General features: G+C 53.6%; 3 protein-coding genes across 5 annotated transcripts; 2 read left to right on the top strand and 1 right to left on the bottom strand.

Annotated features, from left to right (window-relative positions):
- The first annotated feature begins 3,362 nt into the window (after positions 1 to 3,362).
- LRRC75B (leucine rich repeat containing 75B) lies at positions 3,363 to 9,977 on the top strand. Its single transcript, XM_022551451.2, has 4 exons — positions 3,363 to 3,554; positions 6,068 to 6,196; positions 7,758 to 7,873; positions 9,224 to 9,977. Exons 1-4 carry the CDS (start codon positions 3,378 to 3,380, stop codon positions 9,747 to 9,749), a joined length of 948 nt encoding a protein of 315 aa, XP_022407159.1. The 5' UTR covers positions 3,363 to 3,377; the 3' UTR covers positions 9,750 to 9,977.
- A 16,309-nt stretch (positions 9,978 to 26,286) lies between these two features.
- Positions 26,287 to 37,654, bottom strand: SNRPD3 (small nuclear ribonucleoprotein D3 polypeptide). The gene is made up of 4 exons (XM_022551212.3): positions 37,058 to 37,654; positions 35,528 to 35,671; positions 28,283 to 28,475; positions 26,287 to 26,532 (listed from the first exon to the last, which is right to left on the bottom strand). Exons 2-4 carry the CDS (start codon positions 35,651 to 35,653, stop codon positions 26,471 to 26,473), a joined length of 381 nt encoding a protein of 126 aa, XP_022406920.1. The 5' UTR covers positions 35,654 to 35,671; positions 37,058 to 37,654; the 3' UTR covers positions 26,287 to 26,470.
- Positions 37,228 to 50,003, top strand: GUCD1 (guanylyl cyclase domain containing 1). Of its 3 annotated transcripts, none has more exons than XM_022551209.3 (6): positions 37,228 to 37,406; positions 42,434 to 42,518; positions 43,369 to 43,534; positions 44,713 to 44,804; positions 46,684 to 46,925; positions 47,603 to 50,003. In XM_022551209.3, exons 1-6 carry the CDS (start codon positions 37,301 to 37,303, stop codon positions 47,692 to 47,694), a joined length of 783 nt encoding a protein of 260 aa, XP_022406917.1. In that variant the 5' UTR covers positions 37,228 to 37,300; the 3' UTR covers positions 47,695 to 50,003. The 3 variants fall into 3 exon arrangements, with proteins under 3 accessions (XP_022406917.1, XP_022406919.1, XP_022406918.1); XM_022551211.3 differs by lacking the exon at positions 37,228 to 37,406 and adding an exon at positions 37,888 to 38,106 and having other exon boundaries at positions 46,813 to 46,925; XM_022551210.3 differs by lacking the exon at positions 37,228 to 37,406 and adding an exon at positions 37,897 to 38,106.
- The last annotated feature ends 1,146 nt before the right edge of the window (positions 50,004 to 51,149 follow it).

Below are 51,149 nucleotides of genomic sequence, written 5' to 3'. Positions count from 1 at the left end.
GTGTCTGGAACCCCCATCACAGCTCCCCACCTCTGCTGTTCCTTTAACCTCCTGCGTCTTTGTCTCTGAAGTATCCACAGGGCCCAGTGATCATCACTAAATGTAAATATAATGGCTGTCAGGTGGGCTGGGTGGATTCGGCATGAAGCCACAGAAGATTGATTAGAGCCTACACATGCCACGTGCATGTGTGCTGGACGCTTTCCTTGCTGCGTCTAATCCTACACCTTTGCCAGATGGGCATTCTATTTTCCCCATTTTACAGAGGAGGAAACAGTTTTGCAGAAGCTACTGTAGTGGGCTGAATAGTTTCCCCCCAAATCCACACCCGCCTGGGAGCTCCGAATGGGACCCTATTTGGAAATAGAGTCTTTGTAGAAGTCATTAGTTAAGATGAGATCATCCTGGGTTAAGGTAGGCTCTAAATTCAATAAGGTAGGCTTCCTGTAAGAAGGGACACACAGACACAGTGAAGGAGGCCTTGTGGCCATGGAGGCAGAGATTGCAGTGAAGCAGCTACAAGCCAAGGAAGGCCGAGAACTGCTGGCCATCGCCAGAAGCTGGCAACGGGCAAAGAGAGATGATTCCCGAGCACCTTCAGAGAGCACAGCCCTGCCAACACCTTGATTTCAGACTTCTGGCCTCCAGAACTGGGAGCGAATACATTTCTGTCGTTTTAAGCCATTACCAAGTTTGTGGTAATTTGTTATGACAGCCACAGAAAACTAGTACCACTAACTACCTTGCCCGTGTTTATATACCCCAAAAGGGGGCAGGTCCAGGGGATTAGGAGCTGGGGCCTGAGCCTACACCTGTGACCCCCGTGGTGACTCCTAGCCCTGCAGGAAGCTCACAACCTATTCCTTAGAGCCAGGTCCAGGGGAAACTGTCTCCATAGACTGTCTGTCTGCTTCCTTCCTCCTAGTGAGTTCCGAATCCATCCTGCTTCCTTCTTTGCAGTGGCTGCCAGGGGGCTCAGTGGCACCTGGCTCCTTGCTGAGGTACCATCAGCCCTGGGCTTCCCTGCCTCCTCCTGGGCTTGAAATATCCCACTGGGTGGGTAGAGAAGACGCCCGAAGGTGGGACAGGTCCAGCTGCAGCGCCAGCAACAGCCCTCCACCCAACCTGCTGGGTCATCAGGACCCTGCTTCCCTGTCATTCCACCTGGGCCACCAGCTGTCGGTGCTACTTGTCTCCTGGAAGTTCCCACTTGGGGCCCAAGTTGCCCCCAGCAGGGCCTGGGTTCCGTCCACTTGACTCTCTGGCTCCCAGGGGTGGTAAGGCTGCCCCGAGAACCCCTGAACCTCCACATGAGCCCTGGGGGCTGAGAGGGCAACACCACAGCCCTCCACCCACGGGGTCTCCCCAAACACAGCTCAGCGGCCCAGGGCAACTCCAGGCAGAGGGGCCAGCAGGCTTTAGTTAAGCATACATGGAGGCCGGCCAGTGGAGGGACAATGCTACCATTCCTGAGGGCACAGCTCTGTCTCTGGGGTCCCCTGTCCCAATCAGGTTAGGCCAGAAAGAGTCAACCTCGCCACCCCTCACAGGAGGCTGAGGGAGGCCCATGCAGGGATTTCGGCCCAGATGCCACCCCTCCCTCCTTTCCTGGAAAATGTTCTCCAGGAATCTCTCAGCCAAGGACACAGAGGGTGGGGCAGGGGTTGAGGGGTGGGGCTGGGGAGCAGTTCTCCACTTTCCATGGGACTCCAAGCTCTGGGCATACTCCCTCTGCCGCTGCCTGACGGCCCCCCTTCATGACATCCAGGCTCAGCCCTCCCTTGCCTTCCCCCCGCCCCCACCCCGCCCCCTCCCCCAACCTCAGCCTTCTCGCTTTTGAGGGGACAATGTCCAGACCTGGCTCAGCCTCTGGAAGGATATGGTCACGATCTGGGAATCATCCCAGCTCTGGCTCCAGCCCTGAGATTGGGGTGGGGGAGGTCTTACCAGCCTGCCAGCTCTGGGTAGGGGTCTGCGAGGCCCCTGGGGCAATGGGGCTGCTGCTGAAGTCTCTGGCCCAGTTTAGTGACAGCAGCACCTTGGCCCCGGAGGAAGGCAGGCCAGGAAGTCATGCAGGTTTGCCAGGGAGGAAACCTGTGGTGCCAAGGTGGCCCCAGGACAAAGCTGGCTACATAGCAGCGAAGGGAGGTGTCTGGGTCCAGTCGCAGATGGCAGGAAAGAAGGGGCTCCAGGATAGGAAGGCCCCAGGAACAGGCCCAATGGGGGCACCCAAGCAGGCAACGACAAGGGCTGGGGTTCAGTGAGTGGTCAGGCCCTCTGCCTTGTCTCAGGGGCTCAGCCCCAGGGCACCACAGAGCCCAGCACTCTGTCTTGGACAGTCTTGTGGGGGGGGGGGCAATTCTTAACTCAGAAGAAGGAGCCTAACTCTGCCCTCACTTACTACAGGCCCTCGGACAGCCTCTCCTCCCCCTATCGCTGTCCATGCTCAACCCCCCGGGCACCCGTGCCTAGCTACACTGTCCTCCCAGGCTGGACACACCCTCCTTGCTGTGGAGGTCAGGGTCTGGAGCCTAGTGCCCCAAATGCCCCCTACCCTGGGAATGTGAGGGGCCCAGAGCTGGGTGGGGGGTGCTATAAGGGGCAGCAAGCCTCCAACAAAGACCCCTCCAGCTAGTGGGTTCCTGGCTCAAACCTGGTCCCTGGAGTAGCCAGCCCCCACCCCACACACCTTCCCCACTTCCGTCACGGGGAAGACTGAAGCAGGGGCAGGTGCGGCTGGCCTGCTGCCAGCCTGCCCAGAGCCAGGCTGAGATGGTTAACCAGCAACCCCCATCCCATTTATCTCCCAGGTGGCTGGCAGAGGAGGCCGGCCTGCCCAAGTCTGCCCCCAGCCAAGCAGGGAGGGGTGATAAACATTTGTCAACTCAGAAGTGTCCACGCAGGGCGGACAGGTCAGATGCTACAATTGCTCGCTGCGGCTGGGGCGGGGGAGATTCTGAAAGCAGGCGCTGACACTGTCTAAAGCCGGCAAACGGCAGCGGAACACCCACCCATCCCACCCTGACTGCAAGTCCAGGGCTCTTTGCCCCGCCAAAGCGACTGTTCCACAATCAGCACGGAGGCTCGGAGCCTTTAAAGGCGCCGAGCGCCACCTCGTCCCGGCGGCTCCAGTTCCTGGCGACAGGGCTCGAGCCAGGTCTAGCGCGGGCGAGGGCCTCCTCCAGCGACACCCCCAAACCGGGTGTGGGAGCTCCGGGGCCCCCAGCAGGAACCCTCCTCCCTTCCTCCGCCTCGGCCCTGCCGGGGCGCGCAGCCTCGGATCCCGCGCTCCCCGCCCGGAGCATCCCGGGCGGGGCCAGGGGCGGGGCGCAAGCGGCCCTGCCTCCCGCCGGCTCGGCGCCCGCCGCGCGGCGGCCATGGGGGCGCGGCTGGGCCGGCGGCCCGAGCCCGAAGCGGGCTCGGAGGCTGGGGCGGCGGCGGGGTGCGGGCCGGCGCCCTATGAGCGCCGGGTGCGCTGGCTCCGCGAGATCCAGTCGACGATCCGCGAGCGGCGGCCGGAGCGCGCCCGGCAGCTGCTGCGCCTCCTGCGCCAGGTGAGAGAAGCAGCCAAGCAGCCGGCCGGCCGGCCGGGGCTGGAGGCCGAGGAGGGGCCGGGAGGAGATGCGGAGCTGGCCTCGGGCGCGCGGGCCGGGCGGGTTCCGAGGGGAGGGGACGACTGGCCTCAGGGGTGGGTGTCTTGTCTGGGCCGGAGGGCGAGGGAGGGAAGGCAGTCAGCTAGAGTTGTGGGGTCGGGGGGACTGTGAGTGTGGAGGGGGTCCCATGACTGTACGCGTCTCTGGGGTTTGAGGTCAGTTGTGGGTGTTGAGGGTGCTCCCAAGCCTGGAGCTAAGAGTCCACATTCAGGCCCTTACAAGAAAGGAGGGCGGCTGGGAAGAGGGCAGGTGGGGGTGAATCATCTTGTATTGAGGGGCAATGGGAAGAGGATGGTTCCCGCCTCCAGGGTGAAGGGAGGCGCTGCACTGGACCCCGAAGCAAGGACCTGGGGAAGCGACAGCCCAGCTGGTCAGTGGGTGCAACCTCTCCACGTCAGCTCAGACAAAGCCACAGCACACAATGCCCATCCTCCTAACGGGCAGCTCTCGCCCATTGAGTACACACACCTGGCATCTGTTCATCACAACATCACATCACAACGGGTGGGGGCTCTGGTTCCACAAACACCAGGTACCTGAGTCCCATATCCCTAGCCCTGGGTTGCCTTAAAAGACATGGGTTCTGATCCCAGCATCACCACTGAGCAAGCCACTCCTCTCTCTGCCCACATCCCTGTACCCTGCAGCGGCTGCCACCACAATCGGCCCCATCCTGTAAGCCGAAATCAGCTGTGCCGGTGGTCTTTGACCTGCAGGTGGATGATTGGGAAACTGAGGCTTGGAGAAAAGCAGTGAGCCTAGGGCCACAGAGCAAATTGGGGGCCAGCCAAGGCCAGAGCTCACCCTCCAGTCTCCCAGCTCTGCTCCTTCTGCTGCACTGGGTTTCCTTTCTCTGGGCTCAGCAGGCTGGAAAGGTGGGGCTGGCCCTTTAAGAGGAGCCGTCCACATCAGCAGGAGGCAGGCTTTGGTCTGGGACCCTGACTGGGTCAGCCCAGGCTCACCAGCCATCCTTCCCTTCTACTGGATCCTCCCTAGCTGTCATCTCCAACTTGAGCCGTGTTTAAAATGCAAACAACAGAGCAGCACAAATCAGCGAGAGACTATTCAGAGGCACGATCTCTGTTCAGCCTGGCATCTGCAGCCCAAGGCACCAGCTGGAAATTTTAGCTGGGGAACAAGCTAGGTTGCCCACTGGTGTCCCAAAGGTTGGAATTTGAGGCCCGCCTGTCCTGCCCCATAACCTTCAGGGACTCTGCAGTTATGAACCTTGGTCATTCTGGCCTGGCCTGGCCTCCTGTGCCCTGCCTGGGCTTATACACAGAACATGTTACTCTCTGGCTTGGGGAGGGTCCACATGGGGTCTCGAGGCCCCTCCTGGCTGTGCCTGTCTCGTCAGCTTGTCGGCATATCCTCTAAACGGACCCCCGAAAAGGCACCACACCAGGCCTATGGGAATAACAGGAGGAAGAGGCCAAGGGGTGAAGGCAGGAAGGCCAGGGCAGGCCAGGGACCTGATGATGGGATCTGTGTGAGGGGTGGGAGGATTGGAGGCTGGACAGGAAGGCTGGTGGGCGAGAGAGGGTGTGAAGGCCAGGCCACAGGGAGTTCTGAGACTGCAGGCTGTGTGCGAGTCTCTGCCATCACACAACCTTGAGAGCATTTGGTTTCCACTGAAGGGGTTAGGGGTCAAGTGTGTGTTTCACAGAGCTGGCTCTGGCAGCATTAGGGTGGACTGGAAGGGTATCAGGAGGCCGGGAGCCCCGGGAGGAGGCTGTGAGGGGATGAGGCCTGAAGCTCCTTGAGCAGTGGGCTTGGGGTGGGGAGAGCTGGGCAGAGGAGGGATGAGGGAAGAGTGCGGGGTGATTCCTGGGCTCTGGCCCAAGTGCCTGGGAAGATGGGATGGTGGCACCCTTTACTGAGCTGGGGCACAGGAGGCGAGACACACCCAGTCTGAGTTGCCTTTGGGTCGTATGAGCTGAGAGAGAGAGAGTTCCACCCTGACAGGAAGGGTCTGGACCCGTCAGCAAAGAGGTGGCGGCCATAGCTTAGGAGAGCTCGGGGATAGGTGGGTAGAGGCAGGGGCCCCAAAGGGAATGAGGAGGGCAGGGGCATTTGGGGATCATCAAGGAGCCCCCAGAGAATACCCCAGACAAGCCCAATCCCAGAGGAGCCAAGGGGTCTCAGCAGAACGTTTCACCTCCAGGGAACCAGTCTAAGGGTTCCTGGACCCACTTACCGCCTCCCCGAGGCCCCTGATGCACCGACCCTCTGCTCATCCAAAGGGTCCACCTGCCCCGGACAGTTTGCTCATCGCTGTTGTGGGGAGGGCTCCAGCAAGCCTCAGAGGGGAAATGGAGAGAGGGGAACGGATGTGAGAGCCTCTGGCTGGCTGGGATGGGGGCTAGGGGAGGGAGGCCTCGACCCCTGGCTCACTCCACTCTCACTGCCTGCAGGACCTAGGCCTCGAGGGGACCCTCCTCACAGACGTCCTCTACAGGAATGTGGCCTTCCTCAATCTGGTGGACCCCATCTCCCACGACCTGCTTGTGAACCTGGCCCGGGACCTGCAGTGCCCCAAGTCGGTGAGGCACGGGCCCCAGGCTGGGTAGTGTGGTTGACAGGCCAGAAGAGCCCAGAGCTGGGAGCTAGGATCTGGGCCCTCACCTGGTCTGCTGCGTGGCCTTAGGCGGGTCACTGTCCCTCTCTGGGACCTGATGCCAGTTTCAGTGTATGAGGCTGGCCAGCAGCTGGAGCACACGGGAACTCTGCTTTCCCAGCCCTGGAAAGTCATCTGTTGGGTAGACCCGTTTCCTCTTTTCTTTTTTTGGCCCTGCAGCACGGCATCCAGTATTTTAGTTCCCCAACCAGGAATTAAACCTGTGCCCCCTGCAGTGGAAGCACAGAGCCCTAACCACTGGACCGCCAGGGAATTCCCTAGACCCGTTTCCTGAATTTCAGCACTGTACACCAGGCCCTGGGACCCAGGCAGGTAGTCGTATGGGGACCCTTCGGGGTATTGGACATTCTGACAAATCCATTGATGGAACCAGGCTCCCAGCCCCTGAGTCCCAGAGCCAGAAGAGAGCTCCCTTGGCTAGAACCCCTGTCCACATGTTCCCACTGCGTCCCACAGCAACTCAGCCACAAGCATATCCCTCCTCGTGTTGAGCTGGCACCTGCCACCTGCAGCCTCAACTCCCCTCCTGCCACCGCGTCTGCCCAGAACACCTGTCCCCACCTGCTATGTCGGCACCTGCGGACGTCCTGCCATAAGCATGGAAGGTGCCGCACTCCTGACACAGCCTGTGGCCAGCCCCCGGCCCCCGGCCCTTTGTCACAGTGAGCCCCCGTGTGAAACAGGAATGCCCACTCTGGGCTCTGCCAGCTCTGAACTGCCACGCCCAGGTGCACTTGTCACTGAGGGGTCTGTGAGGCTAGCCTAGAGCCATTGCAGTGACCCCTGGGGCTTGCTGCCACTGTGTGTGCCCGCTGTTAACAGAGGGACTGGATAAAAGAATGTGCTGGGTGGTGGAGCGTGCTTGGTGCCAGCTTGTGGAAAGCAGTCCACCCCACATCCTGCCTGAGCTGGGCCTCTGCAAGGGTCCACTTGGGAGCCAGAGAGAGCCAGGTGGTAGTGCTGGAAAATGGTAACCCTCCCTGCTGGCCGCCCAGACCCAGGCCCCACGGGTGCGGTCTCGCTTGGAGAGTGAGAGGAAGAAGAGCGTGCTGACCTGGCTTGTTCCTATTCCCTGGGGGTGGCGTCAGTGGAGCAGGGCTCCCTGGAGAGGCCTGGTCCTGCCTCCCCCTGTGGTGAGTCCCAGGGGGGCACCGAGGGTAGACAGGGAGCCAGTGGCTGATAGCCCGAGACTCTGGCCCAGGGCCTGAGGACAGGGAACAAGGGCCCATTGTCTGGGCTTCCTCCCACCGGGCACCACGGGCCTCGGACCAGCCTGTCCAGCTCCCAGTGGGCAGCCTCCCCTGGCTCTGTGCCAGGCCACGGGGCAGGGGGGCGGGGGTGGAGGGGGAAAACCAGTGGGCGGCTCAGTGATCCGTGATGAATGCCTGTGCGCATGCACACACTTGGGTCCCCAAGGCCCGGGGGCTCACAGGGCTCCGCCTCCACTGACAGCGCTGCCCCCGCAGGACTATGAGCTCTGGGAGTCCTCGGACAAGACCTGCCGGCAGCTCATCTACCACCTCACCCCTCACTCCAAGCGGCAGCAGGGGTCCAGCCTGCCCCGAAGGAAGACCCAGAGCTGGTAAGGGAGCCCAGACACAGCCCAGCTGCCTGGCCCCTGGGGGGGGTCCCTTCCCAGGCCTCTGTCAACAAAAGCTGGGCCCTGAAATCCCACCCTGCAGGCCCTCACCCTTGGCTGCATCACTGCCCGTCACTGGCCGGTGGCAGTGCAGGCGGATGCTCCCCAAGGCCAGCTCCTCTCCGTGTGACTGCCTCCTGCCATCTGCCTGTCCCTCAACGCCCCACCTATCACAGGGCCTGGCCCCCCTGGGGGCCTCAGCTGGAGTCAGCAGAGTCCCCAGGACAGGCTGGGAGGGAGGTGGAGTCTGGGTCATGATTCCCATTTTCCAGGGAAGGAAACTGAGGCCAGGGGAGGCAGAGTGTCTTGCCCAAGGCCACACTGCCCTGCTTCCTGAAGCCCTTTGGGGACTCTTTGCCAGGCTGCCTGAAGCTGAGGCCTCCAAGGCCAGCCCAGCAGCTCACTCTGCAACGTGGTCCCCGTTAGTCACTCCATCACAACCTCGTGGCCACAGACTCAGCCTGGGAACAGGCCACTGGCACCTGGGCCCCGGTGCTCTCCCCTGCTTGCCCCCCAGCCTCCTGCCCCCTCCCTCAGGCCTCGTGGCCCATGCTGAGCCTGGAGCCCATGGGCTTGTTCCCTGCCTTGGCAGGTGAGGGCCCTGGAGGTGTTCCCACTGCTGTCAGTCCCCAGGCAGGCCTATGTTCAAATGACAGGAGAGAACTAGAGGAGGTTCTGGGGGCAGTGGGGGACCCTCCTCAGTCTCTAAACCTCCCTTCCAGCTTAGGACACAGGGAGCCCTCCCCTAGGGCAGATCCCACCCACATCCCCCAACATGGCCCTCTTGCTTACCCTGGGCCTGTTCCCACATCTATCCTTATTCCAAAAGGGTCAACCTTAGAGGAGGCACGTGAAAAAAAAGCATGGGCTCAGGGGTCAGAACACCCCGATTTGGAGACCTGGCTCCCCCTTAGTGGTGTGTGACTGTGGAAGGGTCGCGTCACCCCTCCAAGCACCCGCTTGCTCCTCTGCAGAAGGATAATCATTCCCACCCCACTGAGTTGGCATAAAAATAAGAGACAACAGATGTAGCAGGTGTGGTGATGCAAGCACACAGAGGGTTTTTATAACAGCTCATGGAGCCTTAACGCAAGTGCATCTAATCCTCACAGCCAGGTCGCCTCTTAACCAAAGGGGACTAAGGCTCAGAGCGATTCAGAGCATTGCCCGTGGCCACTCATCTAGGAAGTGGCCATCTGCAGGGCCTGGGCCTTGCTGCCCTGACGGAGGGGTCACTGTCTGAGGCAGGTGGGGCCCTTGCTCAGTCCCTCCCCACCCTCGACCCTCCCGCAGCCTCAAGAGCAACCTCCAGAAGACTCTGCCGGCGGGGGAGACCGTGAACCTGTCGGGGATACCACTGTCGGTGCGGGACGTGCAGCATGTCATGCGCTACCTGGGCAGCCAGGGCGCCAGGCTGGCAGTGCTGGACCTGAGCTTCACGGGGCTGAGTGATGAGCTGCTGCACCGGCTGCTGCCCAGCCTCTGGACGCTGCCCCGCCTCACCCAGCTTCTGCTCAACGGCAACCGGCTGACGCGGGCTGCCGCCCGTGAGCTCACTGAGGCCATCAAGGACACCACCAAGTTCCCGGTGCTGGCCTGGGTGGACCTGGGCAACAACGTGGATGTGGCCTCCCTGCCCCAGCCCCTGCTGGTTGGCCTGCGCCGGCGGCTAAGCCAGCGCACCTCGCTGCCCACCATCTACGAGAGCCTGGACCCAGAGCCTGAGGGTGGCATGGCCGGGGCCACGGACCTTGCCTCCACCTGGGGCTCTGCAGCTGCCGGGCCAGGGCCCGAGCCCCAGGCCTGCTGCACCAGGTGACCCGCCACCCGCCCTGGCTCCTGCTTCCTGACTGGCAACGCACCCGAGCACGTGGGAGGGGGTGATGGAGGCGGAGTTACCCCACAGGACCCGGATCCAGTGCACAGAGGAGGATGGGCTCATTGGAGACTGGATGGTCGGTCCAGGCTGGAGTCTCAGCCTTCCCTCAGCAGGAGGAGCCCAGCACCTACTGTGCAGACCCCACAATAAAGGCTGATGCCACCTCCACCTCAGCCTTTCTGCATTGTGGGCCTCAGGGGCACTGAGCACCAGCCCTGTGGCTGGGTTTGGGAGAAGGGGTGGCTGGGACTCAGGGGCCCTGCCTGCCCAAAAGGGAGGGACCAAGCTCACACTGATCTCCCCTGGGTGCTCCCTGGGCAGGGTTCCCACGGAAACCAAAGAAGGGGGGAGGGTCCGTCTGTGGTCGGGGAGTTAGAGGAAGCCTCCAGAGACCTGGCACTCACGTCTGGGCGGTGCTTGGGCACTTTGAGGAAGGAGCTGGGGAGGAGCAGGTTGGGAGCCCAGAGAGGAGCGCAGGCTGCTGACCTCCCCACCAGGGCCCCCTGGGCTGGGCACGAGACTGTGCTGACAGGGGGCAAGGCTCATTTCCCACAGGGCACAGCACTGCCCACCAGCCCTGGTACCCACCCCCCAGGCCTCCTGTACTTGGCGAGTGGGCAACTCCATGGGGTTGGGGAGGAGAGACATCAGGCCAGAGACAAAGAGCTCTGTGTTCCCTCCAGGCCCTGGGGGCCCACATGCAGAGTCCTCCCCCCATGCGGGACCCCAAGGGAGCATGCAGGGGTGAGGTGGGCACGGCCCACAGCAGTGGGGGGCCCCGGGGGAGAGCAGTACTGGAGCTGCCCCAGCAGGGGGCCGTCTCCTGTCTTCCGCAAGCAGCATAAGGGCAGGCTCCAGACCAGACGCCAGTCACCTCCCAGCCCAGTGTGGGGAGCTGTCGGGTGGACTGAGGCTGCAGCAGGGAAGCCATGGCCCAAGGCTCCCCTGCAGCACTGAGGTCAGGACTAGGGTAGCTGGATCCTGCAGGATGAGGAGAGACCCAGCAGCGGAGGGAGCCCCACAGGCCAAGGAGAAGGTGGGGGTCCTCCGGGCCCACATCCCGGGGCCCACCAGCTGCCCTTCCCCCATAGCTCTGGCCCACAGGGGACTGTGAGTCAGCACTGACTACACACATCCCCAGGCAGCCGGATGCACAACAGCCTCTTGCGACAGAAGGGAGATGGCCAAGAAGGGTGACGTCGGTCCCAGGACCGACAAGAGGCAGTGAGGAAAAGGAGCTCCTCTCCTGCGCTGCCTGCCAGCCCCGAGGTCAGGCCCCGCCGCTCTCACTGCTTTTGGCGGAACCCCTATCGGGAGAAAGCCAGAAAGGCATGAAGAGCACCTGGTTCAGCCCAGCTCTGCTCCCTCTCCGGCCCCCGGTCTCTCCTCTCCTCTGTCCACCATCCCTTCCAGCTCTCAGTGCTCCATCCTGGGGTCCTGGCCCCTCCCTGGCCTCCTTGCTTTAAAGACATGAGCCTGCCCAGTGGCTTGGGAGCCACAGAAGTATCTCCCTGTGTCCCCCGCTCTGGGACAGGGGGCTCAGGCTCCCCAGGAGAAGGCAAAGCGGGTGGGGGTAGAAGGGGCCACAGAGAGGAGAAGGATGAGGAAGCCGGCCCAGGGCCAGGCAAGCTGATATGCCCGTGTCCTGCAGCTCCCGGCTGGAGAAACGCCAAGCTGTCTGTGTCCCTCCTGCCCCTCGCTCCCTGCCCATCCCTGGCCCTCATCTGCCCACAAACCTTGAATGTGACGAACATGACCACTCAAAGAGATTCTTACCAGGATGGTGTGAGGACCTTGGCCGGGTGTTGCCAGGCGAGTTCTGGGAGAATCCAGGCGGAGGCAGCTGTTCTCAATCTCCCCGCCTCTCAGATGCATGCACGCGATGCACTGGCTGGGCTGGAGCATGAAACAGCTGGAGAGAGGTGGGCTGCCCTTGTTCCCACGCAGGTGTCCAGGGCCCCTTCGAGGGGCCCTTACGACCACCAGTGAGGCTACTATGCAGGCAGGGACACCCCAGAAGTCACGCAGCCTGGTGGGCAGAGCGTGCCCTCCAGGCCGGCCCCAGCCCGAGTTCCAGACCAAGGAGGCGCTAGGTGGGCGTCGCTTGGGCCGGTCCTCTCCTAGGCCCAGTCTCAGAGGCAGACAGACCTGGCCTGGTCCCACCCTGTCACCTGCTGGTGGTGTGGTCCCCTCGGGGTCTGTTCCCTCATCTTGGGAACGAGGCTCACGAAGCCTCCCCTTATCCTGCTGGAGTGAGGCTGACAGAAGGATTGGAAAGTGCCTGCTGCGTGGGGGGCACAGGGCAGATGCTCTGTAGCATCAGTGGGGCCTCCACCCAGGGCTCTCTGGGTGGGAATGGCAGGAGCCCAAACCTCGGGACTAGACAGGGCTGAAGCCATTTATTTATTTAAGAGTGCTTCTGTAGCCTCTCTCGGGGCCAAGCACTGTTCCGATGGCTTTACACCCTTTTAATTCTCTTTGCACTTGCAGGAGGTGAGTGCTATTACCACCTCCATTTTGCAGGTGAGTGAGCTGAATCAGGGAGAGGTTGAGTAACCTGTCCAAGGTCAAAGGGCTAGAACTGGAGATGCCGAGAAGTGAGCCAGGTGGCCTGGCTTCAGTCTGGGATGCTAACCCCTGCCTGCCTCACCCAAATTCCTGCCAGGGGAATTCCACCAAGCCCTGCCAGAGGCCATTCGAGGCAGGAGACATCACGGTGGCCCCGCTGGCAGGTCCCCTGCAGCGGAGAGCGACCTCCAGCTGCACTGTCCTGGAACAAGACCAGGCAGGACCTCCCTGGCCTCCATTTCCCCATGTGCAAAATGGGTGGGGAGGGGAGCCCTCTTCTGGGATGGAAAGGGACTGGTGAGGAGTGGGGTTGGAAGTACTTGTCAGACTGAGCCCCACTCTGGGGTGTGGGATCCACGCCCACTTCCGGTGGCCTGGGACAGCTGCAGGTGAGGTGCCTTCACCTCCTCAGGTCTTGCCAGGATGTTGAGAGCATCAAAAGGAAAGATGTAGAAAAGAGGACTGTTCTCTGCAGGACCTCGGTGACCAACACTTGGGAACTTCTGTTCTGTTCCTGAAGGGAGGACATTTGAGTCCAGATAAAGTTCTTTAAGATATGAGTCTACAGCAAAGGTCAGCCTCTGCAGACAGTCTTTTTGAGAATCCAGAATCTCAGATGACTGATCTTCCCAGTGGCTGATATTAACCCAGCACAGAGGTTTTTCTCTAGGTCCTGGAGAGAAAGGAAAACATACTTCTTCCTCTTAGAGATAGTTGCCAACCAACAATGGAAAGCAGTATTTCCTTTCCCAGCTGTATACTTTAATTTTATTTTTTAAAAATAATACCAGGAGTTCCCTGGTGGTCTATGGTTAGGATTCAGCACTTACACTGCCGGGGCCCAGGTTCAATCCCTCGTCCAGGAACTGAGATCCTGCAAGCCATGTGCCGCGGCCAAATAATAACAACAACAATAATGATAACTACCTTATTTAAAAAACAATTCTTCGTTGTCGTACAACTAAAATACAATTAAGTACACTTCCCTGGTGGTCCAGTGGTTAAGACTCGGTGCTTCCACTGCAGGGACTCGGGTTTGATCCCTGGTCGGGGAAGTTCCACATGCCACGCAGTACAGCAAAAAAAATAAATAAATAACATTAAAAAAAACCCAATTAAGTGGACATCCCAAGTGTTACAAGTTGAAATTGTGCTACATGGCGCATTCTGACTTGTGTATAAATCCATGAAGTAAACGTATCTGTCACACCCAAAAGTCTCCTTGTGCCCCTTGGCAATGTCTCCCTCCCACTGTCCCTTTCCTCTCCTTCCCCAAGCAACAATTGACCTGCTTTCTGTCTCTATAGATTAGCGTGCATTTTCTAGTTTTAGATATATGGAATCATACAGGGTGTACTCTTTTGTATATGACTTCTCTCACTTAGCATAACTGAGACTCCCACAGTGATGCATGTATCGATAGTCCCTTTTAATTGCCGAGTAGCATTCTACTGGATGGATGTACCACAATTCACTCACCTGTTGGTGGACATTTGTGTTGTTTCCAGTGTTTCGCTATTACAAATAAAACTGCTATGAATATCATGTACAAGTTTTTGCATGAACAGATATTTCCTTTTCTCTTGGGTAGTGATATCTCAGTATGTTTTTCTCTTCTTGTAATATCTTTGCCCGGTTTTGGTGTCAGGGTAATGCTGGTCTCATAGAATGAGCTGAGGTGAGACGTATTCCCTTCTCTTAAATTTTTTGGGAACGGTTTGTGTAAAATTGATATTATTTCCTCCTTAAATATTTGATAGAATTCCTCAGTGAAGGCACACAAGCCTAAGGTTTTCTTTGTGGGAAGGTTTTCAACTACAATTCCAATTTCTTTAATAAATGTAGGGCTTTTCAGGTTAGCTATTACTTCTTGAGAGAGTGTTTGTATTTTGGATCTTTCAAGGAATTTGTCCATTTCATCTAAGTTGTGGAATTTGTTGACATGAAGTTGTTCATAACATTCTCTCTCTCTTTTTTTTGGATGTGCCGCACAGCTTGCAGGATCTCAGTTCCTTGACCAGGTATTGAACCCAGGCCCTTGGCAGTGAAAGCGCAGAGTCCTAACCACCGGACTGCCAGGGAATTCCCTGTAACATTCTCTTTTAATATCTGTGGAATCTGTAGCAGTCACCACTCTCATCCCTGAGATTGGTAATTTTGTCTTCCTCTTTTTTCCCCCCCATCGCCTGAGCAGTCTGGCTAGAGATTTATCAATTTTATTGATCTTGTTAAAGAATCATCTTTTGGTTTCACTGATTATTCTCTATAGTTTTCTATTTCATTGATACCCACTTAGATCCTTACTTGTTTTCTTCCACTTACTTCAAATTTCTTTTTCTAGATTATTTGGGGGTGGGGGCAGCTTGTGGGATCTTAGTTCTCCAACCATGGATTGAACCCAGGCAGCAGCAGTGAAAGCACAGATTCCTAACCACTGGACCGCCAGGGAATTCCCTCTAGATTTTTTTTTTTTTTTTTGGCTGCGTTGTGTCTTGCTGCGCGCGGGCTTTCTCTAATTGTGGTGAGCCGGGACTACTCTTCGTTGCGGTGCGCGGGTTTCTCATTGCAGTGGCTTCTCTAGTTGCCGTGCACGGGCTCTAGGCACGTGGGCTTCAGTAGTTGCAGCATGCGGGCACAGTAGTTGTGGCGCACGGGCTCTAGGGCTCACGGGCTTCGGTAGTTGTGGTGTACGGGCTTAGTTGCTCGGCGGCATGTGGGATCTTCCCAGACCAGGGACGGAACCTGCATCCACTGCACTGGCAGGCAGATTCTTTTTTGTAAACTTATTTATTTATTTATTTATTTTTGGCTACATTGGGTCTTCGTTGCTGTGTGCGGGCTTTCTCTAGTTGTGGCGAGTGGGGGCTACTCTTTGTTGTGGTGCGTGGGCTTCTCATTGCGGTGGCTTCTCTTGTTGTGGAGCACAGGCTCTAGGTGCGCGGGCTTCAGTAGTTGTGGCTCGCAGGCTCTAGAGCACAGGCTCAGTAGTTGTGGCACACGGGCTTAGTTGCTCCGCGGCATGTGGGATCTTTCCAGACCAGGGATCGAACCCGTGTCTCCTGCATTGGCAGGTGGATTATTAACCACTGTGCCGCCAGGGAAGTCCCATGAAATCTTCTTGTCTGATATTAATATAGCTGAGATCATTGACCTGAGACCTTGCCTTTTTCCTAATATAGGTGTTTACTGCTACTTAAAAAAACAAAAACAAAACCGCACAACGTACAAGCTGTGAGTGGAGTTTATCCAGTGTCTTACTGAGGACTGTAGCCTGGGAGAGAGCCTCTCAGATAGCTCAAGAAACTGTTCAGAAGAGGTAAGGGGAGAGGTCAGTACATATGTGATTTTGGCAAAAGGGGTAGGTGCAACCAAGCAGACATCTCAGTAGAAGTTTGCTGCTAGTCACAAGGAATGGAAATCTTAGTTAATGATTTAGTGCTTTTCTAAGGGAAGATGCAAGAATCCAGGTTCATAAAAAATTTCTCCTGAAAATATCTAACTATCTTATGGTCTGTTCTGCCAGCTTTCCCAGAGCACAGAGTGCCTCATTCCTGATCTCTGTCCTGAACTCTTTTCAGGGTGTGTCGAAGGTCAATGGCTGCAGTGGCTTATATTCAATCCTTGTGGAGCCGAATGTCTAGTGACATTCTTTAGTGGGTAGTGCTATAAATTACTTCTCTAAGTTCTGCTTTAGTGACATCCCACAAATTCTGATATGTTGTGTTTCCATTTTCAAGTCAGTCAGACTACTTTCCAATTTCTCTTTTGGTTTCTTCTTTGATCTATGGGTTACTTAGAAGTGTGTTATTTTGTTTCCAAATATTTAGAGATTTCCCAAGGATCCTTGTGATAAATGATTTCTAATTTAATTATAGTGTGGTCAGACAACATAATATGGCTTGAAGCCTTTTGAATCTTGATCAATGTTCTGTGTGCACTTGAGAAGAATGTGTATTCTACTATTGTTGGGTGTCCTGTGTTAATCAAAGTCAAGTTGACTTACCACGTTGTTCGAGTCTACTATATCCTTGCTGATTTTCTGCTTACTTGGTCTATCAATTATTGAGAGAACTGAACTCTGACTGTACTTGTATTTGTCTGTTTCTTATTTCTATCCATTTTTTGTTTCATGTATTTTGAAGCTTTATTATTAGGTGCATAAATGTTTAAGATTGTTATGGCTCCTTGATTAACTGACCCTATCATCATTATGAAATAACCTTCATTATCCCTGAAACCTACTTGTCTGATATTAATATAGCTACTCCAGCTTTCTTTTGGCTAGTGTTAGCAATGGTATTCTTTCCCATCCTTTTACTTTTAACCTATTTATGTCTTTAAAGTGTTTCTGGACTTCCCTGGTGGCGCAGTGGTTGAGAATCTGCCTGCCAATGCGGGGAACACAGATTCTATCCCTGGTCTGGGAAGATCCCACATACTGTGGAGCAACTAAGCCCATGCACAACTACTTAGCCTGCGCTCTAGAGCCTGTGAGCCACAACTACTGAGCCCACATGCCGCAACTACTGAAGCCCGCGTGCTTAGAGCCTGTGCTCCGCAACGAGAAGCCACCACAATGAGAAGCCCAGGCACCGCAACGAAGAGTAGCCCCCACTCACTGCAACTAGAAAAAGCCCGTGTGCAGCAAAGAAGACCCAACGCAGCCAAAAATACACAAATAAATAATAAAGTGTTTCTTGTAGGTAGCATGTAGTTGGGTTTTGCTTTTTTAATCCAATCTGACAATCTCTGCTTTTTAATTGGAGTGTTTATACCATTTACATTTACGGTGATTATTGATATGGTTAGACTTAAGCCTACTATCTTGCTATTTATTATTTATCCCATCTGTTCTTTTAAATGTATTTATTTATTTTTGTCTGTGTTGGGTCCTTATTGCTGCACGCGGGCTTTCTCTAGTTGCAGTGAGAGGGGGCTACTCTTCGTTGCGTGGGCTTCTCATTGCAGTAACTTCTCTTGCTGCGAAGCACAGGCTCTAGGCATGCCGGCTTAGGTAGTTGTGGCATGCGGGCTTCAGTAATTGTGGCTCACAGGCTCCAGAGCACAGGCTCAGTAGTTGGGCGCATGGGCTTAGTTGCTCCGTGTCATGTGGGATCTTCCTGGACCGGGGCACGAACCTGCGTCCCCTCCATCGGCAGGCGGACTCTCAACCACTGCGCCAGCAGGGAAGCCCCATGTTAACCATTTTAAAGTGTGCAATTGAGTTGTTTTTAGTACATTCTCCATGTTGTGCAACCATCATTACTATCTAATGACAGAACATTTTCATTACCCCAAAAAGAAACCCCATATCCATTAAGCAGGCACTCCGTATTCTCCCCTCCCCCAATCTCTGGCAATCACTAATCTGCTTTGTGTCTATGAATTTGCCTATTATGGACATTCCATATACATGGAAACGTACAACATGTGGCCTTTTGTGTCTTCTTTCACTTACCATGTTTTCAAAATTCATCCATGTTGTAGCGTGTGCCAGTAATTCATTCCTTTTAATGGCTAAATAATATTCTAATTGTATGGATATACCACTTTTGTTTACCCATTCATCAGCTGTTGGATATTTGAATGTTGGCATAATTCTTTGTTATTTTTGTGTTGCTTTGGGGTTTATATTATACATTTTAAAATTATCATATACTTCAAGTAATATACCACTTCTAATATAAGAAATTTACGGTAGTATATGTTTTCCCCTCTTGGCCTTTATGCTAATATTGTCATGCATTTTACTTCTACATGTCATAAGCGCCATAATACAATCTTCATTCCTTTGTGTAGATGCAGATTTCCATCTGGTCTAGTTTTCCTTTTTCTAGAAGGATGTCCTTTAACATTTTTTGTATAGCAGGCCTCCTGGTGATGAATTTTTTTCAGCCTTTGTGTGTCTGAAAACATTTTATTTTGCCTTCATCTTAAAAAGATTTACCACCCCCCCCCAGGTATTGAATTCTAGATTGATAATTTTTTCTGTCAATACTTTGAAGTTGCTTCACTGTCTTCACGTTTGCATGGTTCCCAATGAGAAATGCCATCCTTATCTTTGTTCCTCTAATATAACATTTTTTTTTCTCCAGCTGCTTTTTGGAATTTTTCTCTTCACCACTGGCTTTATACGCCTTGGTGTCATTTTCTTGTGCTTGGAGTTCATTTAGCTTTTGGGATCTGTGGGTTTATAGTTTTCATCCAGTTAGGAAAGTTTTTGGCCATTATTACTTGAAGTACTTTTTCTGTCCCCTCATCACCTCTCCTTTGGGGACTCCAACTACCCATATATTAGGAAACTTGGAGTTGTCCCAAAGGTCTTTTCTTTTGCAAATTCTTTTTTTCTGTGTGTTTCACCTTGGATAGTTTCTATAGCTTATGCCTTAAAGTTCATTGAGTTTTTCTTCTGTAATGTCTAATCTGCTGTGAATCCCATCCAGCTATAGCAGTTCAATGAGAAGTTTCTCTTTCTCTTTTCCTTCTCCTTTCTCCTCCTATTACACCCCCTCGTCCTTCTTTTTGTTTTCATTATTATTATTTTGGCTGTGCTGCATGGCTTGCAGGATCTCAGTTCCCCAGCCAGGGATTGAACCCAGGCCACAGCAGTGAAAGTGCTGCGTCCTAACCACTGACTACCAAAGAACTCCCTCATCCTTCTTTTTAGATTTTACTTGTTTCTACTTAACTTTTTGAATACATGAAAGAGTTAAAACAAACGTCTTGGGCTTCCCTGGTGGTGCAGTGGTTAAGAATCCACCTTCCAATGCAGGGGACACAGGTTCAAGCCCTGGTCCGGGAAGACCCCACATGCCATGGAGCAGCTAAGCCCGTGTGCCACAACTACTGAGCCCACCTGCCACAACTACTGGAGTCCACATGCCTAGAGCCCGTGCTCCACAAGAGAAGCCACCGCAATGAGAAGCCCCCACTCGCCGCAACTAGAGAAAGCCTGCACACAGCAACAAAGACCCAACACAGCCAAAAATAAATAAATTTATAAAAACAAAACAAAACAAAAAAAACAACTGTCTTAATGTCCTTCTCTGCTACTTCTAACATCTGTGTCAGTTTTGAATGTTTTGATTATTCTTATCACGGGTTGTGCTTTCCTGCCTCTTTGCATGCCTGGTAATCTTTGACTGGATGCCAGACATTGTGAATTTTACTTTGTAGGGTGCTAGATGTTTTTATGTTCCTATAAATCTTTTTGGGCTTTGTTCTAGAATACAGCTAACTGACCTGGAAACAGCTTGATCCTTTCAAGTCCTGTTTTTATGATTTGTTAGCTGGGTCCAGAGCAATGCTCAATCTAGGGCTAATAGTTCATTTATGATGAAAGACTTTCCTGGATACTTGTCTTAAAATACATCATATTTTTGTATTATTCGTGTTTAATGTTTTTTTATTGAATTTTTTTTTTTTTTGCGGTACGCGGGCCCCCCACTGCCGCAGCCTCTCCCGCTGCGGAGCACAGGCTCCGGACGCGCAGGCTCAGCGGCTATGGCCCACGGACCCAGCCACTCCGCAGCATGCGGAATCCTCCCAGACCAGGGCACGAACCCGTGTCCCCCGCATTGGCAGGCGGACTCTCAACCACTGCGCCACCAGGGAAGCCCCTATTGAATGTTTTAAAAATTTTAAAATGGTGCTTTGACATCTTGGGGCCTTGCTCATCCTGGAGAGACTGCCCCTCCTAGAGTTAGTTATTTCCTAGAGATAGTGAACAATTTGCCTGCACAGTATACCTTTCACATAAAAACTAACCAATCCAAAGTCTACCCGCAACGATGTTTAATTCTCACACACCAAGCCATTATCTGCCCTGCTACAAATCACCACAGGGCCAGGTACCACATAACTGTAGACTACCCCTATGGCTCAGAGCCCTCTGATTTGTTCAAATTATCCAATTCTAGGCGTACTCAAACTGGTCTCCGCTGCCTCACCCATGCTTTCCCCGTGGAAACCATAACAGAGGCTCTGGGCCATGCTCTCTTTTCACTCCTGCCTCTTGACCCACCTGATGTTTCCTCGTGTGACCCTGCATGGCATGGCATGCTCCCTGCTCTTGAGAATTGTAATGAACTCTTCTTTCAAGGAAGTCATCTCCATGTCTGTCACCTTACTATACCTGATTAAAATAAAATTATTGGTATAATAGTCTATCTGCTATCCTGTGAGTTGAGTTTTTCTCTGGCTGGTGGGAATGCACTGTTATAATCCTTTTTGATGGTTCCTTCCCCATCCTGTTTCCTCACACTTGTATGCTGATCGGTATTCTGAATATTCAAGAGGGATCTTCTGCAGACCTCCTGGGTCCTCTACGCAGCTTTCTTCTCCTGCTGTTCTGTACTATGAACTCGAGCTGGCTCCTCAAACCAGAGAGCCTGGTGGTTCCCCCTGTGTCATAGCCTGGAAACTCTCACAAGGCAGTAAGCTCACCTTATTTGTTTCCCATCTCTCAGGGATTACTCTCCTTCAATGTCCTGAGTTTTGATTTTTTTTCAGGCATGAGGGTAAGTCTAGGCAATTACCTCCATCTTGGCCAGGAGCAGAAAAAAATCCTGTGTGCTTTGACTTTATTTTTTTAAAAAGGTTATGAAATACTCAGCAGGTGAGTATAGAAGCTGAGACAGTATCAATGAATCAACTGAGTCTAAACCCTCCCTTGTATAGATAACAAACCAGAGGCTTAGACAGAATTGGTAGTGGAGGTAGTCAGAGCCAGAATCCATCTCTTAAGTCTTGGTCTAGTTATCTTTCTATGACATCATCCTTTGTTCTGTATCTTCTTTACCTTGCCAAGTGGTTTTCAATTTTAAAGTCGTATGTTTTCCAAGAAAAGACATGTTTTTGAAAAAGAGAGAATGTGCTTAAATATTCAGACCTTCATATGATCTTGAGACTGCCCCTTCCCAACTCTGGCCAAAAGTTGGATGCTTACTCTCCAGAGGGGGTTAGAAGGTTTCTGGACTAGGAAGCCTTCCCAGAGACCTGGAAGATGAAGTGAATCTGGACATGAGTGCTGAAAATACCCAGTCCTCTTCCCCCACTGAGCTCCCAGTAGGCCAGCAGTTCAAGGTAAACCCACCTGACAAGACTGAAGGTTTCTCCAAGGAATCTGACCAGCCCAAGAGGAAAGTCCTAAAGATATGGACATTGGAAATTTACTCAAAAAAGTCCAATCAGGTCACCTTACAAACATATATTCTTTTTAATACCCTGCTCTTAAACATAAGTAGACTACCAATGATTGCCAGGCAGCTAAGGAAAGTCTGTAACACGAAAGACTAAAACAGAAAGGGGTAAGAAAACATCACGCAGGAGATGAAAGCTTCAACACAGCATATTAATTAACGTCCTCAGAGATAGGAAGATATTGCAACCCTGGAATGAGGTCATATTTTTTTTTTTGCCCGTGCTGTGCGGCATGTGGGATCTTAGTTCCCCAACCAGGGTTCGAACTCCTGCCCCCTGCAGTGGAAGCATGGAGTTTAACCACTGGACCGCCAGGGAAGTCCCAAGGTCCTATTAAAAACAACAAAACAGGACTGGTGTTCCCAGGTGGCGCTGTGGTTAAGAATCCGCCTGCCAATGCAGGGGACATGGGTTCAAGTCCTGGTCCGGGAAGATCCCACATGCCGCGGAGCAACGAAGCCCGTGCACCACAACTACTGAGCCTGCACTCTAGAGCCTGCGAGCCACAACTACTGAGCCTGCACGCCTAGAGCCCGTGCTCCACAACAAGAGAAGCCACCACAATGAGAAGCCCACGCACCACAAGCGTAGCCCCTACTCGCCGCAACTAGAAAAAGCCTGCACACAGCAACGAAGACCCAATGCAACCAAAAAAATAAATAAAAATTAAAAAAAAAAAAAGAAAAATGAAGCTTCAGAGAATCAACTTGGGGAAATCTACAAAGGAGGTCAAAAAACAAGAAAATGGGGGATAGGGGAGGCAAGGAGAGAAAAGAGGAGAAAAACAGGTAAGTCCAGGAGATCCAACATCTGAATAACAGGAATTCCAGAAAGCAAAATCAGAAAACCAAAGGTAGGAAATCATTAACAAGTAATTCAAGAAAGTTTCCCAGAAATGAAGGATTAAAGTCCATTCTGAAAAGGTTCAGCAAGAGCCTAGCACAATGCACCAATAGACCTTTGCCAAGGCACGTCAGTGTGAATCTCAGAACACTGGCAACAGAAGGGAGAGAGTCACATACAAAGGTCAGCACTCAGAACGGTCTCAGACTTCTCCACAGCAACACAAGATGCTAGATGAAAAAGTAACGATGCCTTCAAAATTCTAAAGGAAAACGAACACCAACCTACAATTTCATACTCAATCGAGTATGAGAGAACAAGACACTTTCAGACATGCAACGTCTCTCAAAAAATTACTTCCCATGCACCCCTTCCACAGCAGGTCTCTACTGGACGAGGTAATAAACCATGAGAGGAAAAGGTTACACAAACAACAGGAGATTCAACAGAGGAAAGTCCATGATAACGGCAATACCTTAGGCACAAAGGAAAGCCAGTCCAGAGTGGGGCCAATCAAGAAGAAACTGATCAAATAGATGATGTATTAATGTCTCCAGAGAAGTCTGAGGTTAAACCAGTGACAAGTTGACAGAAAATTAAGCCAATAAGAATGTAAGTGAATTAATTCTAGGAAAAAGTTAGTTCTGCAGGAAAGTAATCTAGTCTACCACCTGGCTCAGCTGTGATTTAAATGCCCAGCCCTAATAACATAAATACTGAATATGATCTAACCAGAATTATAACATCAGGGAGATGGGTGATGGGGAGCCCATGCATGGTGGGCAGGAGGAAGGAGAAGCTGAAAGATAAATGCCTAAAACGAAATATCAAGGAGTAGCCATACAAACAGGTTTAAATTGAGACATGGAGGCAAATACAAACAACAAGCCAAGAGTTGAAAGGGACTCCCCAGAAGCAGGGGAAATGGGGGAGAGGGTAAGACAGGGCAGGAGGGTTGTTGTTTTTCATAATAAGTCTCTCAGAACTATTTGCTCTTTCAATGTGAGTAACTGATTTTTTTCTAAAGTGCAAGATATAAAACTGTTTACAAAGCTCTATGTTTTAGGTTAATCTTCTTTATTGTTTTATAAAACTTCCAGGGAATTCCCTGGCAGTCCAGTTTGGGACTCAGCTGCTGAGAGCCCGGGTTCAATCCCTGGTCAGGGAACTGAGATCCCACAAGCCGTGTGGTGCAGCCAAAAATCAGAATTAAAAAATGTAGCGCTTACATAAAATAAGACACTCTAGACCAGGGTCAAAATGTGGCCCTGGATATACCGAATTAGAATCATGGAGCCGTGGCGGCAAGGGCATGGTTTAAAATGCAGATTCCTGGGTTCAAATTCCAGACCAAGTAATAGGCATCTCTAGGGGTGGTGCTGTGCAACCTTCACTTCTAACAAGATCTCTAGCTGATGTGGAAACCACTGCTCTAACTCACTATATTATAATTCAGGAGGCTCAATTAAGAAGCCAATAAATCAATGTCTAAATCAAGGGGAAGTGGGAGGGTATTCCAGACAGGGCACTATGGGTATCGTAACTTCTACCTGAAAGAAACCCACTCTATATGTAACTCAATGTGCATGTTTCTTTTCTTATCAGAAACAAGTTAACTCTTGTTCACATCTAACACAAATTAACTCCCTTCCACAGTGAGTTCACTGGAAACCACCCCACGTGCAGGAAACCCTCCACTGGAGCAGCACTGCTTGTTGGGTCACTGGCCACACTGCATCCAAACATATCAGAGGAGCTGGGGGTGGGGGAGCAAGAGACACAACACAGGGGCTGCTCTCGGGGGGAACGGTCCTGTTAGCTGACAGACTCAATGATGCTCACTGTCCTTGAGTTATTACAGGAATGAAACAAGGTCTGTCACCACGTGGTTGTGTCATAACCACAAGACAAAGTTTACTAGAAAATCTCTACTTAATACAGATGGCCAACAAACACACGAAAAGACGCTCAACATCACTAATTATTAGAGAAATGCAAATCAAAACCACAATAAGGTACCACCTCACACTGGTCAGAATGGCCATCATCAAAAAAATCTATAAACAATAAATGCTGGAGAGGTTGTGGAGAAAAGGGAACCCTCTTGCACTGTTGGTGGGAATGTAAATTGATGCAGCCACTATGGAGAACAGTATGGAGGTTCCTTAAAAAACTAAAAATAGGGGCTTCCCTGGTGGTGCAGTGGTTGGGAATCTGCCTGCCAACACAGGGGACATGGGTTTGAGCCCTGGTCCAGGAAGATCCCACATGCTGTGGAACGACTAAGCCCGTGCGCCACAGCTACTGAGCCTGTGCTCTAGAGCTCGCGAGCCACAACTACTGAAGTCTGCGTGCCTGGTGACCGTGCTCTGCAACAGGAGAAGCCACTGCAATAAGAAGCCCACACACTGTGATGAAGAGTGGCCCCCGCTCGCGGAACAATGTCCGCGTCTCTTTTCCTACCCTGCAAATAGGTTCATCAGTACCATTTTTCTAGATTCCATATGTATGAGTTAATGAACGATATATTTTTTTTCTCTTTCTTCAATCTGTATGACAGACTCTAGGCTCATCCACATCACTATAAATGACCCAGTTTCGTTCCTTTTTATGGCTAATACTCCGTTGTATATATGTACCACATCTTCTTTATCCATTCACCTGTTGATGGACACTTTGGTTGCTTCCATGTCATGGCTATTGTAAATAGTGCTGCAATGAACTTTGCGATATATGTATCTTTTTAAATTATGTTTTTCTCAGGGTGTATGCCCAGCAGTGGGATTGCTAGATCATATGGTAGTGCTATTTTTAGTTTTTTGTTTTTTTTTTAAATTAATTTATTTTTGGCTGCGTTGGGTCTTTGTTGCTGCGCGCGGGCTTTCTCTAGTTGTGGCGAGCGGGGGCTACCCTTCGTTGTGGTGCGCGGGCTTCTCATTGCGGTGGCTTCTCTTATTGTGGAGCATGGGCTCTAGAGTGCAGGCTCAGTAGTTGTGGCGCACGGGCTTAGTTGCTCTGTGGCATGTGGGATCGTCCCGGACCGGGGCTCGAACCCGCGTCCCCTGCATTGACAGGCGGGTTCTTAACCACTGTGCCACCAGGGAAGCCCCCTCCCCTTTTTTTTTAAAGTCCTGACACATCAGGATCATTTTTTTAAATTAATTAATTAATTTGGTTTTGGTTGTGTTGGGTCTTCATTGCTGTGCGCAGGCTTTCTTTAGTTGCGGCAAGCGGGGGCTTCTCTTCTTTGCGGTGCACAGGCTTCTAATTGTGGTGGCTTCTCTTGTTGAAAAGCACGGGCTCTAGCCGCGCAGACTTCAGTAGTTGTGGCACACAGACTCTAGAGCGCAGGTTCAGTAGTTGTGGCACGGGCTTAGTTGCTCCGCGGCATGTGGGATCTTTCTGGACCAGGGATGGAACCCGTGTCCCCTGCGTTGGCAGGCGGATTCATAACCACTGTGCCACCAGGGAAGCCCTGAATTACCTTTTAATATTGGATTACTTTTGCTAAATGCTGAGTCACTGGGGTTTCCAGGCTACAAGGTCACAGTATTAGGTTTTTTTCACAGACCATGACCACGTGTGTTGGGTTGTTCAAGCTGAGCTGATGGTGCGCCCACAAAGGCTGCCTGAACAAAGTGCTCCATGAATGTCCGTGCTGACAAATGAGGCAATCTGTGCACCCTCGGAGTTGTTCCAAGGGCTTAACCAGCAACTGGCCTGGAACAGCAGCTTATGCTCTTATCAGTAACTATGCTACTTCAAACTGGAAAAAAGCAGGACATCTCCCAGGGTGTGAAAGTTTAACCTGCTGCCAAAGCAAACACACACACACACACACACACACAAAAAAAAAACTACAAAATGAACACACAGTCCTTATATTCTCAAAAAGAGAAAAACCCACCACAATTATTTAGTTTAACATTTACCCAGATCTAAAGAAAAAGATGTCAAAAGATAACCTAGGACATATACATACGCACGCACCCCCTGACCCAGATAACCTAAAAGAAAAAAATAAGGGCAAAGTTCTGTCCAAGATAAATTTATCTTCGTTTCTGGAAGATGTTTCCACGTCCCATTCCACGTCCTCTCCCTCTTGCGGCCACTGCAAGGTGGGGAAGAGAAAGGACAAGGCCAGGTCAGTAAGGACTCATATCACAGAGCAGCCAGAGCCCTAGGACATGGCCCAGGAAGGGGCCTGAAAGGCCACCCCGTCCAGCACCACGCTCACCCCGTCACATTTCACGGGGTAAACAGAGACCCTGGGAGGGGCAGGTGCCTGGCATCAGAGCTGGAGAGCCCTGGACTCCTGCCTTCCAGCCCAGCACTGTTCCCCACCAGAGGCAAGGCCTTGTGGCAAAGGTGGTTTGGGGACCCAGTATGGGAACCATAGAAAAGGTGACTTCTCAGAGCTGGCCCAGGGTGAGCTAATAAAACATGACAGATGCATTTAATTCACACTTAAAACTCTGAAACAAACAGATGTTAAATGTTAATATCTATTAAATCTGGGTGAGGGGTTTTATTATTCTTCGAGCTATTCTGCAGGTGTGAAATATTTTGGAATGGGGGGAAAAAACCAAAACCACTCCCCACATAAAGATTGCTGTTCTCTGTGGCCCAAAGGTTCTAGGAGACCAGTGGCTTTGAAGAACAGGTGACAATATCCTGACGGCTACTAACTGGAGCCTCACCCCTCTCCTCTTACAGAGCCTGGGGCTGGCACAGGCACAGTGGCTCAGGCAGAGGTCAGCGGGCCGAGGCAGACTCACTGCCAAGTGCCTTCTAGTGCACGGCCACTGGGCTCCTCCCTTTGCTAGAGAAGATGGTATCGTTACACAGTGACAACGAGGGCAGCCCTCCTTGAGGAAGCAGAGAGAACAGCAGCTGTAGCACAAAGCTGGAACTTCTGAAAATAGTTCCTTCTCCAGGACAAAGGTCCAGAGCTTTGGTCCCATCTCCCCACAACTACCTCTCTTCCAGGAAGGGCAAGGAGATTCTCTGATCAGTTTTTCTGGAGGGCATTTTAAAGGGTTACTCTACTGCGTCTTTAAACTCAACATATGTACTGCAGCTAAAGATACTGACAGAGACGCTGGTGACTTTCCTGCACTGTAAAGCCTTTTACCAATAAATACTAAGACGGTTCCTAGCGACTGCATTTGCTTTCTTAGCTAATCAACATGGCAGAACTTTTCAGGACCCACATACAAAACTCTGGTTGGGCTAACCAAGAAAAGGGGTCAGACCAAGTCACTGGGAAAAGGCTAGTCCCACTTTTGGAAAGTGGTAAAGGAAGGACTTATTTTCAAATGTAAGAAGTTTTGAAAATGAAGTCAGCCCCCTTTAATGGGTAAAGATGGCTCAAAACTGCTTACTTATCTGAAAGTGGATCCCCCCCCCATTTACCTTATTTATATTGCGTATCAGTAGACATTCCCAGCCTCAAGAGGAACTATTATCCCATTGCTTTAGGAGTCAGCTAATCAACACCACAGTGCCTCTAGTCAGCAAACTAGGCCAGGGCAAGCTTCCCCCAGACACCCCAGAATTTCTGAAAACAAAAGGCCTCCTAGAGAGTCATTATAGGAGACTTATCTACTCTTTCATTTACGTTCCCATCTTCTTTCTAAGGAGCCACTTTGGAGTTTGCATAGCTCCTGTGAATGGGATCAGGTGAGGCAGACAGAGAAGGCAGGGCACTTGGATCCCCCAAGACTGCAGGGAAAAGGGGTGGCAGTGGGTATGGAGATGGCTCAGGTCAGGTCCACCCCCATGCCCCAGCAATAACAGGGCATTTCTAAAAGGTACACGACACACCCACATGTCACAACCAGTGCACGAGGAGCACCTACCTTGGGCCTTCAGAATAGCAGCCTTTCCCCGACCGGCCCCCGAGCCTTGGTTTTTATTTTTCATGCTCTTTAACATGGGTGCGTTTTTCAGCATGTCAGGCAAAATCAGAAAGCGGATCTTGCTGCCACGGATGTACACCTGCTCCAGCTGTGCCACTCGGCCATCTCTGTATGTGACTGTGATGTTGGACATCTGGAAGGGAACCACCGGCTCATGAGTAAAGGCCAACAGCACCAGTGGAGAGCAGGGTATGTGAAGACAAGCCTTGGCAAGGAGGGGAGTCCAGAAATGCAGAAACTCACATCACTAAGTAAAGCTGGGGGAACTCCAGAGGGCCTATTGTGTGCGCCAGGGACTGTGCTCAGCACTTCACAGAGATGGTCCTAACAGTATGAGATTCCCCCCCCCCCGCTTTTTTTTTTTTTTGCGGTACGCGGGCCTCTCACTGTTGTGGCCTCTCCCGTTGCGGAGCACAGGCTCCAGACGCGCAGGCTCAGTGGCCATGGCTCACAGGCCCAGCCGCTCCGCGGCATGTGGGATCTTCCCGGACCGGGGCATGAACCCGTGTCCCCTGCATCGGCAGGCGGACTCTCAACCACTGCGCCACCAGGGAAGCCCAAGATTTCCCATTTTTTAAGATAAAAAAACTAAGGCACTTGTCCAAGGTCCAACAGCCAGAAGGCAGGGACTCCTGATTCAAACGCCTGGACTGGCCCCCAGAGCCCCAACTCTGCCATCCTCGCTCTCCCACCAGCACGTGATAAACTAACTGAAATGGCTTAGAATTGCTTGTCCAACCCCTGTGTACCCTCCCGTATCTGCCCAGCACATGGACTGCAAAGGCGCCATGAGGGTTACGAGCGTGCACCAGATGCGGTCCCTGACCTCCCAGGGGACACACTCGAGTAAGTGAGACAGAGCCCCTCTGGCTTGGGTGACAGGGACTGAGAAGTGGGGGTGGCAGTGCCTGCACGAATGGCTCAGAATACAGGACAGGTGTGAGGCGAGAGTTCACACAAAGACCAGACAGGACATAGAGCAGAGGAACTGGGACCGAGGGCAGGGTCATCACCTCAGAGACTATGGGGCCATGCAAGTTTGTGGATAGAGGCAGGGCAGACAGGGCTAGGGTGGCACTTCGGACAGATGAATGCGTCAACCATGGGATGGGGGGTGGGGGATGAAGGGGGGCTTAGAGGAGAATCCAGCCAGGATACTGGCCGGGCGTGGGAACATGACACAAACCTGCCAGTGCCAATCTCAACAGGCACCACGTTTATCAGATAAAGCAGCTTATTTTACCAGCCTTCTGGATGGAAAAGGACAACAATTTATTCAGAATGGGTCAAGTCCACATGGGAGAGAGGTGTGCTGGCTCCCCAATTTCTGCTGCTTGTTGTCACCTCAGCCTGACTTGCTCTTTTCTTCAAGTGTTAACTGGCCCCCGTGGCCTCTGCACAAGCGCCCAGCAGAAAGATCAAACACGCTCTAAGGCTGCCCTGCAGCTGCCAAGCCGCCTCCCCTCCAGCACATCCTGGTACATCTCACTCCCTCCTCTGTCACTGCCTCCCCAACCCTCTCTGAGAATCCCTGACAGAGGCTGTTACGGAAGATCAACAACACTTACACTGAGTGCTTTCACAAACGGCACGTGTCCACCTGGGCTGAAGCAAGAAAGAGCCCAGCATCCCTAGTCCTATTACAGCCTAGGAACCAGGCGGGCCGCTGCTCTCGCGCTCTCTCCACGGCACCAGCAGAGAAATGGCCGTGCCGTGTATCCCTCCGCCGGGTACACAGGTTGTCAACAAGCCCGAGCTGCGCTCGCATCATGAGCTAAAGGCAGCAACTTGTGTGAACTCGGTTTAAATGAAAGTCAGGCAGGAACACCCCGTCCATTCAACTCTCCCAAACAGCCACAATGAAACACAGATGGCATAAGCCAGGTGCCCAACTGCAATGACACTTTGGGGAGAGAAGATCTTAGTACAGACCGTCTCTGTACTCATTACCCACATGTCTGGGGCCGGGGTGGAGAGTGCTGGGTGGCCAAGGATAGTCGGTCACAGCATCCCAGCTGCGGGGCACATGGCGAGCAGCCAGCAGATGTTCACCCCCTCCCTGTCCCACCACCCTCATTTTCCTGTCTGGAATCTGACAGTCAGAACTGAGAGCTTGATGCTTTCAGAGGCAATGGGATCCAACAGGTTTACTCTAGGCCTCATTTTAGAGACTGTTGCCAAGTTCACAGACTTGGGAGTCAGACACTTGGGTTTAGATTGGCTCCTTCCACGCTTGGCCACCCTGGGCATCTGGAAGCTTGTCCTCAGAGAGGTCCTGTGATGATTCAAGGACCTATTGTATGTAAAACCCCAGCATAGTACCTGGCACAGAATGTGCATGCAATGACAGAACCTTCTGGCACTATTAAGCACACAGCCGTTTGGAGACAGGTCCTAGTTTGACAAGTTAAACTAAGACTTCAAAATACTTAACAGCACCCAGTAGAATTTAGAGTTTGGTTTCTAAATTCTACTCCCAACCTAAAAGAAAGCAAGGCTCCTGAAGAAATGGCTGATTCCAGAGCTGGGTTAGGGAAGGTAAAAGATGAGCCTGTAACAAGCAACTTATGCCAGAAGGTAGGGATGTGCTCCCCCAAAATGACCAGGACACACCAAAGGACACAGGAGTCAGCTTGAGAGGCTCCTACTGGTCAAATCTGGGATAACTGGAACATCAAAATAAACATTGACAGCAATGGATTGTAACACCCTTAACAAAACATATTGACAGTATGAGCCTATATTGATAGTAAATGAATGGATAAATGGGGGGTAAGGGAAGGCACTTCCATACAGCAGACCCAATAAATACAGAAAGAATGATGGAGGAAAAACAAAAATTATTCTTTGCAACCGTAATAGTAAAAAGATTCAAGCAAGAATCTTCACGGGAAGCTAAATGGGGCTGAGGAATGGGACAATAATGAGGAACAGAATGCTCACAAGGTATTTACTTAAAGAACCTCCCCACAAAATTCTCATTAGTTACAAAAGGAAAAGGAACGTACAGTGGAGAGACCACATAACACCTTAACCAAAAGATCAAGGTTAACATTGCAAACAAGGGGCAAACAGGTGTTTAGGCCTGACTGACCCTCTGAGGAGACAAAAATCACACAATAACAGCCCATAAAAGCATAACCCAAATCTAATTAGGAAGAAGCATCAGAGAAACCCCAATCAAGGGACATTCTAACAAAATAACTGGCCTCTAGTCTTCAAAATCATCAGTGGTGTGAAAAACAAACTTGGAGGAACCGTCCCAGACTAAAGAAGCATCAAATGAGTTGACAACTAAGCCCAGGAGGCAGAGAGGACTACACGGCCATAAAGGACACACTGTGCACCTGTAGAAATTGGATACACTGCAGGTTAAAGTACTGACTCAATCTTGGAGTTCTTGAATTAATAACTGTACTATGGATACAGTAAGAGGAAATATACACAGATATACACAACATATTATGCAATAAAGGAGTATGATGACTGCAATCCACTCTCAAATAGCTCAGAAGAAACATCTAGGTAGATTTTTCCACAGACCATTATGCCACAGCCAAGAAAACAGTTCAAATAGTCCTGTCACTGACGGGGTGATCATGCCAAAGCCCCTAAAGCATCATTTCTGCAGAATCTATTAACTATCACTTTTCCCCCAGGAAAACGTCTAGGAATTACATCACTTTAAAGACAATGAAATTTTGGATTTGGCCCTTACTCTCTTTTTAAAAAATAACATTTACTGTGCTTTATGATCACAAGCTTAACACATGATTGTCATTTTAAGGTAAGAAAAATATTTTTTAAAATTTAATCACATATAATTTCCCACGAAAAAACAACTATTCACTTTGGTCTTCCTCAAAAACCTTTTTTTGTTTTAAATTTTATTTATTTATTTTTTGGCTGCATTGGGTCTTCGTTGCTGCGTGCGGGCTTTCTCTAGTTGCGGTGAGAGGGGGCTACTCTTCGTTGCGGTGCATGGGCTTCTCATTGCGGTGGCTTCTCTTGTTACGGGCTCTAGGCACACAGGCTCAGTAGTTGTGGCTCGCAGGCTCTAGAGCACAGGCTCAGTAGTTGTGGCATGTGGGCTTAGCTGTTCTGGGGCATATGGGATCTTCCTGGACCAGGGCTCGAACCCGTGTCCCCTGCATTGGCAGGCAGATTCCTAACCACTGCGCCACCAGGGAAGTCCCCCACACCATTTTTATAATAGAAAATGTTATTAAAACCCAACATCAAATGGCAAACACTGAACTCCAGCTGCCCTCTAGCAAAGAACAAGCAGAGAGAGAGCCAAGAGGACACTCTCATCCCCAAAGGGCAGACTTACTGGGACTAGGAAGAAAGGAGAACAGCAGGCACCATCGGCCTCCCAGCCCAGGGACACGTGAGTCAACTGTGCTGGGTGCTCATCACAGTGGGCTCAGCTCCGCCACAGCCTGCTGGGGTCTATCCAATGCGCCAGGTTTCGCTATACCCCGTGAGGCCTCGAATCTTGGCATGCGCAGGGTAACAGGCTGTACCCACCCCCCAAATTCATATATTGAAGTCTTAGCCCCCACCAATGTGACTGTATTTCAAGACTGGATCTTTACAGAGGTAACTGGGCACTAGTCCAATATGACTTATGTCCTTATAAGAAGAGATTATGATACGGACACACACAGAGGGAAGACCACATGAAGAAAAAGGAAGAAGACAGCCATCTATAAGCCAAGGAGAGAGGCTTGGAATAGATCCTTCCCTCACGGCCCTCAGAAGAACCAACCTTGCAACACCTTGATCTCGAACTTCTAGCCTCCAGAACCCTGAGAATAAATTTCTGTTGTTTAAGCCACCCAGCATAGGACTCTGTTATGGCAGCCCTAGCAGATTAACACAGGTGGAAGGAGGTGGCAGGCCCCCACTGTCTGACATGCAACGGCTCATTTATTCTGCACTACAGTCCTGAGGCTGAGGTGCTATTTTTATCCCTGATTTAGAAAGGAGGGAACAGAGGGTGAGGGAGGTCCAAAGCTCACGACAAGTCACACACCAGGTGGCAGGCTACAATGATTCCAGATCCATCACAGGGTCTGTGTGCTTTACTTCACACTGGCTACCATTAGAGAGAACACCAAGGGCACCCGGTCAGACACCTTACCTTCACGTTATAGATGGGAAGTCTGAAGCTCTGCAAACTCAGAAAGCTATCCAAATAAACAGCTGAATAAACAGACAAAGATTCCCTATCCTAGTCTTGCATTCTACTCACCAAACTGAAGCACCTTAAAATGGATGAGGATGCCTTCAGCCAGAGGACTGGACCTATGACAGCCATACCTCATGAAGGCAAAGGAGGCCTGGCCCCACCAGACCTGCAGAGAGGCCACCCACCCACCTCTGTGGCGTTAACACCGAGGAGAGAAACCTGCAGTCAACAGATGTCTATTTCCCCAAACACGAGGGAACCCCAAGCTGGTCAACCTGGCAGGAAGAGGATGCTCAAACCTACAGAGAAATTACAAATAAACCAATGAACCCTGTGAAACAATGGATACTTAGGACACCTGTCCTGCAATATGACCTTGGGTAAGTCACCTCACCTCTCTGACCTTCAGTTTTCTCACCTAGAAAATATCAACAGGTACCATATGTTGACATTTACAATGTGCAAGGCGCTGAGCTAGTTGCCTGCCACACACACACACACACACACACACACACACACACACATCTCCATCTCTCTCACACACACATCTCCATCTCTCTCTCTCTTTCTCTCTCTCTCTCATCTGATCTTCAGAACAGCCCTGGGGTGGGGCTATTACCCCAGTGGCAGTCTTAGGAGTGCACTGCTCGGACTGGGATCCACCACAGCATTCACCCTGAAGCCACTCTCTTGTCAAGCTGCCAGCCAATGACTGACCACAGTGGGGGTATAGCGCCAGGCCACCTGTGCCCCATGCTAGACTCTTCCAATGAGAAACCTTCCTTTGCCTGGCTGAGACTTCCTCAGAGATACATTCCTACTCAACCCTCCTTCCTTTCCCCTCTCCTTTCCCCAGTGTCAGACCAGCACCCCAGACTGAAAGCTCTCCTGCTCCCTCTCCTTTACCCTTTATTGTTAGCTTTCCCAGTCAATCTCTTGCAGAACTAATTCTGTTCTCATTTTACAGATGAGAAAACTGAGGTGATTAACATGCCCAAGGTCAATCAGAATTCAAAGCCACATCTGATTCCAAAGTCCAAGCTCTTAAGGAGAAATTATGTTACACTTTGTAAAGCGATGCCATACAAACCCACCTGACTATTAACAAAAAGCAATGCTGTGCCATGGGAAGGGCACCACATCAAGAAGTGGCTCCAACATTTATTAACAGAGTGACGTTCAGTAGATGAGTCCTTTAATCTTATTCTTCCTATCTTTTTTTTTTAAGGTTTATTATTTATTTATTTAATTTATCTCTGGCTGCGTTGGTTCTTAGTTGCGGCATGCGGGATCTTTCGTTGTGGCTTTTCTCTCTCTAGTTGTGGTGCACGGGTTCCAGAGCACGTGAGCTCTGTAGTTTTCGGCACATGGGCTCTAGTTTAGACATGCGAGCTCAGTAGTTGTAGCGCTCAGGCTTAGTTGCCCCATGGCACGTGGGATCTTAGTTCCCTGACCAGGGATCGAACCCACATTCCCTGCATTGTAAGGTGGATTCTTTACTACTGGACCACCAGGGAAGTCCCCTATTCTTCCTAACTTATGGATGATGAAACTATCACCAAACTTGCTTACCTCACAAGATAGTTGCTATAAATGCAACCAAATGAGATGCCTCTCCCAAGAAAAATGGCAATAAACACAATATGTGAGCGGAAGATTCTGCTAACTGCAAAGCACTATGCAAACATATGGGGTAAATGAACAGTGGCCCCGAACCCGATGGTCCTCTTCAAGGTAGTGTCACTTTTCTTAAACAGGTCCCCAAAATATGGGAGAAAATGATTATGGGATTGGGAGACACAAAGAACAAAGTTAAATATTCCAAACTTCCGAATGGCTCTTATTTATACTCACATCCCCAGTACCTGTAGCAGGCACTCGGTAAATAACTGCTGAATGAGAACTTCAAAAAGACCCCCAACCACCATCTTTCTGTCCTCCAAGGCACAGGCGCAAGCTTCCCCCACAGCCTCAAGTGCAAAGCAGGATACCTGGCAGTTCATGTTGTCCTCTGCTTCAATGAGCTTCCCTCGATACACCTCACCAGTGTTCGTCTCACATGTCACGATGTGACCCTCAGCCTCATGCAGGACTTTAATCGGCACGCCAATAGACATCTCGGCAGGAAGAGAGTTCTACAGTGAGAGAGACAACAGTTAGTTCACCTTTCAGAGCCCAAGAAGGCATGTGGCAAACACCACGCCCTCAAGGCCTGAAACTACACAAAACTTAGACACGATGCCAAAGGTGCGTTTGTTATTATTATTATTATTTTTGACAGAAAAAAGTAGCTTAACCCCTAGCTTGAAGGACCTATCTGGCAAACACATGCAAGATGTGGGTGGGGAGGAACAGGGGGGCTAAAGGGAAAGCTAATGGGAATGAAAAGTTCCTCCCACTGTAGATCGCTTACTTTTCATCAAATAACTATGTGTTCCCCAATACTGTGTGTTGGAGAAGAGAAGGTTGAAATGCATGTATATTTGTCAACCCTCAGTTGTAGGTAACAACTCTTGGAGAACCTATGACACAGACCTGAGCTGTCCAAGGCAGTAGCCACTGTCTGCATGCAGCTACTGAAATTAAACTCAATTAAAGTGAAATAAAATTAAAATAGAAAATTCAGTCCCTCAGTCACATTAGCCACGTTTCAAGAGTCCAATGCAGTGGGCACTAAGCAGTGCAGATACAGACCAAAAGATCCAGGCAAATCGAGAAGAGGCAGTGCATTTAATTCAACCCATTAAGTGCTCTCTGACCCTCCACTTACTTCACCATCAAGGATAAAGAGAAAATAGCAAAGTGTTCACAAAGTGACAATGTGCTACAAGCAGGAAATGCTTATCTTGGAGGAAAAACATAATCAGGGCAAGCGCCCGACTTGACCTAATTGAAAGGGAAAAGCAGTGGACTTTTTCTGTTCCAAGATGGGCACATCTTGTGTGGTCAAGAGAGGAAAAGGAACAGGAGAGATTGGGAAAGACAGGCTCCCCTGGTGCGGAGCCTTAGGAGTGTGGATTTTATGCTGAACGCAGTGGGGGAACCACGGCAGTATAGGAATTATCCGATGGAAAGGCATCCGCACTTACAAAATGAATCGAACACGATTTAGAAGCAGGAAAACTTGATAAAAACTTGTGTAACGGTGTAGAAAGCATGAGGGGACCAGTGTCTGAAAGGGGGATGGAGGCTGAGATGCAAAGGGCTTTGAAAAGGGTCACCCAGGTAGGATTTGGGGAAAGGAGGCAATCAGTCAGAAATGATCTCAAGACCATTACCTGAATGATTCAAAAAACACTGGCCTGGAGAGGTATAGAAACTGAAGAGCATGTACTCTGGGGAAAAGCTAACGAACTCACTCCCAGGCGCTAGTGAGGCGACGCTCATGTTTCGGTGGCCGGGCTTGCCGCTCTTCTCCCTCCCCGAGCCCCGCAAAGCTTCCCGGCAGCGCGTCCTCCTCCAGTCCCCGGCTCCTCGCAGGTACCTCGGCCTACCCTCGCCCGCCCCCGGCCTCTCCTCACCGGTTCCGGTCTCCTCTTCCTTTCTGGTGCGGAGGTGACTCTTGCGACTGCGAAGCCGTGAAGCGAGTGAATGGCGGGTCCCGCGCTCCCAGAAGACCACGCGTTCCCAAAATGCCTCGCGCAGGGCCCGCCCCGTTCCTTTTCCTAGTGGCGGGCGCGGTCTCGCCTCTGCTTTCTCCTCACCCTGCCGGCTGGGAAACTTGGGCTCTGGTATAATAGTTCCGGGCCCGGAAGAAAGGTCTGATGACCGGACCCAGGTGCCGCCGGAAACATCGACCCTCGGGCCGGCAAGGGCAGAAGGGGGCCGCGTTTCCAAGCACCCCACACCAGCGACGGGCTGGACGGCAAGGTGGGCATCGGGGGCGAGAGGCGGTGGGGCCGAGGGTCAAGACCTGCCCTCACAATCTAACCTTGAGAACCCGGCAGCGCCAGGTAAGGGGCGCCCAGAGCGAGGCGAGTATCCCACCATACGGATAGGGAAACAGGGGCGGAGCGGAGCGGGGGCGGCCTGTGACCGCCCCTCCAGGGGGTCAGAGTGGGGCTTGGTCTCCCGGAGCCCCGCGCTCTGCCTCGGCCCGAGGCTGGCGGAGGAGCTGGCCGGGCAGAGGCGGAGCTTGCTTGGGAAAGAGCCTCTGGGGAGCCCGCGTTCGCGGAACGCCCGGGCCTGGGCGGAGCTTCCGGGGAGCCGGGCGGGGAAGGGGTGCGAGGCCCGGGAGGCCAGGGGCGGGGCTCCCGGGAGCCGGGAGCGCTAGCGACCGGACGAGCTGAGATCCCGAGCCCTGGGGCCTGGAGGCGTAGGAGTCGGGGCGGGGCGGGCCGCGGCCTGGAAGGGCCAGGGCGGGGCTTGGGGCGGCCCAGCCGCTGCCTCCCCTTCACCCCAGCGCGCTGGTGCTGGCGGTGGCTGCCCAGGAACCCGGCGCGCACGGGTCCCGCTCCAGCCCCAGTCAAAGCCGAAACTGCAGCCGGCTCCAGGCCGGGGCCATGGGAGCCCCCCGCCGCCCGCGTCATGAGGACGGAGGCGGAGGCAGCGGGGCCGCCGCTCGAACCCGGTCAGTGCTCCTCGAGGGCTCAGCTCTCACTCCGGGGAACAGGGGGGGACCCCGCCCTAGCGCGGGGCAGGGTCCGGCCGCGCGACCTTGGACCGACGGCCGCCGCGGCCCGGGCTGTAGAGCTTTGAGCGAAACCTGGCCAGGTGTGCACTCCGCCTTGGCCACCCCACCGCCAGCCCCAGTTAGTTGGGGTTTCCTGATACTCCCTGGGCTGGGACCCCAGGCAGCTCTGATTGCGGTCATGGTGGGAGGGTACCCGTTGAGAGTCAGGAGCGGCACCTTCCCCAGAAGCGAAAAGTCCTCCTGGGGCTTGGAAGATCCTGTCCCCTCGGATAGTTAAGGCCTAGAAGGGCTGGGAACTGGCTGGGAGTACAGAGCAATGGGGGAGGACCTTCCCCTGGCCTTCCAGACTCAGCGTTTTGTCTTGCTACAGTTCTTCACTCTCTAGTTCCTCTGCCCCAGGTGGCCTGAGTTCCTTTGGGGCAGAAACACAGACTGACCCGTTCAGTGCGGCGGGCCTCAATTTGCTTTTCTAAGTGGGGGAGGGGGAAAGCAGTGATTCCTGCTCTGCTTAAGGCACAGGGTTGATGAGAAAGAAAAAGGGCTGGTAAACTCTAAAGTGAAGTGCCAACACACTGGACAGGTCAGGAGCACAGGAGACCCCAACCCTAAGGCATTAGTGGGACACTGTGATTGCAGCAAGGAGTAGGGCCCGGGGCTACCCTGGGATTTGCCTGCCTACTCCTCCAATTACCTAACTCTGTGATCTTGGATCAGACACTTGCCTTTCCTGAGCCTCTGTGGTGTAGTGACTCACGTTTACAGGGAGCTTTCTGTGGGCAGGCACTGTGCTAAGTTGTTTACATGCAGAGCCTCCTTAATGCTCATACTGACAAAGTTGGTTACCAATGTTATTTGCACTTTTGCAGATGAGCAGACTGAGGCCGAGAGGGGTTAAGTATTCAGGGCCAGTGAACTGTCTTCCTTCCTTGGCAACAGCTGCCAACTGAAGCCAGGCCAGCACCTTCCAGGCAGACCCTAGCTCTCAGGTGGGACAGTCCCTTGGCTCCAGGCATCAACATCTGGCAGCAGCTTTGGGCTTGGAAGGCCTCGCCTACTCTTATCACCCCCCACAGGAGTATCTCTGGGTCCCTCTTGGCTGACCTGCTTGTGCCAGGATTCGGGATGGCCATGTGGGGACATTTAGCCACATTGGGGGTGGGGTAAGGATAAAAGAGTTAGAGATCAGGGCAAGAAGAGAAGGGGCAGCAGAGTTCCCGAGGGCCCTAGAGAGCCGCCGACCTCCGCGATGTTTACAGCTTAGGCATAGGGGAGGCACAGGAAGAGTCAAAGCCTGGCCAAAGATGGCCCAGCTAGCCAGTGTCAGAGCCCAGGCCACAGAGCAAGGAGGGAGCTGTGAACAGAGGGGCACAGTCTGGAAGCCTGGGGGAAAGGGGAGTATTGTGGTGACACGTGGGCCTGGGTATCTCGAAGGATAAGGTCTTTTTGAAAAAAACTCCTTTCATTTGCGATTCAAGCATGTCTGTGTGCCTGCTGTGGTCTGAGGGTTGGGAGGAGGCAAATGTTGTCTGCCTGCCACTGAGGAATTCCCAGTCTGTCCAGTGGGGAAGTTACACACCACCTCCAATCCTCCATATAAAGGGCCTCAGGGAGGGAAAGAGACCAGAGCATTTGGATGGGAGACCACCTTTCGGACTAAGGGATATGCAAGAGCAAAGGCTGGGGACTAAACAGCCCATGTAGAGAAAAACAGAAAGGCCCGTTTAAAGCCACAGTGAGGGGTTCTTGAAGAGGGAGGCACCCGCCACAAGGGGACAGCACACTGCATAGGCTTCTCCCTCCACTCAGCCCGTTGGGGGATTACTTTAGGATGTGAACACCTGGAGGGCAGGGCTTGGTCTCAGTTACCTGTAATGTCCCCAGAGCCTGGCACACAGTGGTGCTTAATAAGTTCGTTTTTTTTCCAGCAAAGGTTTGATTTACTACTAAGCATCAGACGTTAGGCACTGGGAATAACAGTGAACAAGATTAGCACATTCTCTGCCCTTGGGAAGCTTACAGCCTAGTGGGGAGACAGGATAGCTTTATTTTATTTTTCTGGTTTTTTTACTTTTGCTAAGTACTGTGAAGGAAACAGGGAAATACTGTGAAGAAGAGCCCCTTCTCCCAAAGGTACAGTCAGAAAATGCCTCTCATGGGAGGAGACTTTGAGCTGGGACCTGAATGACAAAAAGGGGAAGACTTGAGTACTGAGGGTAAGAGAGTTCCAGAGCTGCACATATAAAGGTCTTGGGGTGAGGGCCAAGGTGAAGTGAGTGAGGTGGGCCCTACAGGCCTTAGTAAGAGATAAGAACGTTATTCTAAGAGCAGTGGGAGACTGGAAGGGATCCCTCCAGATGCTGTGTACAGACACAGGAGAGGGGCTGGGCGTAGAAATTGGGGCAGAGGACAGGCAGAAGTCAGGCAGGATGGAGCCCTGGGGGCTGAATCCATGGCAGTGGGTGGAGGGGACTATTAGAAGGCCTCTAGTCATGGCCTGGGTTCCTTTTAGAGCCTCCTGGGGTCGGGGAAGGAGGGAGCAAAGCCTGAGCCTGCCTGGTCTCAGTGTGCCAGGCCCCAGCTGGATGGAGATCATCGGCAGCGCCTGTGAAGGGCTTCGCACACATTCTTGCCCCAAGTGCCCACAGGGTGCCCACAGCACCCTGCGGGCTGGCGTCTGTGAGAAAGGAGCGGGCACCGAGAGGCCATGTGACTCACCCAGCTGGTGGCCTGCACTCACCCGTGCCATCCTGCCTTCCAAGGGCCCCGCAGGTGAGGCATAGGAGGAGAGAGGACAGTACAGTGCAGCGAAGGAGCAGTCACGGGTCCCTGCCTCCTGGGAATGCGTGACAGCCCAGCAGGGCACAGATGAGCTCGATGCGAGCGTCTCCTCCTGTGAGCCAAAGCATGAACTCTGGCCTGGCAGAGTGCAGATTAGGGAAGGGGCACGGCCAGCCTGGCATCAGGGAAGGCCCCAAAAGTGCTGGCATCTGAGCCAGGCCTTGAGACTGGGGAGTGTTTAGACATGGGGAGTAGGAGCTTGGGGCCCACTCCAGGCAAGAGGCTGCCTGGACAAGACCAGCAGGTTGAAAGGCCAGGACAGACTCCAGGATTCATGGGTGGCCCTCCTGGTTGGTGCACGCGGAGGAGGCCAGGGCAGCTCTGCACAGACCAGTCGTGGGTTCAGGAGAGTCCCCCGGAGACCCCTGAGGCAGGGAAACCACGTGGGCTGAAAGGCCGTCCTAAGTGAACAGAGTGCTCACAGCCGGAGAGAAATCCTTCCAGTTCTTTAGACTCTAAGCTCTGTCCAGATTCACAGGATCCCAGGGCAGGAGGGTCCTGCAGGCCGCGTGCCAGCTTGCCTGCCCCAGCCCTGCCTGGCGCTCCCTGGCTCTCCTCTCTAAGGCACACCCCCCCCACTTCCCCTATCCTGGCCCCTTGTTTTTCTCCTACGCTGCTTGTTTTTGCTGTCCACCAGGGCAGGGACCTGTCTGTGTCACTCACGACCATCTCTGGTTCACATGCCAGGCACTTACTAGGTTCTTGGGAATTATTTGTTGATTGAACAACTGAATCAGACCAAAGTCCTTACTTTAGAGATGGCCAGACTCTGTCCAGCATGAGGGAGTCAGTGGCCTAGCCCACAGCCGGCCAGTGGCAGAGCCAGGGCTGGAATGCCAGAATGCCTAGGTCGGGCCCTTTCTGCTCCGTCCAGAGTAGCGTTCCACATGCAGACACGTGACCGTCCCCTCCTTGTAGCCCTGGGGGCTGTGGAGTCAGGGGCCTCAGGAATTCAGACATGAATATCTGCTGAGTGCCTCCCGGCTGCCGCCCTGTCCCTGCCTCCTCGGAGCGCCCACCGCAGAGAGGGCTCTGGAGAGGGGCCTGTGGGGCTGGGAATGCACGGAGTCGGGGGCCAGGCACAACAGGGGTCGTCATGGAGAAGTGACGTCCGTGGACAGGAGTTAGCTGGTGAGGATGCGGGGAGGCGAGGAAGCAGAGGGTGCCGGAGCAGCAGCCACGAAGGCCTTGTCCTGGGAGGTATGGGGGCTGGCCCACTGGCGGGTTTTGTGTAGGGCTGGCCTGCTCTGGCTGGCATTTCGGGGAGATCGCTGCCGTGGTGAGGAGAGTGGACTGGGGGCCTCTTGTAAGGCTGTGCGCTGGCCCTGAACGGCCGTTGCGCGGTCTGAGCGGCAGCTGATTTTGGTGGGAGGGGCAGTGGTGGGCCCTACGCCAGGGTCTGTGACCTCCGTGTGTTTCCCTGCAGGGGACTTCGTGCAGCTGCCCGTGCCCATTATCCAGCAGCTCTACCACTGGGACTGCGGCCTGGCCTGCTCCAGGATGGTGCTGCGGTGAGTGGGCAGGCCTTAGCCCTCCCGGTCCACAGCACCTGCTCTTGCGGGGGGGCACACAGGGAGAGACCTGGGTGGGATTCATCGTCCATGTGGCTCTCCTCTGTTGGGGCTTGTGGGAGGCCCAGCTTCCATCCAGGCTCCATCCCACCTGCAAAAGCAAGCAATGGTGGACCAGGCCTTCCAGGTCTGCGTCCTGAGAATGCCAGGGCTCTGGAATGGCCAGGAAGTCCCAGGTGCCCGGGCCTGGCCCACAGAGTGACCCCATGATTGAGATGTGGTGTCCTCCCCACTCCTGGCCTTGGACTCTTGGGAGACTGAGTCACTAGGGAGCTGACCGCTGAGCTGAGGCTGCGTGAATATCACAAGAACCTTGACCACTGGGGCACGGAGGGACCATAGCCATCTCCTTGTCACTGAGTTTTCAGGCAGCAGCCTAGAACGCCAGGGCAGCCTCTCCCTTACCCATTTTACCTCCTGGAATTCCAGGCAAGATAGGGTTCAAGAAAAGGATTCTGTGCCTAAAACTTAGAAAACTACTGATGTGGTCCAAGCACTTAGATGGTCCTAGAGATGAAGCTGGCGAGGCCAGAGAGGATGGCAAGACTTGACCAAAGTCACAGCCAGCAAGAGAGGTCAGACGCAGAATCCAGGCCCTGGACTCCGTGGCCGGTGCAGTGCCCCCAGCAGCCTCAGGTTGTGCCTGGCAGTGTGTGGGCAGGACGTAGGAGTTCATGACAAAGGACAGAGCCTTATGGGGGCACAGGAACTCAGACAGTGGCTGGCAGGCCCTCGGGTAGAGGGTGACCCGGGCCAGCTTCCCTGACCTCAGCAGCCCATCTGCCCACAGCTACTTGGGCCAGCTGGACGACAGTGAATTCGAAAGTGCCCTGCAGGAGCTGCGACTGACCAGGAGCATCTGGACCATCGACCTGGCCTACCTGATGCGCCACTTTGGCGTGAGGCATCGCTTCTGCACCCAGACCCTGGGCGTGGACAAGGGCTACAAGAACCAGGTGAGCGCCGGCCACTGGCCTTCACCAGATGTGGTGATCAGAGGAGGGTGTGGTCCAGACCTGGACACCCAGGTGAGCACCCGGTGTGCAGAGACCAGGGAACCAAGGCAGACGCGCTAAGGGCAGAACTTGTGAGCTGTCGGACCAGATCACCTTGGGTCCAGCTGCTCAGAGGACCCCAGTGGTGAGCCGGGTCCCTCCTGACACCCCCACCACAGACACCCGCCGCCTGCCTTTGACAGCACCTGACGATGCACAGAGGAGCGTCCGGGTGACCTTCCTGTGTCCTTCCCTGTGTCCCAGCATGAGCCGGGCCAGGCCTCAGAGCACACACTGTCCTCCTCTACCATCACTCACCGATTTTCTTCCTTCTCATGGGGACAGCTGGCTCCAAGTTGGGTCATTGGTGTTCTGGAAGAAAAAACAATATACTGTCTTTTGTTTCTTTTATTTTTCTTTTTAAAAAGAATGCCAGCATAGCCTTTCCCATACCCCAGTGCATTTTCCCACCCTGCACAGCTGGAGCTGGTCTCACCTGCCTCCCGCAGAGTGGATCACGGCCCATGCTCCAAACTTTGGCAGAGAAGAGTCGCTACTGGCCTCGCTGGCAAGAGGGTTGTCGCACGGTGGCCAGTGCCCGTCAACCTAACTCTCCTTTGAACCTTCTAGGCCAGGGGAAGAAGGCTGACAGATCTGGCTTGGTCAGCGTGGCCGCGAGGCAGAGGAAAGGGCCTAAGAGCAGGGTATTTTCTGCCTCCCCCACAGGGGCTCTGGCCCCCTTAAGACCCCTGCACCAAAGAGATTGTTCCTTGCTAACATATACTGGCTGAGCCGAGTGGCGGCTAGATATCCAGGGGCCTCAGCCGGCCCGTTTGCTCATTTACTCCAGACTCCTGCCCATCAGGGTACACAAGCCCAGGGGTGGCTAACCTTCCTCAGGGTGCCAGCCTGAGCCTGCTGCCCACCCATCTCCTGAGCATCCTCCTCATTCTCTGTGTGGTCCTGCACTCCCGGCCAGCCGCCCTGCCCGCTTGGGACAGACACAGCCTTCCACCCAGGCATGCTGCCTGTGCTGTCCCCCTGCAGGCTGGGCTCCTCTGCTAACTCCAGAAGGTGCTGTTTACTTCATCCAAGTGGGGTGAGGGCAGTGGCCTCTCCAACTGCCCTTCTCTCTTCAGTCCTTCTACAGGAAGCACTTCGACACAGAGGAGACCCGGGTGAACCAGCTGTTCGCACAAGCGAAGGCCTGCAAGGTGCTGGTGGAGAAGTGGTGAGCCCACCCCGCCCCTGCCCTTCCTTGTGCACCTGCTCACCCACAGACTTGCAGCTTGGGGGGAGGCCTCAGGAAAGGCTGGGGAGTCAGGCAGAACTGGGGTTTCCTACCCAGCTGGCCCTGGGCACTGACTGACTTGCCCCCCCTCCCCAGGCCTTAGTTTTTCCATCCATAAAATAGGGACAAGTGGGGCTACATGACCTACTATACACAAAACTCTGGCCTGGGGTAGATCCTGAGTGGGGGATGGAGGGACAGGTGAGCAAGACAGACTCCAGCCAGCCTTCGGGCTGCTCACAGAATGGTGGCATGGGACAGAACACAGGGACCCTAATAAAGGGGTGACGGCCTGGGGAGCATGCTGGCACGGTGACGGAGGGTGACAGGGACAGCCCAGGGTGACACTGTCTAGGGAGGCCTGGCTGCCAGATCTCCCCACGGGCTGCTTGACCTTATGTGGATCCCCCTTCTCAATCTACACGTGGGGGCAGGACTCAGGAGACCCCACGAGCGACTTGGCCAGATGCGAACCATTTCTTTCCCTGGGCTCCCTGTAGGTAATGCGCCCAGGCCTGCTGGCTCAGACCTGGGCTGGGTCCCCCAGACCTCCCTTGGGTCTCCCATTCCCCCCAGATTTCTGTTTTCATTGTAACGTAACCTAGGCACACGAAAGCCCACTGGGAAACAGGGAAAATGTCTCCACACATCCTCGGGCCCCATGAGCACATGTTGGAGGGAGAGGCAGCCGATGTGTGCTTAGTGGCACTTGACAGGTGCTTCCTTGTTGAGTGGAGAGCTGGGGCTGTCCCCGTCCCACAGGTGAGGAAACTGATGGGAAAAACAGTGTGAGCCACCATGGCCACCCCAACTCAGCCGTGCTGTGACTCGAACCTGGGACTTGCACCCCCGGGGTCCCATGGAGTCTGCCCTTTTCCTTCCAGCCCAGCCCCTGCTTTTCCCGGTAGCTGAAATCCCACTCTGGTACATACCGTTGGCAACTCAGCCAGCTGTTTCATTTCAAAGACCAAATGGAAAAAGGGCATGTTTCCCTGGGCCAAGGCAACAGACCAGATGGTCCTGTGACTCAGCGTGGCTGGAGTTGGGCCAGGCCATGAGGTGCTAATGTGTGCTCCTGAGGAGCTTGTAAGGATGGAGGGCCCAGAGTGGGTGGGCGTCCCCCCGTGAAGATGGTGGGGCCCCAGGCGCAGAGGACCCTTGCAGCCCTTCTCCCCTCTGGGTCTTACTTGGACTTGCTTCCTTCTGGGGGCATTGGAGGGGGGCTGTGCCTAAGAGGCTGGAGCAGCTGGCTGAACTGAGGGTTCCCCTCAATGTGCTGCTGACCAGTCCTTCCTGGGAAGCCCCTTCTGCCACGAGGAGCCTTAGAGAAAAAGAAAAATAACCCTTTCAGAGAAACACTTGGTTTTGAAACTGGTGAAGGCGTGCTTGACTCAGATTTTGGGAAGCAAATTAAACCAACAGTTTACATTAATCACGCATCATTTAAGGTAAAAGACCAAGGCAGGGGATGCTTGTACAAAAGAATTCACTAACCAGGTCAAGAGGTGGGGTGCTGCTCCAGTGGCCCCTGATGGGGGTCTGTCTGGAGCTGAACTGTCACCCTGTGAAGGGCCTGATGGGTCCAGCTTGTCCTGGGCACACTCAGAGCCCTCCAACCCTGGTCCCATGCTTGGCCCCCATCTGAGCCTGGGCCACCGTAACAAAGCAGGACATTCCCACCTGCAAGGAGCTCAGGGCAGACACGAGCCATGTCCCCAAGCTTTGTGACACAGGACAGGACAGGGGTCCAAGTGGGGGTCCACTTGAGAGACGGGGAATGGGGCCCAGCGGCGCCAGCTGACCCTCCTCCTGCCCACAGCACAGTGAGCGTGCAGGACATCCAGGCCCACCTGGCACAGGGCCACGTGGCCATCGTGCTGGTGAACTCAGGGGTGCTGCACTGCGACCTCTGCTCCAGCCCCGTCAAGTACTGCTGCTTTGCCCCCAGTGGCCACCGCTGCTTTTGCCGCACCCCCGACTACCAGGGCCATTTCATCGTGCTGCGCGGCTACAACCGGGCCACTGGCTGCATCTTCTACAACAACCCGGCCTATGCTGACCGTAAGTGTGGCAGGCGGCAACAGTGGGCAGGGCGGCCCCTGGCCCCCACGTCTCCTCCCATTCAACCTGGTGTGGCCAAGACCTACCTCAGTGCCTTCTCCCCAGAGCCCCTCCTCTCCCTGGACTCCCTCATCCTTGCCGCCCCTCTGGCCATGCAGGAAACCAGCCACAACTTGGGGCTGTGCCAGACTCCATACCCCCGTCATCACAGGCCAGCCCTCTCTCCCTCCCACTGCGCCAGCCCCCTCCCACCTCCCGGGGCCCACCCCGCTGTCTCAGCTGCACAGGCCGCAGTTTCCATCTCCCCCAGGCCAGCCCTCCGAGGACAGCCAGCACACTTGTCAGAAAGGAAAGTCTGCCCAGCCCCGGCCCCAGCCCTGGCTCCAGAACCCCCCAGGGCTCCCATGGCCCTGGGGATGGGGAAGGACCATCCTGACTCACACAGACTTGTCCCGTGCGACCTCGCGCGTGTTTCTTCCCCTCTCTGGGCCTCACTTTCTCCATCTGCTGAACTGGGGAAAGGTCAGAGAACAAGCTCACAAAGGCTGCAATAGGCAAGGAGGGCTTCCTGAGCAGGGAGGGGCAGCCAGGCATGTGGGATGTGGCTTCCCTGGGCGCTAGTCAGGCAGGTGCTCGCCTCACCCGCTGACCCTGCTCTGCCCCTCGTGCCCCAGCAGGAATGTGCAGCACCAGCATCAGTAACTTCGAGGAGGCCAGAACCAGCTACGGCACGGACGAGGACATCCTCTTTGTCTACTTGGACAGCTGACAGCAGGAGCCTGGTGTGCCCAGGCCCTTGGACCCCACCCTGCCCTGCCCCAGCTGGGCCCACTTAGGAGGCCCTGGCCCAGGTCTGGGGCTGCCAGGGCTCAGATGTGGAACTGTGGCTCCGGCTCATGTGACCAAACCCCAGGGAGTCTAGGAGGCCGAGTCTCACCTGCCTAATCCACCAGCGCTGAGCCGTCATGCCGCTTACCCTGCACTCCTGCTGGTTGCTGGCTCATCCCCAGAGCATCTGAGTGGAGCCTCCCCCAGGACCCCGAGGCTGACTCCAGCTGTGCTCAGGGGACATCCACCCCTACGGGTGCCCTTGTTGCCTGTGAGCCAGACCCAGGGCAGAGGGAGAAGCCTGAGCCCATCTCACCACAGACCTGGTGAATGAGCCCTGAAGAGAGATGTTGCTTGTCTGTTTGTTTGGAGACTGTGTAGGTGGCCTGGGCCCCGGGGGCTGGGACTGCTCCAGCCTTGCAGGGACCTGGAAGTACTGCAGACCCCCCTGGGCCCTTTGGTGGATGCCGCCGCCCCCTCCCACCTCCCAGTGGGACCAGTTCCTGCAGCTGATTGCAAGGCTTCTGGCCCCTGGGGAGGGCTGGACCTCAGGCAGAAATGACTCTGAGGCCCCTGCGGCCCTCCAGGTACTCCATCTCCTTGGGGTGGAAACCTGGGCTGCAGGTGGGACCCTGGCTCCTGCTGGCCAGCAGTGCTCACAATGCCTGACCCCGAGGGCCAGGAATAGCTGCCTGGGCCCCAAAGATGCTCACACCCACAAGGCTTCCTGACTAGGCAGGCAACGGGGCTCGCGTCTGAGGGCGGGGAACCCCAAGTTTCGCAGGGTTGGTTGCTGGGGCCCTGGGCCTGCATGGCTGATCAGTGGCTGTGTCGGGGGAGGGGGGGGTACTGTGACCCTCCACCACCCACCCTGGTGTTCACATCAGGACCTTTTGCACAGAACTTTGGGTCTCTTCTGTCTGACAGGAGGGGTGTTACCTACCCAGGATCACACAGCACGGCACCATAGCATGGATTAGAGCTGTTTTCTTTTTCTTTTTTTTTTTTTGAGAGGGGGAGGGTGGTGTTTTTGAGATTTAAGTTTTCACTTTATGGGGGTGAGACTCAACCTCAAGTAAGACAATAATAGTGAGATTGTAGGTACTTTGGAACCACTGACACCTCTCTTCACAGGACAGGTAAGCCAGCCCAAGTTCTCTATCAAAGGGGCCTCTCACCATACGGACAGAATCTGGCCCAGGAGAGTGGTGGAGCTGGGTCTTGAACCAGGGTCTGCACCTGAAAAATAAGGACAATGGATCATTCCCAAAAGGGCTGGGGACACCCACGCCTCGGGTTGCCTCTGGCTAGTGGCGTAGGGATGCCCCAACAGCCACACCGCTGCAGCACCCTGCATCTCGGTCTTCCGGTGCCCAAGGCATGATGTGGGGCAGCTGCTGCCCCTCCCTCAGACTGCCGACCATGGCCATGCTCCGCGTCTGCCCCCATGGAGCCATGGCTACTCTGAGGGGCAGGGGTGGGCTCTGCTGACAAGGGCTGTCAGACCACCTAACCACATTGTTTCTCAACACCAGACGGCCTTGACCAAGAGGGAGGCGTTGTTGGCTGGGCAGCCACCCTGGGTTTCAGAGACTAGTGCTGCCTGCAGACTGGCCTCGTGTCTGTTGCCTTAATGCTAGGTGGCCCAAGATCCCAGGGAGCGCTGTCCAACGCCCAGGAGTACCACGCGTGGTGGCTTTGGGTTTGGGTGTGCTCAGGAGGGGTCCGGGTAACACTGGTGAGGGCATATGCGTCAAGGGAAACAGAGGAAGTGAAGCTTTCAGGATGGCTCCCTGTGAGTGAGGCTGGCACAGAGAGCAGCCTCCACAAAGAGCGGTCACGGCACCTCTGTCCGTCAGAGACACTCAATCCCTGGGCTTGGAGGAGGGCTTCTCAGGGCAAGCACAGGTTAGGGGTCACCTGTCTGGAAGATTCACAAGAGCTGCCTGCCCCTGGGGTGGTGCCACCTGCCTGGGGAGGGTCATAGAGGCAGAACACAAACCTCATTGTGTCGTGTTCCCGCACAAATCATGAAAATGGGGCTGGAGATAGAGCCGAGACATCGGGAACTCTGCCTACAGCACGTGGCACCGCAACCGCCTGGCCACACACAGGGGGCCACGCTGGACAGTTGGCTCTGTTCACTCCAGCCACCTGGGGACAAAAGGGATCTTTTGCATTACAGAGATTTTATACATATATTTTGTTTGTAATGAGCCATTCTCAGTAAATGTTATCCTCACTGCGAAATGAGTGATTCTTGTCTTCTCCCCGGGTTCTCAGCACCAGTGCGTGGGAACCTGAGCCCTCAACCTGCCACAGCGGGTTTAGCTGGGACTGGAATAGCTTCCTGCTTCTCAGACTTGCATCCTTTCCAGTGCCTGTGGAGGCTCACACAAGCGGTGCTGGAGGTGGAAGAGACTCGGAGCTCAGCTCGACTTTGACCATGGGTCTTGGAGAGGGCCTGGATGATGCATAGCTGTGGGCAGGAGGAGGACCTGGGAGGGCGAGGGAGGAATGGGGGGACAGTGGGGCCCATAGGAGGGCATGGGGGGTTCAGAGGGCAGGGCTACTGCCCTCCCTGCACCCTGAACCCTTATCTGCTGGCTACTGGACTGGCATTTTGCTTGATAAGAATCTACAGAAAAGGACTTCCCTGGTGGCACAGTAGTTAAGAATCCGCCTGCCAATGCAGGGGAGATGGGTTCGATCCCTGGTCCAGGAGGATCCCACATACTGCGGAGCAACTAAGCCTGTGCACCACAACTACTGAGCCCGCGTGCCTAGAGCCCGTGCTCCTCAACAAGAGAAGCCACCGCAGTGAGAAGCCCGTGCACCGCAACAAGGAGTAGCCCTCGCTCACCGCAACTAGAGAAAGCCCGCGTGCAGCAACCAAGACCCAACGCAGCCATAAACAAATAAATAAATAAGTGTTAAAAAAAAAAAATCTACAGAAAAAGGAAGTGTTTGGAAATCCTGCCTTATCTGGCATCCTCAGACCTGCCCCAGGTCCTACAGAGAGCTGATGGAGCCGGAGCCTGTAGGTCCTGGTCTCCGGCCGATGCTCTCATGCTGGCTGACTGCTGCTCGGCCCCTCCCCAAGCCCCACATTGTGGAGACAGAGGTCTCTAAACTGGAGAACAGCCCTCTGGACACAGCTTCAGTCAGGGAGCTGACCACCTGAGGTCAGTGTGCCCAGCTAGTGTGCCAGGCAGCAGGGCAGGTCTCCTATGAGTGTAGCCAATAGCATGTGAGCCCTGGCAGGGAGCGCACCCCTCTGCACTTGAGCATGAGCCCTGCCCATCCGGGGAGAAGGAGCCCATCCTGAATGGACATATCATGGGTCGGGACAGGCATGGGAGTGATTGGTTTGGGGCCTCTGAGTGGCCCCTGAAT

The sequence above is a fragment of the Delphinapterus leucas genome, chromosome 14 (assembly GCF_059928025.1).
Source record: "Delphinapterus leucas isolate spDelLeu-1000000601 "Yukka" chromosome 14, BTC_Dleu_Yukka2, whole genome shotgun sequence".
NCBI lineage: Eukaryota > Metazoa > Chordata > Mammalia > Artiodactyla > Monodontidae > Delphinapterus > Delphinapterus leucas.
Note: the sequence above shows the minus strand (reverse complement) of the source record. Positions and strands in the feature narration are given on the sequence as shown.

Bases quoted from the DNA above. Each gene is read 5' to 3' on its own strand.
- LRRC75B (XM_022551451.2), top strand. From the start codon at position 3,378: ATGGGGGCGCGGCTGGGCCGGCGGCCCGAGCCCGAAGCGGGCTCGGAG. The intron at 3,555-6,067 runs GTGAGAGAAGCA...CACTGCCTGCAG, and splicing joins TGCTGCGCCTCCTGCGCCAG to GACCTAGGCCTCGAGGGGAC. The intron at 6,197-7,757 runs GTGAGGCACGGG...CTGCCCCCGCAG, and splicing joins ACCTGCAGTGCCCCAAGTCG to GACTATGAGCTCTGGGAGTC.
- SNRPD3 (XM_022551212.3), bottom strand. From the start codon at position 35,653: ATGTCTATTGGCGTGCCGATTAAAGTCCTGCATGAGGCTGAGGGTCAC. The intron at 28,476-35,527 runs GTATCCTGCTTT...GTTCCCTTCCAG, and splicing joins AGGACAACATGAACTGCCAG to ATGTCCAACATCACAGTCAC. The intron at 26,533-28,282 runs GTAGGTGCTCCT...CCCACCTTGCAG, and splicing joins TGCTATTCTGAAGGCCCAAG to TGGCCGCAAGAGGGAGAGGA.
- GUCD1 (XM_022551209.3), top strand. From the start codon at position 37,301: ATGACCGGACCCAGGTGCCGCCGGAAACATCGACCCTCGGGCCGGCAA. The intron at 42,519-43,368 runs GTGAGTGGGCAG...ATCTGCCCACAG, and splicing joins TGCTCCAGGATGGTGCTGCG to CTACTTGGGCCAGCTGGACG. The intron at 43,535-44,712 runs GTGAGCGCCGGC...TTCTCTCTTCAG, and splicing joins ACAAGGGCTACAAGAACCAG to TCCTTCTACAGGAAGCACTT.